The following is a 72,089-nucleotide window of genomic DNA, read 5'->3' on the forward strand; positions in this document are numbered from 1 at the left end:
CCAGTGGCAATTCAACAATTGTGTAGACACATATTACGAAGCAAAAAGTTGTCAGGATCTGAACCGTTATTTTACAAGTAGGGGGCACATTTAGTATTATTTTATTTGAGACCCTATTTATAGGCACTTTGTTTCATTTGTAGGTGTCAATGATTAGTATGAATTCATGTGCTGTTACACGGATATAAATGGAAGTATTTCCCATGTAATACAATAACAACCAACTTGTATGAATGCAGAAAGCAAGTTGGAGTGTACAACTTTCAGGGATTAATAATTATGAAAATTCCTGGATGGAACAATCTGTAAAATAAAGGAAAGGCAGCCATTCATCTTTAGCAGACTGAAGTGTGGCACACAGACACACAGGTAGCCGAACACAATATTAAATAGCTTTTCAGCTCTGGCTCTTCTTCTGTTCTGACAGAACATACACACATTCACACACTACTGCAACCATGGAGAAATTGATTATTAAAGGGCAGCTGCCTCAGCTGAAGGATGTGTGAACACAGGAATGCCAGTGAGACAATTCCCACCAGCGTGCTCAGAGAAACTTGTGCTGGAAGGAAATATCCAAGTGGCAAGCATAGTGAAGCAGCTGTTAAAGTCATTTGTGTTGGGGGGCACAGCATTTTCAACAACTGGATAATTAAGTTTGTAGTTAGCTACAGTTTGGTGGTTGCCATTCTAGTGAGTAGCCCACATAAAATGTTGCCCAGTCATAGCAGTATAGCTGATATTCATGGTCCAATCATAATGTGACCACCACCTGTGTTTGACGTCAACATGCAATAACTACTCACAGATGGTACGTGGTCGCACTAGAGCAGGTATATATAATGTGTCGGGAGGACGGAGGTGGGGGGTAGAAAAGAGGGCAATCATTGTCATAATGTGAAAGTGGGGTGATTTATCTGACATCCTAAAGGGCATGATTATTGGCTTTCAGGCCAATTGTGGGAGCATTTCTGAGGCAGCTAAGTTTGTAAACTGTTCATGTCCTGCTGTGGTTAAAATATAGTATGCATGGTAAAATGGTACTATCCAAAAACTGCATCAAGGCTATTGTGGTGCACCATAGGCCATAGATGACAGTGCTGAACAACGTACATGCAAACAGTTGTGCAACTTTGAGTAAATGACCACTCTGATGAAACAAAGGAACTACCAACAGTCTCTCCTCAGTGACCATTCACCAAACGTTGCTGCATATGGGACACAGCAGCAGACTCCTGGTTCATGCACCTATGCTGACTACTGTTCATTGACAGTAAAGGCTGTAATTTGCACGCCAGTGCTTCAACTGGATATCCACTGAGTGGAGACAGGTTGTTTTTTCAGATGAATCACATTTTATGCTCCACTGGACAGATGGCCTTGGTGTGTATGGCCCTGCAGTTGTCAGAATGGTCCAGGCTAACACAAGTATGCATATATCCATAGGTACCATGTTCACCACTACAAGCAGTTTGTTTTATCTAAGTACAATCATATCTAACAGCAGGACAATGCAAGGTGTCACACAGCTCACAAAGTACAAGTCTAGTTTGAAGAGCACCAGGGTGATTTTACCATACTCCGCTGGCCACCGAACCCTCCAGATTAAAACCCGGTCAAGAATCTGTGGGACCATCTTGATTGGGCTGGTCACACCATGGATCCTCAACAGATAAACCTAGCGCAGCTGGTCACAGCACTGCAATCAGTATGGCGCTGCATCACTGTCGGTACCTTCCAAAATGTCATTGACATTCTTCCTGCATGTCCATGATGGAAAAGATGGCTATTCAGACTTCTGACAAATAGTCACATCAACGTGACTGGACCATGTGTAACGCAACTGCTTTCATATTTGGCTCTTCCTTGTATTGGGTAGGCTATGCCTGTGACAGCACTGGATAGAAGGTTGTGGTTGGGTATATGGGACAGTTCTGGATAGTCCTCAAGGGAATGACCCATGGGATGCAGGATTGGAATAGGGGCTGACAAGAATGTTCTGTAGGTTGGGCGGGTGGCAGAACATTACATTGGGTGATACGGATACAATGTTAAGATAAGATAGTTCTCATCTCCTGGCATAAGGAGAGGTAGTCAAAGCCCTGATGAAGGATGTGGTTGGGGTTTAAAGACCAGGGGGGATACTGGCTGACAAGAGGCATATTAGTCAGTGGATGGTTAACAGTTTTATTAATGTTGAAGGAGAAGATGTCACTGAGATCTGTTTATGGATGAGCTGGATAGTATGTTGGCTGTCATTAAAGGCTCTGTTAAGGTTACTGGCATTTTTCGACAACTCCTGCTTTCCACTGCAGATGCGGCATCCATGGATGTCGTGAGTCTGTAAGGAAAAGACTTTCTGACATGGAATGGTTGACAGCTGTCAAACACTACATATTGCTGGTGGTTGGTATGAACAGATGTATTTTTGCAGCCATCTGACAGGTGGAGATCAACATCTAGGAAGGAGGCTTGTTGAATTGCAAAGCAGGAAGTGAAGCAAATTTGGGAGTAGGTGTGAGATAATGGAGCAAAGAACAAAGTTTGTCCTTGCTATAAGTCCAGATCATGAAAATGTCATAAAAAATATGAACCGAACAAAGGACTACACTGTATCTGTTGACTGGATATGAAGGATTCCTCCAGATGACCCAAAAATAAGTTAGCATAAGATGGCACCATGTGAGTACCCATGACAGTGCCCAGATTTGTGTATGATTTGGCCTAGGAAATCGAAATAAATGTGGGTCAGCATGTTGCTGGCTAGGAGGATTAAGAAAGACTGGATGGGTTTGGTATCAGGAGGATGGTGGGAAAGTTAGTTTTTCCTGACTGCAAGGAAAGGTGCTGAAGAAAGTAAGCAGTGTCTTGGATGTTGGATGAGAGGTTATGGACAATAGTTTGGAGGTGTTGGTCAACAAAGCTGGACATTAGTTATGTGGGAGTTTTGTAACCAGTCACAGTGGGACAACCAATAGTAGAATCTGTGAGAATGGATGTGTCAAGTTTGGTAAGTAGGTAAAAAGTAGGAATGGTGTTGGTGTGAGAAGGAAGATGGGTTCACTTGCTAGGTTTTGGGATGAACCTAACGCCTTGAGGAGCTGGTGGAGTTCATATTGGACTTCTGGAATCGTAGGCATAAGGTTTGTAAGCAGAGATGTCTGAAAGTTGGTGGAGACTCTCAGAACATAGTAACATGGATAAAAGTCTGATTCAACCTGGGACGTCTTATTAGCAGTTCGCTGCTCACTTCCAGTTACCACCACTATTCTTAACGCATATCCCAGTGAAGAGGATAGTGTTACTTTCTGATCTTCGCATAGCCGTTTCTTCCACTACAGTAGAGGTCATATTTTTGGTCTCTACATCTGGTGTCAGAAGTATCTACTGCAAAGTCAGCTGCTGCAATTCGTTGAGAGGATGCTCCAACTGTGACATCACCACCAGCTCTGGCCCATGGTTTAATGGTATGAGTGTGACGAGTGGGCTTTATATTTTTCAGGCCTTTGTTGCATTGTTCTTGTGCACAGCCATCATGGATAGGCCTAACCTGCATAGGAATTTGTGGATATGCTTTGAGAAATGAGAGGGACCTGAATATCTGTCACTTTTTAGCAGGAATTGTAGAGAGTAATATTTACAGATAGCTAGATGTCAGTATTGTAATTTAATGGTTCATGAATTACTTTGTATGCAGGCAGTGGATATTGTAGAGCTAGTGCAGGATAAGCGGAATGTATTTTCCTCCAAAAGAAGATGATGTAGGTTTAGATGTAAGGGCCACATTCATAAACAATGCTGCCAACCATAATTTAACGAATGTGCGATAGTGGGGCATCGAGTGTGGGACTGTCAAAACAGCAAGCAAAGTGAACAGGGTCAAAATAAGTATTTGTTAAATGTCAGTGGGAATACCTCAACTGCCAGATGGTGTTCCCAGTAAAACAGAATACTGCAAAAGCATATGTAAGAGAAAGAGTGCTTCATGATGGGTATGGCAAACAGAATGGAACACAGGCTTTTGGAAAACACAGGAGCTCATGTGTCAGTAGCTAGTCTGGACCTACTGGGCGGGAAGAAAGTGAATTCTCTACAATATACATCAAATGCAATAGGTTGCAATGATGTGGCATCACTGGGGCCAGCATGCTCAATTTCTGTGTTGGAGCAAGAAATTTTTGGGAATATGTGGAAGTGTTAGTCCCTGTCAGTGAAGGGTACTGTGCAGTCATAGTCTTGGACTTTCTGAATAAGCAGAATGCAAAACTGATCTCTTTATGAGGTGGAATCCAAAATTTTCGGGACTGGTGCCGTCATCTGGAAAGTAGGAGCTGTGTATCTGATGAGTCAGTGTGCGAAGTGGCACTCAGCTGGGAGCACGTGTTGCATGACCACAGTGATTTGAGTAATACTCTGTGTTTGGTGTGTGGCAATTTTATGATGGATCCAGTGTGTGTGTATCAAATTCTGTGCAAATCTCGGGAAAAGTGCTACGGAGACCCTTGCAATGGTTCGACAAGTGTTTGGGGGACAGAGCATGGGCGTATGCGTGTATTTGAGTGGTGTGCTCAGTTCAGGGCCGGCCATACAGATGTCTAAGATGATGCTCACACTGGAAGTCCTATTAGCCGCACAACGTCAGACATTGTTGTCGAACTTCAACAATTGGTTCATGCGGATCAACATCGAATCATTCAAGACCTTGGGGATGAATTGGGCATGCATCGTGTCACTGCAAAATTTGTGCAAAGGATCTTGACTGCCGATCAGAAGGCACACTGTGTTGAAGTGTGTACAGACCTTCATCACACTGCATCTGATGATCCTACCTTCTTGTCACGGGTTATCACCGGTGACAAGAGCTGGATTTGCAATTAAGACCCAGAGACAAAGCAACAGTCGTCCCAGTGGAAGAGCCTGGGCTCTCCAAGACCCAAAAAAGCGAGACAGAAGAAGAGCAAAGTGAAGAGCATGATCATCGATTTCTTTGATACCAAGGGAATTGTGCACAGAGAATTGGTCCCACCCAACCAAACAGTGAATTCCACATACTACCGTGACATTTTGCGATGGCTCCATGAAAATGTGCGGCGACGACGGCCCGATCTTTGGTGTCAAGGGAACTGGCTGCTGCATCACGACAATGCGCCCTGTCACACATCCTTGCTCACCAGGACCTTTTTGGCATAAAACAACATGGCGGTTGTAGCCCACCCACCATACTTGCCAGATTTGGCACCTTGCGACTTTGCACTATTCCCAAAACTGCAACTCAAGTTGAAAGGCCATCTGTTCAACACTCTAGAGAGGATTCAAGAAGCATCGTTAGCGGTGATAAACACCCTCAAAGAACAGGACTTCCAGAAAATGTTTTACCAGTGGCAGAAGCACTGGGACCGGTGTCTACGTGCAGATGGGAACTAGTTCAAGGGTGATGGTGACCATTAGTCCAAAGGTAAGGTTTTCAACAGATGGCAGCACCAGTCCCGAAAATTTTGGATAGTACCTCGTACTACTGAATTCATCGGATGTTGTTCCAGCTGGGAATGACATCTGCAAGTGGTATCTTGTCACCAGGTTCGCTGATCATGAAGGTGGAACTGAGTAAACTACAGACATGTTCATTAAAGCTCAGTTTACATGATAATGTGCCAAGAGTACAGGAAAATTATTCTGAGGGAATGTTTGTACTGACCTACTGAACAATGTGTTGTGTGTTATAGAGCCACTGCAACACACTGACAAGCTGGATACTTTGCTTTATTTTGTGAATAGAAGTGTGGCATACATGCTGGAAATAGATGAATGTTACATGCTTCTGCTGAAGTGGATCTACCAAAAGGGTTAGTGGCTGCTGAGTTAGATGTCTTATAAGAGGACAATTTGGATAGGTCAATTGGAGATCTTTGCCACAAACAAATGGTCAATGTATCTGCATTGTGCAAGAAAGTAAAGCAATTAAAAGGAAGGGATTGGTCAACTATGGAGGGTTTGTTAATATGCTTTGCAGATTTGTTCAGTCCTAGTCGACTATTACCAGCAACACCTGTGACACACCATAAAACCCCTACAGAGTATAAGCCTCCAGTCTACAAGAAACCACACAGAATTCCCAGGCACCTGCAACCTTTAAAGGAACAATTCATCAGTCAGCAGTCATCTGATAGCATTATTGAGGGAAGTGACAGTCCAAGGGACGCAGCCACCATCATTTCTCCATATCTATAAGCCAGAACAGTCATAGGTGCAAATCCTTTTCTGAACATAACAGTGACTTTAGACAGCCTAGTGTAATGGAAGTACTTCTTCATGATAGATTTAAAGAGTGGGAGCGGTTCTAGAAGACTGTCCAAGGGCCACATTTACCATTCCATTGGGACATTATCAGTGCTGATGGATGCCATTTACGCTTAAGAAAGTGCTGGCCACATTTCAGAGAATATTGGATGGAGAACTGAGGGGTGTGGTCTACATGTTCGCTGTGGAAAGACACCACACGATGAGCATAAATTACATATATCTAATAAAGGAGAGAGTATGTGTCTTGCTGTTATTTTTATAATATAATCTGGAATATCATCAATATCAATTGAATAATTACTCTTCAGAGAATTGATGGCCTTTAGGAGTTCTGTTGGGCCTATTAGACTGAGGAACGTGTGTTTTCTAGAAATCAAGAGGAACATACACAATAACTGGAGGTTAAGTGATTGTGCTTGGAATGTTTAATATACAAATCAAAATTTTTTTTTACTATCTCAGTTCTGAGATTTCTGGAACCTGTACAGAAAATTGGAATAGAGATCAACATAAATATCATTTCCGCCATTTTTATTGCTTATTAAAACCACACATTGCATGTTGTACCACGATACAGCGAGACCTTTGGAGTTGGTGGTCCAGATTGCTGTACACACTGGTAAATTTAATACCCAGAAGCACCTTGTCTTGCATTGATGCATGTCTGTATTCACCGTGGCATACTATCCACATGTTCATCAAGGTCCAGATTGTCCCACTCCTCAACGGCTATTCGCTGTAGATCCATCAGAGTGGTTGGTGGGTCACATCGTCAATAAACAGCCCTTTTCGAATGTTCGATAGGGTTCATGTCTGGAGAACACACCACCCCAGTTGATCGATGTCGTTATCCTGAAGGAAGTCATTCATAAGATGTGCACGATGGGGGTGCAAACTGTCTTCCATGAAGGTGAATGCCTCACCAGTATTCTGCCGATATGGTTGCACTATTGGTCAGGGGATGGCAATCATGTATTGTACAGCTGTTATGGCGCCTTCCATGACCACCAGCAGTGTACTTCGGCCCCACATAATGCCACCCCAAAACAGCAGGGAACCTCCACCTTGGTGCACCCGCTGGACAGTGTGTCTAAGGTGTTCAGCCTGACCAGGTTGCCTCCAAACACGTCTCCGACGATTGTCTGGTTGAAGGCATATGCGACACTCATCAGTGAAGAGAACATGATGCCAATCCTGAGCAGTCCATTCGGAATGTTGTTGGAGCCATCTTGTCATGGTTGCAAAGATGAACCTTGCCAATGGTGTTGGGAGTGAAGTTGCGCATCATGAAGCCTATTACGCACAGTTTGAGTTGCAACATGACGTCCTGTGGCTGCACGAAAAGCATTATTCAACGTGGTGGCGTTGCTGTCAGGGTTCCTCCAAGCCATAATCCATAGGTAGCAGTCATCCACTGCAGTAGTAGCCCTTGGGGGGCCTGAGCAAGGCATGTCATCAACAGTTCTTGTCTCTCTTATCTTCACCAGGTCCGAACAACATCACTTTGGTTCACTCCGAGACGCCTGGACACTTCCCTTGTTGAGAGCCCTTCCTGGCACAAAATAACAATGCAGACACAGTCAAACTGCGGTATTGACCACCTAGGCATGGTTGAACTAAGACAACACGAGTCGTGTACTTACTTCCTGGTGGAATGACTGGAACTGATTGGCTGTTGAACCCCGTCCACCTAATAGGGGAATAGGATTGGCATCATGTTCTCTTCACTGATGAGTGTCGCATATGCCTTTAACCAGACAATCGTCGGAGATGTGTTTGGAGGCAACCTGGTCAGGCTGACCACCTTAGACACACTGTCCAGCGGGTGCACCAAGGTGGAAGTTCCCTGCTCATGCATGGTTGTTTACATCTTTGGGTGGGTTTAGTGACATCTCTGAACAGTAAAAGGGACTGTGTCTGTGAGACAATATCCACAGTCAACGTCTATCTTCAGGAGTTCTGGGAACTGGGATGATGCAAAACTTTTTTTGATGTGTGTATTAGATATTGAAAAGTGTCACTATGTCTCCAGAGATAAAACTATCTAGGTCATGAGATAAGCCAAGATGGCATGAAGACTGACCCAAGGTTGATACGTACTGGCTGTGATTTCTTACCATCATAAACAAGGAGACAACTTTAAGCATTTTTGGGCCTATGTAATTATTATAGAAAATTTGTCAAAGGGCTTTCTGAAATTGCTATATCACTGACTCATCTGTTAGAAAAGGATGTGAAATTCCAGTGGTCAACCAACTGTCACACACATTCATGAAACTGAAAGAGGTGCTAATAACTAGCCTGGTATTAATATTTCCAGATTATGAGAAATAATTCATCCTGTTCTGTGACACAAGTAATCAGGTGAGTTGATGCATGTTCGCTGTGGAAAGACTGACTCTGATATAAGCAACTGGGGAATCCATTGTGTCAAGTGACGGATGAATGGGAAAGAACGCCCAATGGCATATGCTTCAAGACAGCTGAATAAAGCTGAACAGAATTACTCAGCCACAGAGAAACATATGTTGAGTGTTATATATGGTATTACCTATTTCTGTTGTTACCTGTACAGTAAGAAATATAGTGTTCAAGAGGTTGTTAGGGCTAAACAATCCTTCAAGTGAGTGAATTTGAGTATAAGGTAGTACACAAGTCTGGCAAGAAACACAGCATTGCCGAGGGCTTGAGCAGAAGGATTAGAGTCATATAGGCACTTTGGCAGAAGCCTTGCAGAATTCCAAGCAGTGTAGACCACTGACACAGACAACCAATTATCTAAGACCCAGCTGCAGTTCACTGTCACTGATGGGCTGTTGAGTAGGATGATAAAATTTGAGCCATGTCTTTTGAAACCTGCAGCTTTGAAAGGCAAAGTGTTAAAGGACGTGCATGATGATATGTTAGCAAGTCACTGAGGGCAAAGAACAACTGATTGTTGAATAGCTGAGCAATATCGGTGGAGGGTGAGGAGACCAGATGTTGGACACTAAGAAATTGTGTACCACGTGTACGACATGGTGGTCTTAGTCATCATCGCAAACTACAGACAGATTAAAATACTGAATTACATCAGGCATTAGAGTATCATGCAAAAGGAAACGGGAACTTTATCTGCTCTCAAAAACTGACAGCAGTCCAGAATTGTTTTGTTATTTCAAAAAATACAAGTTAGTTTTGAAACATGTCACAAAAGAGGCAAAAATTAAGGAAAATGACAAACATATTATGAAGCCCTCCAATAAAACTAAATCCATGTGGAAAGCTGTGCAGGATCTTATGGGGAAGAAGACAACCCACTAAAATATTGTGATAGCGCACAATGGCAAGATGGCACTGATCCTAGTGTAGTGCTTCGAGAATTTCGGCATAAATTCTAGAACCACTCGGCCTTCCACCATCTTGAACACACAATATTTTAGATGTGAGTGGGGAGAAATGAACCCTATCTACTGCACGTCACCTGTCTGGGTGTGCAGGTCTGAAGGTTATCATGAGAAGAGTGTAGACATGGTGGTCGAATGGCACTGACAAGTACTTGTCAGTTGGTCCATGGAAGTCGTAATGAAAGTGCACGGCAGAACCAAAGAACTTTTGTGTTATTCTGTGCTGTTTTGAACTGTGACTATTGTTAGTGATGAACAACTGAGTGAAAAAAAAGATTTTTAATAACTTTTAACTTGAACTTGCTGGAGGCAAGACATGCTTATGATTTCTGTGGTTGTTAAACCAACTCTGTAGTAAATATGTCTTAATTGTGTCTAATGTGAGATGACACAGGCGACTTACAAGAAGTCAAATATTTATGTGAGAAAAGACAATTTGTTCTTATGAAAGTTGAAATATACCGGCAGTGAACTAAAATTATTCTTCGAGTACCTACTTATTTCACAAGTAAAGAGAGAGTCTTATATATTCCTTTAACTAGCATCATTGTTCAGAGAAGTAGTTTTTGGAGGCTGACGTAACTGGCTATCCAGAGAAGAAGATTGGCCGTGCATACCAAGTAAGTCAACGTGTGTAAAAGAAGTGGGAAGGTTGCATCCAACTTCACACATTCTGTCGTCAAAAATGTTATGACTAGGGCAGTTGCAAACTACTTCAATTCTTATTATGCAACTGTTGCTGGAAAATCAGTGATGGAAAAATTTGATAATCCACCTAATACAGCATTGAAAGAACGTTCATCTATTGAAATAAATAATATATCCATGTTCCTCATTCTAATATGTGCAATAGAACTCCTAAATACCATCAATTCACTGAATAGTAATTATTCAACTGATATTGATGATATTCCAGATTATATTACAAAAATTACATGAAGACATATACTCTCTCCTTTATTAAACATATGCAAGTCCTTCTTATCATGTAATGTCTTTCCACGCCAACTGAAAATGATGAAAGTAGTACTCCTATATAAAAAAGGTGATCAACAGTGTATGGGTAACTATAGGCCTGTGTTACTACAGTCAGGGTTCTTGAAACTTACTGAAAAAGTGTTTCTTTCACAACTAACAATATTCTTCAACAAGAATAATATTACTTATAGACATCAACATATCTTCAGACTACAGTAGTCAACTAAAACAGCCACTTCCAACCTGATAAACCATGTCTTAAACACAGTGGACAACCACAAAAAAATCTCAGGTTTATTCTTGGACATAACAAAAGCTTGAGAAAGCTTGAACAGTATGGTGTAAGAGGTGTGCCAAATCAGTGGAATAAATCATATTTGGAATATCACTCTCAGGTAACAAATTAAGTGCATGGAAGGAAATGAACTTCAGGTACACATTTCAAAACAATGTAGACTAAGTCATGGTGATCCACGGGGCTCTATTTTAGGTCCCTTTCTTTTTTTGGTATACATTAATCATTTCCCATTACACGTTAGGGATATGGAACCAGTATTGTTCGCAGATGACACCAGTCTATTGATTGAAGGAGGTAAAGAAGAAAATCTTACTGCCTTTGCAAAAGATATTACGAAAGAAGTGTCATTGGTTTACCAGAAACGGGCTAATAATTAATCCCGAAAAACATTACTCATGAATTTCAACACAGATCAAAATAGAAATGCACTAAACCAGTAACATGTATAGATAATCAAAACATTAGTGCTGTCACTGAAACTAAATTTCTTGGGATTCATATCCAGCTCTATAAGACATTCCTAAATTCAAAACTAGCAAAAATGATCTATTTAGTAAGAATTCTTTGCAACAATACTTGTGCAGAAACAGTTAGGCTGCATAATTTGCTCATGTACATTCAATACAGAAGTGTGGTATTATATTCTGGGTAACGTACACCAGGCCATAACAGTTTTCAGCAAACAAATAGCAGTTATAAGAATAATGAAACAAGTGAGCAGCATAAAATCATACAAATCTTTCTTTAAAGATTTTACCCCTTCCCTGCATTTATGTACTGGAAGTAGTCATACATGCCAAAAAAAGTATACTGAGATAAGAAAACCTTTTTCCTCAAAACAAGTGTCCATGATTACAGTAGGAGGCCAGACAGTGACATACATGTTAGTCAATTTAACATCACATTATGCCAAAAAGGTGTCTATCGTGCAGATTATCAAGACATATAAAATCTCTTCCTGAACTGCAGAACTTTAAAAAGTCTGTGACAGTCTATCTTCTGCAAAACTGCTACATTCAGTCTCACAGTATCTTATGCTACGAAAAATGTAATTCGTATCTTTAATTGTATAAATAAGTTATAAATATACAGTACTTAATCTAATTTGTAATTATTAACTTTGTGATCCAGTTTGTTATAAAAATTTAAAGAATGTATGTTTGATGTTTGTAAAATCAATAGCTAAAAAGGTTTCCTGTCAGATAGCCTGCATACAATATATGTACTGAAAAAGCGACTTTAAGGGACAAAATAAATAAACAAAAGTAAATCACTCCAAAGATTACCAGAGGTATCCAAGCCATTTAAGTAATGCAATGGTCACTTTGGGTCCATTCAACTTAACACTGACAGGTAGGCACTATGTGTTAACCATCAAAGACCAATTTTTCCATTATGTCACAATCTTGGCAATCCCAAATCAACAAGCAAGTGTTGTGGCACAGGCCATGGTGAGCAATTGGTTATTAAAGGTTGGCATTCCCAACACAATAGTTACAGATCAAGGCACCAACTTTATGTCCGAGTTGATTAAGCAGATATGCCACATACTGCAAATTTGGAAGCTAAAAACTAGTCCCTTCGATTCTAAATTAAATGGAATAACAGAACATGTCCATTTTACCATCAGTAAAATATTAACTTGTGTGTCAACAATCATCATATCGCACTGAGCTGCGTCTCAGAGTATCAGGGTTGTGACTCTGATATAAGCAACTTGGGAATCCATTGTGTCAAGTGACGGATTTAGCACCACATACATTGTTACTATGGAAAAGGGAATGGTTAGATGAAGGCAAATCAGGTACTAAATAATACAAAAAATGGTTCAAATGGCTCTGAGCACTATGGGACTTAACTGCTGAGGTCATCAGTCCCCTAGAACTTAGAACTACTTAAACCTAGCTAATCTGACATCACACACATCCATGCCCGAGGCAGGATTCGAACCTGCGACCATAGCGGTCGCGCGGTTCCAGACTGTAGCGCCTTGAACCGCTCGGCCACTCCGGCCGGCCTAAATAATACACTGGTACAAGTAAGAGGAGTAACAGATACTGACAGAGCATCTGTGGAATGGCACACCACACAGTTGAAGAAAAATGTGTTCCTTAACACCAGAGTGATACAGGAATTGACCACAGAGCTAACAGGATACATGAAGATGAGTATGGGAATAATTAACTGAAATCTGGACAAAGCACAAAATCGATGTAACTTACTGGATGGGAGAATGGCTGTAGCAAAGTTGTGTGATCCTTGGCAGACAGCCTAGGTGATGCGAAGGTAGAGGTGACAGCATTGCAGGAGGCAATACATCATGTGATACATGGACAACTAAGTCCCATGTTGGTACCCCCATTACATTCCTAGTGGCAGGCAATGGCCTGTGCTGGGAACTGCACGTAGACAACTTAGTTCCTTTGCACCACAGGCCTACAGGAGGTGTAGCAGGAATTAATGGCAGAGCTGCAGCACGTAGTAAAACCAACAGAACACAGTTTCTCACTGTTGTATCACATGTCAATCATCAAGATTAATGCTGACAGAGCTAAGATTTGTGTACTGGTTCAGTTCCACATGACAAGTGTGAATGCACATTACTAGTACTTCATGATCCACTCTCATCTGGTGAAATGGAGAACCATGTGCAAATTTTTATGCAGGATCTGCTGATAGTCTCCAAAAAGAGGGGAAACTATATATTGATGCCAACAGATGAGCTACACTTGTGTTGGAGAGAATCGTGAAATGCCCATCCAGGATGGTCCAGACTGACACATGAACATGTGAAATGCAGTTATTCTTGGGTAAAACAGAAGTGATAGGGTGCCAGAGGGAAGTGCTGAAATCTCTCTCTCTCTCTCTCTCTCTCTCTCTCTCTCTCTCTCTCACACACACACACACACACACACACACACACACACACAGTGTTGGTGTACATTGGTACATTGGGTTTACTCTGTGTTTATTCTGGAGGTAGTGACAGTAAACTGTTGCAAACAGGGATAACCCAGAGGAATACAAGGTTAGAATCACAGAATAGTGGAATGCTAGTCAATGCTATGACCTGTGACAGCAGGTACGACATTCCATCTCCCCCTCGCCTACACTGGAAAAAACACAATAAACCTGATACAACCTTTGTTGTATTGGTCACAAAGGCTATTAGGCACACATACAACCCAGAATCTGCACTATTTACATGACACCTTGAAATCAGATCTCCTAAACTCGGATTTTACAGCTTTGCAGATTGGACATACTAGTGCTGAGCAAAGATTTCAACATGTACAGTAGTATCATGATAGGCAGCACAGTAAAATTAAGATCCCAAGTGTCTCACTCTCTGGTATGGGAGTGACTCTGATTTTGCTTTGTGTGACCTTCACTTACCTCTGGAAGAAAACTACACAGCGCCGTGAACTCCCACTTCATCATCTACCAATGGACTGGGTAATCCATAGGAAATGTAATAGAATTTAATAAGCTACCTGGTAAACAAGGAGGGATATGAAGTATGAGGAATAATTGGTTGGAACTATTTTCTGTTAAATGATTTGTTAAGGGAATTTGCCGAGAAAGAAAAGTTTTGGTGATTTTATTGTATTAGTGTTTTACACAACATAACATACACTAAGGAACAGCCAATGTACCATGTGGCCAATTGAGTAAGACAGAGAGGAGGAAACTTCTATACTTTTGTATTATTATGTCAACTTGTTAACTTCAGTGTTTTTGTCCAGACATTTAAAAAGGTACAAATCCGGAGGTCAGATTTCTTCAGAGAGTAGTGCCACACCCCTACACTGGAGCACTGAACTGCCTGGCACCAAATCAGTGAAATGACATCATTGGGAGAGAGGTGCTATCCTTGTGGTGACCATGCACTATGAAGTAAGAAGACATATTCAGAGTACAAGAGCACTCTTTCAGGAAGCTGACAAAGCTAGTCAACACATCTTAAGGGCAAAGTTGGAAAACACAACAGCTCTGGCTGAACTGCTTCAGGGGCTGGCTTAACAACATATGAAGTCATCACCACCCAATGGGGACACCAAGCTTCTAAGGCCTGTTGTGTCTTTCAGGATGGGGTGCCGATACTGGAGAAGTACTGGCCAGGAGACAATCATAATTACCACTCCACATCAGTCTCTCATTCTCAGGTGTTTGCTTACGATCTCTGTGCACAACCAAATCAACATGTGTTCATGGCACCAGCCACCACTGACTCCATCAGCTGCTGATTTTGAGATGGGACTACTGCACAACTATAAGAAGTATCCAGTTATCTACCAAAGGACCTCATCTAAAGTAGCAGCAGGTAATCACCTATGCTAGGGTCGGTACGCACAGGACTTAGCACCTTCATACCACTGGGTCTCATCTGACTGATACACAGTGCTGGTGGCCACCTCTCTGGTGGGATGACTACATACTGCTAGTGACCATCCCTCTAGCAGGGCACCTGTTCAAGCCTGACATGGGGTGAACCGTTCTATCTGTTGCCGTGCACCAGTGTTTGAAGGCTTGCATTGATGCTCATGACCACACAAGGTGAGAATATGGCTCAATATGAATCGTGCTGCAGGCTAACGGTCTGATTATCATATTTCCTGTGCTGTATTCAGCAGCTCAAGGTGGGCCAGCAGCCTGGACAGGGCTGTCATACACTAGTCATGGCGCATACTCTTACCGACTATGATTGTCCAGCTGACAGATGCACACTGCTACCCAGGTGTACCTGCCGAGTTCTGTAGCCCACTAACATTACACAAGTCTTGACGGATTCTCCTCCAGCAGTGACCACAATTCTGTATCAGCCACGAATAAAAGTCTGATTCAGTCAGGGATGTCTTATTAATTGTCCGCCAATTGCTTCCAGTCACCACCAATACACTCAACCTGCGTCCTGGCAAAGGTGGCGGCGTTACTTCCTGACTATCACATAGCGGTTTCCTCCGCCACAGGAAATATCACATCCCCAGCCTTGACAGGGCTGTCATACATTAGTCATGGCCTTTAGTAGGCCTCTGGCTTTTACCGTTTCCTCTTCAGTGCCCACATCTGTGTGTTTCCAGTTACCTACATTCATCTTATTACTTCCTTTCTACCTAATTGTCCGTCCTTTGTCAATGTCAACAACACAAATTCCTGTATCTTTCATCCTGCTCCAGGTGTATCCTGACGGTGTTCTCTCTCCATTCCTATACATCTTTAAACTATCAACATGTCTAAATCTCCTCCTTTCCACCTCCCACAGTAAGCTGGTGACACCACCTACCCTGCAGATATCCCACACTCCTTACAGTTGCATGCCAACCAGTTCACCTACTATTGCAATCAGTGGCTTCCCAAGATAAATCTTCCAAAACAGGGGCAATAATTATACGATATATCAACTGTAGCTTCTACCACTGCGGCTTTTACTTAACCACCAATGTACAAAATATCTAATTAATTAACACGCTACAAATACGTAGGCCTAATCCTTAAATGGCAAATAACATGGAAACCCATCTACTAACTATGCAACACAAAACTGAAATAGGTGAAAACTTTACACTGCTAACAGCCCAAAATAGGAACTGTACCACTCTACCAGTCTTCACCCTTACAATGCCTTTCTTGGATGCATCTTCACTTATTCCAATGTCACCGGAATACCTCCTCCTCCTAAATCTATCACTCCTTCCTAATCCCTGAATGACTCGTGTGTGACACACAGAGATAAGTAAAAGAAGACAGTATTAACTAGTTTTGGAGCTCTGGCTCTTCCTTTGGCATGAAGACAAACATTCATACACAGCCACCCAAATGCACGCTACCACAGCTGCGGTGACACTGATTATTAGAGAACTGGTAGCCTATTTTAGATATTCTGTTATATAATTAGTATGTATGGTTGTCATGTTATTTGACATTTGAGGATTACCGGTAGGTCTTTGTATTTTAGTGTGTTAATTAATTATATATTTTATTAATTGATGGTTAAATAAAAGTCACAGTGGTGATAGGTGAACTGGTTAGTACAGAGCTATAGAGACTGACTGCCACTCTATATCATGATAACCAGCCAAAGAAACATCACAGTTTGTCTTGAGTAGTTCTAACATGGAAGTCTTCTGAATCCCCAGATCTACTTATGAATAACTCTGTGTATGTAACACCATACACGAAGAACAAGTGACTTGTTGGCTCACTTGTACAGTGCAGACTGTGCATCCTAATATCTTGTGTTAAATCCAAGGTCATTTCTAAGATTTTCGTCAATTACTGATCACTTCCTTCACCTCTGGCAATATTTGTGTTAAAGATAAAAATATCAAATTGCACTGAGGTTTGTAGTTCACTTTTAAACTGTAGATCCACCTATAACTGGCTAGGTAAGTCATTTCAAAGGTTGTAGGAAGACAATGTCATACAACCTCCAGTAGGAATATGCGTAGTAAAGTACTGTGGTGTTCAAACCAACCTTTGGGTTGATGATACATTTACGTGAAGAGCAGTCATTGATTAAGGAAAACAAGAAGGTAAAATTCCTTTTCATTTCCTACCTGTCAGAAACTGTCTTTACATTAACATCACAATTTTGTTAGGTGCACATTTATATGTTGATATTTCAACATCAATCTTTGTAAGTACAGTTTAGTGGAAACCACAGGCAATCTTTGTTCAGACATTGGTGGAGGGTGGGGGTGGGGATGGGGTGGGTTTGGGGAGGGTCACAAAAGTCAACCTTACATCATAAAGATATTCAATCTTTCCTTCTCTCTCTCTCTCTCTCTCTCTCTCTCTCTCTCTCTCTCTCTCTACAGCCCACATATTGTCTTACCCTACATGAAGTTAGTAAAGGCAACAATGGAAAATCATGGATGGAATAATGACAATATGGAAAGTGGAAACGATAGACTGCTGCTCACCACGTAGGAGGCGTTGAGTCGCAGACAGGTACAATGAGAAACAATGCTAGAAATATTCAGATATCTGACTATGTCTTTCACCAGATGTAGAAAAAACACTTACATTCACACAAATGCATCTTACACACATATGGCCATTGTCATCTCCAGACTCTAAGGCACAAGTGTGGCTGCATCTGCAGTGATCAGCAGCCTTTGCTGGGGTGGGTACTAGGGATGTAGAAGAGGCGGGGGCACAGAGAGGGGGACAGGAAAGTAGAGGCGGGAGCATGCAGGAATGTGGTGGAGACAGGATAGGCCTGCTAGGTGCAGCATCAGAAGGATGTGATGAAGTGGGAGAGAAGATTGGGGGGGGGGGGGGGGGGGGGAGAGGAGAAAAGTGGAAATGTCTATGCAGGTGCTTTGGCAGGATAGAAGATGTGTGCAATATTGGAGTGGGAACGGGGAAGAAGATAGGGAGGTGGATGACAGGCATTAGTGGAGGGTGGGACCTAAGGAGATACGGGAACTAATGATAAGTTGTGGGGAGAGTTCCCACCTGCACAGTTCATACAAGCAGGTGCTGGGGGGAAGAATCTACATGGCACAGGCTGTTAAGCAGTTGTCAAAGTGAAGCATACTGAGTTGGGCAGCACGCCTAACAACTGTGTAGTCCAACTATCTCTTGGACACAGTTTGGTGGTTGCCACTCATGCACACAAACAAACAGTTAGTTGTCATGCCCATGTGAAATACAGCACAGTGTTGCAACTAAGCTGGTAGATCACATGGCTGCTTTCAGACGTGGCCTACCTTTGATGGGCTAGGAGATACCTGAGACAGGACTGGAGTATGTGATAGTGGGAGTATGTACAGAACATGTCTTTCATCTATGTCTATTGCAGGGATATGAGCCATGGGGCAAGGGGTTGGGACAGAGGTTGAGTAGGGATGGACAAGGATATTGTGCAGGTTGAGTGGATGGCATAATACCATTGTGTGAGTGGTGGGGAGAATGGTGGGTAGAATATTGCTCATTTCAAGGAACAATGAGAGGTAGTCAAAACCCATGCAGAGGAAATGATTCAGTTGCTCCAGTCCTGCATAGAAGTGAGTTATGGGAGGAACGCTTCTTTGTGAGTGGACAGTGGGTATATGGGGGAGGGTAAGTAACTGGGGAGACAAGGTGTGGAAGATCTATTTCTGGACAAGGTTTGCAGGGTGAGACCCTTAGTATATTTGGATAGGGACTGCTTCCAGCTGTGACAGTTGAAGTATTGTTGGTGCTTGGTAGGTCTGATGTGGACAGAGGAAGTGATACAGTCATCCTTCAAGTAGACATCGACATTGACAAAGGTTTCTATTAACAGTAATAACAAACACAATTTAATTAATTAGAAACACTCACTAAGATTTGGAGATGGATTGGATGGATACAAATACTTACAAGAGAGGGGCCATTTAAGAATAAATGTTATCAATGACATGATCAAAATCAGTGTTTTCTTTCCTTTTTTATTAAGCATACTCTAAATGATAGTGACATTCTGTATAATTTTTTTCACAAGCACAGTTCAATGACAAGTTGTATAGAGAGGTATGATATAAACTCAGTTAATAGACTGCAAATATTTGGAGAAAATGTCTATTAACTATAAATGTCACATTACAGCAGTCTTTTGTTACTTTCTTTTTTCTTTGTAATGATTAATTTTTATTTTACATTGACCAAAGAAACTAATAATTGTTTAGAATAACAAAGCAACATTACATCTCTAGTTCAATACAAAAGATATATACTCAACTGTATATATTCTATTTTCCAGATATCTTGTTATTTAGAAAACTAAAGGATACTTTTAACAACATGAGAAATAGCGTACACATTTCTTTAACAATATGCTCAGCTTTTCAAGTTTTCAACCTCTTTACGAATATTTTCCTTTGCCTGTGCTTCAAATTTTTCACGAAACTCCTTTGTGGCATATATATTTGGGATCAGCAAGAAACTCTGAAGAATCTAGAAATAGTAAAAGTACTATCAGCAATATAATCATATTTGATTGGGAACAAATGAATAGATAATTAACATTTCAGGACACACTCCTAATATATATAATTTCTGCGATCAGGCTTGCAATGGTACTGTTATCAGTAATCAATAGCAGTTCAAGGTGCAACTGTAACTCCAAAGTAAGAAAATGTGTTATTTCTGAATTATAAAAAACTCTTTCCAGTAGATGGAGGAGCAACAGCCTGGATGGCTGGCTGACCTGGACTCATAATGTTAGGCAAAATGGCCTTGTCATGCAGCAATAGGAAATTACAAAGAATGTATTTCATGGTGGTATGCAGTAACAGAGATTCAGTAAGAAAAATCTGTCTTACAGCTCTTGACTTGTAAATTGTGTAATAGAACATTCTGATCAATAAAAACATCATAACTACTTTGATGAATCTAAAGACTGTGTCACTTTCATCAGAGACTACTAAAACTGTGTTGAATACTACTGGAAATATGTAATTCTTAGGTGATAAAATAGTTTTAACAGTACTGTGAGTTTGCACCCAAATTCATCTGCAAAGAAGCTTTGAAGTCAGAAACTTTAAACACCTGAATAACTTACACATTCATTGTACTTATGTTGTATCGGCATTGACTAAACTAAGAGCAATAGAAGGAATCACTGATGGGCACTCCATGAAATATTCAGGACAGAGCAGGGCAGGCTGGGTGTATAACAGAACTGCAGGCAGCAGATGAAGCACAAGGCATTTAGCAAGTGAACAGGCAGATTACTGATAATGATGCAGTGACAACAAGGCAAATAGCAAACATGTTTAAAGCAGTCAGAGGGTTACATTACTAAGCTTCCAGATTAAAGGAATGTATTTGCTCTTATCTAACATGATATAATTTGAAAGTTATTTGATAAGATACAAGATTTTATTGTTTACATATAATCAGAGTAACAAATTATGCTTAAATACTGTTCTAAAAGGATGTGGTTAATTAACATTTAAAGACATACGTATAGCTAAGAAGTATGAGGAAATGCCCGTAAATTATGTTAGTATAAAATGTGTGAAATAAACCTATTTAAATAATTTCTGAAGTACTGGTAAAATACACCCCAATTTGTTCTACAAACAGAACCATGAAACATGGAGGGAACAGAATTTTAGAGTAGTTATGTGCAGTAGAATTATTTTATTGCAACCTGACTTCTCTGGAAGATCTATGGCCTCCTTTACAGTACCCTTACAGTAATTTTTTTCTCATACTGTCAATAAAATAACTGCTGACATTTGAAACTGTGTCAGCATTGTACTGTATAGCAACAACTTATTTCTTTATTAGAATCACACGCTATTCTTGTCCCAGTTTCCCTTTTAAAATCCCCAAGCATTTTTCCATTGTTGTCAAGAGTTGTCTATTTAATATATGGTGTATAAGGTTTTGAAGATTTAAAAACTCGTTTTAAAACAATACAATATACTCTACAGCACTACTTTTTACAGGATTTTCAGATAACCATGATGATGTAGAAAATTCCTTTTTCATCCTACAGGATATTGCGATGCCCTTAGTAACCCATGGTTTCATTCTGGTAGCCTCAGGATAGTTTCTTAGTAAATACAGCTTTCAATATGACATATCATCATTTGTGAACAAGTCGAATTTAATATTTATGTCCCTATCTGGAATGCTGCTTTTCTGTCAGTTCCATCCCCAAAATGTAGAGCTACTTCCTCATCACATGGTTTACACTCTTTGAGTCACACTTGCCCTATGCACATCCCTGCTGGAATACTAGAAAGACTTATTTCACCAAAATTCAGAGGAAGATAGAGATTAGTAGATGATTCACCAGTACTCAACCACTTATTATTTATGTCAAACATTTTGAGAACTACTAAGTTGTACGAGGTATAGGGCCTAAAGACTGTTATTCAGCAACCATTCATTATTACTGCCTCATCTCCTAAGGAAAACTAACATCCCTAAATCCTGATGGTTCGCGTTGGGATATGTAAGTTGTTACTGGCCAAGTTGTCACCCATACTGATAGTAAATATGAATATCACCTGCTTTCTGTAACTTTTAAGTCACGTACCAGTATTTAAGATGTTTTGTTAACTGAGTAAACATACTTGCCACAAAAGACAATGAAATATGAACTGCAAATGACAAAAAAGGAATTATATACAGTGAATAACTCATACCTTCAGTCGCAAACTTTTGTATGTATTGTCTGGTAAAAATTCATATTCTTTGCGAATGAGACTAGTATACTCTGCATAACTTTCTGGATCTGTTCCAAGGACAGCTACATCTATGTCCAGAAAATAGTGACAATCCTCATTACCATAGGTGCCACCTGTTTTATGCGCTTCTGTGCTGTGTGTTGCGGCAGCTTCTAACAAATTCAACACTTTGGCTCTCAAAGGAGCATCCTGAAATAAAGTATAGGTTAGTGAACTACACCACTGAATATTTCATTTGCATACCTATAGCAATAAAACTTTGTTTACAAATTATTCAAATAAATTAGGCAGTTATGAAAAATAATTCAGTTTGACATTACAATGCTATTTTCAGTATCACATTATGAATATTGCTTGCTTCACTTTCTGTCAAATAGTAAAGCATGGTGATATAGGTCCAACTTTTAATACTTCTGATTATTTTAAAGGATACTTAAATAAAGTAAAATTGTTTTTTTTGTTTGTCACCAATAAAATAAGGTACAATATAGTTGCCAGGTTAACATAGACTAAAACCGATATCTTTATTCTTGAAACTTCCTGGCAGATTAAAAGCATGTGCTAGACAAAAGATCATTCATGTTGCTTCCATAATGCAATTAAAGTAGCACTTGAGAGATAAGTTTGAAAGACTAGCTTATATTACATGACTTTTTGTGACTATAATGATGAAAATATTTGAAGTTGTTAAAAGCAAAAAAGTCTAAGTGACAAAATCATGATTCTGAGTAAATAAGTTCCAAAGTTTGTATCTAAATTAGAATTTATGTCTATTTTTTACACTGTCTACAATAACCATCACGTGGAGTGATTATTAATGAAGCTACACACATACAATATAAATGAATTAAATCCAGAATGTTGTGCTCAGTAATGTTTTTCCCAGTAGCAGTTACACCCCTCTGCCTCCAAGGACATCACTTGCATTCCTTTGAACCTCATTAATATTTGGTATAAAATGAACAACAATGTTATACAATATTTTGCCCCATTTTCACGTATTACATTAATCCATACACATAACTTTTACTGATTATACGTATAATGGAGAGGATAACGCAAATGAATAAACAATGTTGTTACATGCAGAAACACAAATTTCCAAGGAAAGTCTTAGGTCATACATATACAAAGACTCCCATTTGATTTTATTACAGGAAATGTCTATTTCGGTATAAAAGTTTCTCGGTTCACTTCTCATGCCAAATTCCGATAAAATTCCCAGCTTTTGATGATATCCTCCATTAGCTTTGTCAGTTTTGGTCCCTGATGAAGACAATGGAGGATATTATCAAATCCCGAACTTTTACCCGAATCTGATGCAGCAAGTGAACCGAGAAATTTTTATGCAAAGATTTCATTGCAAAAAGCTTTTTAACCATAATGTATAATCTGAGTCCCCTATGGTATCATCAGAAGGCACCACATTAGTAGATTGTGCACTTGGCCATCCACTTGCTGATGATCTACTGTATTGTTTGGAAACAGATGTTTTTGATTTGTGCTTGATATTTGTAAATGTAGGATGGTAAATTGGAGGCACAAATGGTATTAACTGCTGCATACTCTCACATTTCTCTGTTGATATGGCAGGTGGTAACAGCACATTCAATTGTATTATCTCTGAGATTGGGCATCTTTGGTTTGACCGTGTTAAGTCAATGGACTCAACATTCGTGTCATCATTGACGACAGTCTTAGGAAACATACAGGAGTGGCCTGAAGTGAGGAACTTGTGGCCAGTAGTCTTCAGTGAGATGTGCTTCATGATATACATCCACAACATACTGATGTTTTTGTTCTTGTTCTGACGCCCTGTATTGTCACTAAAAGCAATGAAGGTCATTACAGATAGAGGAAACTGTCATACATACTTCAGCAAACTATTGCTATTAGTATTTTTACTGTCTGTCTGTTCATTACCTCCATCCTTCTTGATATGCTCAACTTCTTCCATTCTTCTATTTTAATGTTTTGAATGCAAAAACAGCTTCAAATTCACCAAATTTTAATGTACTGAATCACCTGATCACGGCAGTTTCCAAAAAATTTGGAACCAAAGAGTTTTCCTTGTGACTCAAAAGTTACTATCTGCTGAGAGTTGCTTTTTTATCTTTAAGATCTAAGAAATCAATATTCTGATTATAAACCTACAATGAAAGTAACCCAGTCACAACACTGTCAATCCATTATAAATGGCATTACGCACAATCTAATGATGAAATAAGTAATTTGCAAACAAATTAAATTGACTATCCATTCTTAATTATTGTTCAAATTCTACCAGACCATTCAAAAAATACAGATAAACTCATATTATGGTCTAGAAACCTATAACTGAGTATTACTGTGTCATCCACCACAAAATACTCACTTTTGGTATTTCACCTTGATTTGCAAAATTCTGAAAATGTTCCACATTTTTTTCGGCAGCATCTACTGATTTTGGGTTGTATTCAAAGCTGAAAAAAGTTAAAATTTTATAAATAATTTGGGTTTACAACCCATCTGAACACATAGAAAACAAATCTCAATATAGAATGAAGTGATACATACAATACTAAAAAAAAACATATTTAAAAATTTATGTGATACTGTTACTATAAGGGGTAGTCACACAAAAACAAGACAGATGGAAAGAACATAACTGAACTGTTTACTGTTTCAAAAGCAGCTGCCATAATGACTGTTAATACATTTATCCCACTGTGAGACAAGATGGTCAATGCCTTCATGGAAAAACATTTGTGATTGCCTACAGAACCGTGATTGTACTGATGCGTGCACATCTGCAGCTGAATGAAATCAACAACTGTGGATGTCTTTCTTCATGGAGAGAGATTGGAACTGTATGTAGAATGTGTAAGGACTTCTCAGCATACTCAAAACTTCCACAGCATACTCAAAACAGCCTGCCTCTGAAGCTGAGTGGCCAAAGTAGATAGCTGCCACGTGGAGGACCAGGGTTTGATTCCCAGTACTGCCAAGGATTTTCCTCATTGGGAATATTGGTCGGGGTTCACTCAGCCTTGTGATGACATTGAGAAGCTGCTTGACCGAACAATAGTGGCTCCACAACCTGGAAATTCTGAAAACAACCAGGAGAGAGGTGTACTGACCCCACGCCTCTCTACACTGCATCAGCATGGTCCATAAGGCAGATGATGACACAGCAGCTGGGAGACATCCCTTGGGCTTCACAGCCTGATGAGAAGCTTTTTTATACTCAAAACAACCTTTGCAAAATGTGGGCACGCTCGCATGTTGCCAAGGTATTTCGAGTAAGTTGCAGAAGTTTTTCTGGGAAGTCCTTATGCATCCTCCAAACAGTCCATATCTCTCCCCATGCGATTTACATATTTTTTAGACCTGAAGACACAGATTTGTGGCCATCAATTTGCTTCAGATGAAGAGGTGCACACCTGGGAGCAGCCACGGCTCTGTGGCCAAAGGCAAACATTTCTCCATGAAGCCATTAATCACCTTGTCTCTCAGTGGAATAAATGTATTAACAGTTGTGGTGATTATTTTTGAATTTATAAATATTTTACTTACTTTTTCCCCATCTGTCTTGTTTTCATTTGACTACCCTTTATACATCTTCCTCCATGATAAAATTAATTCCAAATAAATATTATGATACCAATTTATTTAACTATACTGCATTAATTTTTCGGCTGAGACTACGCAAGGCATCAACTTAGGTTCACAATTTTATTTAGAATTTTCTACTATTGTAGTGTCTTGAGGTTATTAGCGGCACTCACTGCCTGTCATCACCAGTCTAACACACGCATAAAGATAATTTAATAAAATGTGTTATGTTTCACAGTATGCATGTATCATGTTACTACAAAAATAGTATTCTTTCCCTATCAAGTGACAGGTGAATGCAGGAGACTGAATGACTTAGAAGATGGGCCACACTACCATATACAGCTCATCACTAGCCACCACATGCTGAGGCATAACACTCATTGATGTTTATGCACTGTCCCTGTGTGCTCCATGTAAGTTATTCATTGAAATTTGTATCCTGACACTAGTTACGATATGTGTCATCTGTTCTGATGTTCTAGAGATGTTATACAGTTTTCTACTAACAAGAAGGTAGTAAGAGAGCTGGAAATATTATTCCATATTCTATTAAAAAGTACTGAAACAATTTACTAATATTTAAATGAAGTAATTTTATCCTACAGTACTTTAGTTTCGCAGCAGAGGAGGGAGAAAAGGTATTTACTGAGCATGTGTATGTTGAGAACGATAACTTTTGAATGGGGTCAAGTTTGATGTACATGAGGAAAAGAGTGGATTAATAATTCTGAACATTATGTTGAAGTTCTATGCTGCTCAGCAGTGACAGTTATATTTGGTTTACTTGATGATAGGTTATCAAGAAAATTACCTAGAGTCATCACCACCTAGCATTTTGGTCATTCTCATGCACTTAAATGCCAAAGCTAAAACCTGAAACTAAACTCCAAAATTAAGTAGACATCACAGAGCTGTCACCCTTTACAACAAAGATGAAATTACATGCTTCACTACATACAGGACAGTAAATCTTACCAAAATTTCACAATAAATTATGCCTTTCAGATACATAAACTGCAGATAAGATACAGTTAGAGTGCCTGATTGCTGTGGTTGATTTAAGCAAGAGAAGACCCCTGATATTTCCAATGGCCAGCAACCATCTGTTATTCACAGTTGAAAGCTGGCAACAGCACTGTCAACTGTCAGGTATCCTCTCCCGCCAACTGTACCACAGCTCCGCAGATGGAGAGATTGAAACAATACATGATGGGCTAAAGAAAATTATTTGGACTGTTAAAGAAGATGATAATTTAATCATGATGAGTGAGTGACATTTGATAGTAGAAAAAGGAAGAGAATGAAACATACTATGAGAATTTGGACTGAAGGAAAGGAATGAAAAAGTAAACTGCCTAGTAGAACTTTGCACAGAGCTCAGTTTAATCATTGAAAACATTTGGTTCAAGAACCATGAAAGAAGGTTGTGTATATGGAAGAGACTGGAGACACCAGACAGTTTCAGATGGACATAGATTTTAAATTCCAGAACATTTCCAGTGGCAGATGTGGACTCTGCCATTATTTCTTGATTATAAATTGCAAATTAAAACTAAAGAAATTGCAGACAGGTACTAAATTAAGGAGATATGGTCCAGTCATATTGAAACAACCAGAGTTGTTGAGTGTTTCAGAGGGTGCATGTGGCAACCATAGACTGAAACAAGGGAAAGATATACAACAGAAGACTAATGGGTGGTTTTGAGATAGAAACATGTGAACGCACCAGAGGATCAGATAAGCAATAAGACAAGACCCAGTAAAAAATCTTTGGATAACACGAGATATTGAATCTAGTTTATGAAAGCAGAACATATAATAACACAGATAGTTAATTAGGCCAAACGAGATACAGACAGCTAGAAAATGAGATTGACAAAGCCAAAAATGGCAATGCAGGGTAAAGGACAAACACAAATATGAAGAATTATGAATGATTATGGTCAAAACAGATGTCAGAAGAATTAAAGAAACTTTTCAAGGAATGAGAACCAGCTGTGGGAATATCAAGCTTAGATGGCAAGCAAGTACTAACCAAGGGGAAGTCTGAAATGTGGAAGGAATATATAGACAGGCTACATAAAGGAAAGAAATTTGAAGACAATATTATGGAAAGGGAAGAGGAAGAAGATGAAGATGACGCTGCAGATGTTATAAAGTAGGAGGAATTTGATAGAAAACTGAAATTTCTAAACTGAAACAAGGTATCTGGAGTAAACAACATTATCTCAAAATTACTGAGAAGCTTGGGAGAACACACCATGACAAAACTATTCCACCTAGTATGCAAGATACATAAAACAGATGACAAACCCTCAGACTGTTGTGTGTTATAATTCCCGTTCAAATGAGGGAAGGTGCTTAGAGATTTGAATATTACCCTATAATCAGTTTAATACACCATGGTTGCAAAAGAATGAGGCAAATTATTTACCCAAGCATGGATAGACTGATATAAGCTAAAGTTGTGGAAGATCAGTTTGGGTTTTGGGGAAACATAGCAGCATGTGAGGTGAAACTGATCTGACAATGACTGGAATACACTATGAAATACTGAAGGTAACAGGGATAAAATACAGAGAATGGTTTTATGCAGCTTGTACCTGTGCAATTAAAAAGAGGCAAAGGTTGTGAAAGGGGAACAGTAGTTGGGAAGGTAGTGAGACACAGTTGTTGTCTACCCCACATTACTCAATCTGTACACTAAGCAAGCAGTAAAGGAAACAAAGGAGAAATATGGAAATAATCAGAAATAAAAACTTCAACGTTTGCTGACAACTTTGTAGTTCTGTCAGATGGAATGGACAATGTCTTAACAACAGGTTAGAAGATGAACATCAACAAAAGAGAAACAAGTGTAATGAAATGGAGTAAAATTAAGTTATGTGATGCTAAAAGAATTATATTAAGAAGTAGGACACTATAAGCAGGAGTGAGAGTTGTTATATGAGCAGAAAAAAACTGATGATGGTTGAAGAAGAGACAATACAAAATGTAAGAAAAGTATTTATGAAAAGGAAATATTTTAACATGTAATGTAAATTTTTTGCACTCTGAAATGCTTTCTGAAATTAATTACATGGATTGTAGGCTTATATGGGAATGAAATGTGGACAATAAGCAGTTTAGACAAGAAGAGTGTAGAAGATTTTGAATTGTGGTGCTACTAATAATAATAATTGCAGAAAATTCAACTACTGAGGAGGCACATCTAATTTTACATCACTATTCTGATACTCACACTAAAATGTTTGTCAAAGCGTTCATGGAACCACTTAATGCCCCACTCTCAAATAATGTGTAGGAAAAATGAAAATGCAAATATTTTCATGCAAGCTCTGATTAATTTTATTATGGTGGTCATTTCTCCCTATCTAGATGCGAGTCAATAAAATAGTTTCACATACAGAGGAGAAAATAGGTGAATGAAATTTCATTAAAGGATTTTGCTGCAATGACACATACTTTTATTTTAAAGATTCCCACCACAAGTTGTTTATCATTTTCATGATTCTTTTCCCAATTTCATGATAATGCACAATGAGCTGCCCTCCTTTGAACTTTTTCAATGCCCTTCACTTTCTTATCTGGTAATGATCCCATTCTGCACAGCAAAATTTCATAAGAGAATGGACAAGTATAATGTAGGAAGTCTCTTTAGCAGATTTATTGCATCTTCTAAGTGTTCTGCCAACAAACACAGTCTTTGGTTCACCATCCCCACATTTTCTACATGATGATTCCACTTTAAGTTTTTTGAAATTGTAATACCTAGGTATTCAGTTGAAACTATTACCTTTAAATTTATATCATTTATCATGAAACTGAAATATAACTGAATTTTATTAGTACTTGGGGAACCTAAAGTATCACTTCTGTTTCACTACATAATATCCTGTCAGTTACTACAAACTGTGATCTTTTTGACAAGAAATCTTGAATCCAGTCGCACAACTGACGATACTCCATAGACAGACAATTTGGTTAGAAGCTACCATGGTGCCCTACACATCAGGTGCTGACAGCACCATGCACAACTTATTCATCATACAGGATGCATCGAGGTCAGCCCCTACAGTGCATATGACATGGAACTTTGCAGCCCCACATCTTCATGGCCAGGCCAACAGAGGAAATCAACAGCACTCCGACCAGGTCATCAGGCGACATACACGGAGATGATAGATGTCATTGGCAAACCACACCTCTTCACACATCTTCTACACCACACACCAAAAATAGGCCCACGCATATCACAAAATGAGAGAGCCATTTAGGCCGGGGCATGACCTCTGGAGATCAGTTCTGTTGCAACCAGCAGCCTGAAGATTTCCATTGCGCCGCACCAAGGACTGGACCATTGACTTCCGGACAGTGCACCGCATTCTCAGCTGGGATTCTTAAGTGATCAGTGACATGTTCATTGGGACTTCATATAATTGTACTGTTGTTCTTCTAGCTGACAAGATTGTGTCAGGCTGGAAGTTTCTATCCTTGTCATACCTAAATATTCAATTACTGTCGACTCTCAATAGTACTTCAGTGAAGTACATCATAAGAGTTGTAAACTGTTTATTTATCTTGATTTAAATTTGTATTTGGACTTCGGTTTTAAACTTGAAGTGAGAAACTTATTTTTCCATTTTAATTTAGAGTTATTAGGACTTTAAGACTCTGCTCATTATAGAGTGTCTGATTATGGAAACTTAAATTACTGTTTTTAATGTGAAACTGCTAAGAATTTAAGATTTTCATTTAAGTGTGTGACTCTTTTCAAGATCCTGGAATTTAATTTATTTTCTCTGTGAGTAGAATCCTAAGTGACTCCATTGTTTATGAGCCATCACTTATTTTGTTTCACTTAGTGGAAGTTCACTTATTGAAGAACCACCCAATCTTTTGTTTCACTGTGGAGAATATTTTAGTGGAAACTGTACTTTATCAACTTTTGTTAGTTCCCAATACCTGGGCTGTTTACTTGTGTCCACCAGTGGAGAAAACATCAGAAGCTACTTATGATGCACAGTGTCAAAAGCCTGATTGAAATCTAGAAATATGGAATGAACTCGAGATCCCCTGTAGACAGTATTCATTACTTCTGGTGACTGAATTGAATTGGGGAGGAAAGAATGCTATGGCACAACCTGATTAAAAGAAGGGACTCGTTGACAGAACACATCGTAAGGCCTCAAGGGGTAGTCAGTATGGTTACGGAGGGAAGTGTATGGGGCAAAAAATTACTTTACGAAAGCGTGATTACAGTAAGCAGCTTCAAGCGAATGTAAGTTTCAATAATTAGGCAGCGATGAAACAACCTGCACAGGATAGACTAGTGTGGAGAGCTGTATCAAACCACTCTTCAGACTGAAGAGAACAACAACAACAACAACAAGTTTATGAAGATAGGTCATTATCCATCAAACAAAAAGGTGATGAGTAGTGGATAGGCACATAAAAAGACAGGTAACTGTTAAACTTCCAAGCAGTCTAGATGGCATTCCACTTTCCCTACACAAGCTTGGAAACTGTTCTGGCAACATAATATTTCACTCATACAGTCAGCCTAGTCTCAGTCTCCACTAGTACCTGTTCACCAAATGCAATCATCCCTCTCTCCCCTGTTCCCACCCCACACCACAGTCTTGCCCCCATGCAAACCTCTCACTATCTCTGTTAGCTTTCTGCTCCACCCTTCATTACCTAAAGAGACAGCTTACACTACACTCGTTCGTCCTCTGTTAGAATATTGCTGCGCGGTGTGGGATCCTTACCAGGTGGGATTTACGGAGGACATCAAAAGGGTGCAAAAAAGGGCAGCTCGTTTTGTATTATCATGTAGTAGGGGAGAGAGAGTGGCAGATACGATACGCGAATTGGGATGGAAGTCATTAAAGCAAAGACGTTTTTCGTCGCGGCGAGATCTACTTACGAAATTTCAGTCACCAACTTTCTCTTCCGAATGCAAAAACATTTTGTTGAGCCCAACCTACATAGGTAGAAATGATCATCGAAATAAAATAAGAGAAATGAGAGCTCGAACAGAAAGGTTTAGGTGTTCGTTTTTCCCGCACGCTGTTCGGGAGTGGAATGGTAGAGAGATAGTATGATTGTGGTTCGACGAACCCTCTGCCAAGCACTTAAATGTGATTTGCAGAGTAGTCATGTAGATGTAGATGAAACTTATCATTACCTCTTTCTTCCATTCTAGATGCTCTGCCATCCATCTGTTTCCTTCTTTTTGTCCTAGCAGCTCCATGACCTACCCTGTTTGCACCTACATAGTCCACCCCAGCATTATCTATCCTGATTCCACCCACACTGTTCCCTCTCCACATCCCTATCCCTTAAGAACACTCCTTCCAATTCCCCACCATCCACTGCAGCTAAGATCACTGCTCAAACCTGTCTCAGCGGCAGCATTCTCTCTCTCTCTCTCTCTCTCTCTCTCTCTCTCTCTCTCTCTCTCTCTCTCTCTGTGTGTGTGTGTGTGTGTGTGTGTGTGTGTGTGTGTGTGTGTGTGTGTGTGTGTGTGTGTGTGTTTTTGTTGCACATGGGGGTGGGGGGTGTTCATGCCTGTGCACATTTCCAATCTACTGGGTGCAAAAATTGTACAACAGTTATGACTGTCATGTTCCTTAACTCCTACAGTAGCTTAACCACAAAGTTGGAGGAATTCATAGATGTGAAACCATCATGGCGTCGTCTTTTCTTTATTTTAATTTTGTTACAATTTAATTTTCCATCAAGAATAATGTAATCACAATGAAGATCGCACAAGTGCTATTTCACTTATGCAGATGTTATTGATAGCTCATTTGTTTATGTGAAATATGAAACACAGCACATTCCTGTTATGTTTATAGCTGTTGTGTTGGTGGGGTGGGGTGGGGTGTGAGGGAGGGACTGTCTACACAGAACATCCCAACTCCAAGGTTATGAAAACACAAGAATTTTCACATATCACTTTGTCAAAGATGTGCTGTGAGTACTCTGATTTGCAGAAGCAATCATCTGCAACAACTGTCGATACACATTAGGGCACACCAAAGGCAAAAAATGAGTATGTCAAAAACCACAGGAGGCTGTGTCTCTCATTTGATGACAGGACACTATTAAGACAAGTGGTGGAGGTATTCTTGTGTGGGGGAAATGATATATGGGCAGCTGATAGGTATAACACTGTATCTCTCTGGTGAATGGTAGAGGAATGCACTGCCCAAGCAGTTGAATCTGTTTCTTTGCCTACAGTTTGGCAAAGACAATGCAATACTCCATTCCACCATAGTGGTGACAGCTCTATGAGAAACAGTTAACAACGAGTGCTTGTGTGACCTCCCAAGTCACCTGACCTATAACCTCTTGACGCCACTGAGCAAGATGTGAATGCATTGGATCCAGTCTTGCTAATCTCTGTGTGTTGTTGACTGCAGTTATATTGTTGTGGATCGGGTTGACTTGATGTGTCAGTGGTGTCATAAGGTAAGAAAGTGCTACAGACTACACTGTAGATGTACCTAGTTAAATTACTCATGAGGGAATGTAAGAGGGTGTATATTATACTCCTGTGATCAAAAAATTTAGATTGATCTGAATCTACATTTTTTATGAATCACACACATTACCTCAAATTCCTGTAAATCTTTGCAAAATCTGTGTTATGCGACAGATTTCATCAAGGAATTATCTAAAAAAAGAGAAGCCAATCACAAAGAATTAATCTGTACACAATATTAAGAATATTAAGAATAAAATGTCCTACATTGCTTATACTATTTGCACATATATTAGCTAAATGTAGCTTAGTAAGTTAGAATGAAAGCGACTTACTTGAAAAAACACATTTCTTCCTTAGTTACATTAAACAGCTGTGATAAATGGACCAAAAAATAAGTTCCTGGAGCTTACATTCAAAATATAAAGCATTAAAAATAGTCCCTGTCTGAATGATGTCTGAAACAAACTGTTCAGGAGCCAGCATTGACGGGACAGACAGACGCATCCTTTTTGGTGTTGTTAAAACTCATAATGGAATCAATGGAACTGGTGCTACAGTAGCCATGATTGGTAGTATACCTGATAAATGAAATGCTGATATAAATTTTTCATGTCAACTATTTTTGGAATCATGTCATCCATAAAATATCCCCAAACATACAAAACAGAACTCTGCTTTCAATTTGGAATAAATGAGAAGGCTAAGGTATTATGTAGGAAATGATTCCTGATCAAGAACATGGGGTGATGAAAGGGTTGTTATTAGTGAAATGTCACCAACAGGCAAGACTTTAAATTCTGAAAAGTTAATGTGACAGACAGAAGATAATATATTAGACCTAAGGTAAGGGTGCAGTGGAAACTGAACTGCAGAGCGGGTAATCATGGGTGTCAACAGAGATAAAGCCAAAGAAGTTGAAAATAACCAAAAGAAGACAAACCAATGAAGATAAAAATCAATGAAGACACAAATAAAAGAAGTCACAAAACATATAACAGAGATCACCTTCATCTGCAAACTGAGTCAATAATTGCCCTCTGTTTCTTCCATGATCACTACACAACAGACCTAACGCATATTCATGAACAAGCTGTCACTATGCCATGCCATGCAATGCACCTGTCATCGTTAGTCGCATAAACTTTCTCAGAAGCAATAATTTTAACTATAAATACTTGAACTTTAAGAGTTATTCATAACAAACAGTATAAGTAACCATATAAGTTTCTTAGACTGTTGATTTTTTTCAAGAAGTCACTTTCCTCATACCCCAAAACTAATGTTAAAGACATCATCTGCAACTTGTCCAGCATGCCACATTTCTCATCAGTAAGTAGGTACATAATACTTCATGAAAGAATGCCTTTACTACTCAGTGATTATGTTGTTTGTACTGCAGTCCTAAATCTGTACTCACCTTGAGATGATAATCTTGACCTAATTTTCCTTTAGCACCTTTTATACATCCTTTGTGATACACTAACATGCAAACACATGGAAAACAAAAGAAAAATCAACAGTTAACAACATAAATATCTGTAATCTAGAACACAATGGGGAAATTGTTACAATCCAAAGCTGCAAACCAGATAATAAAAATAATAGCACCAAAAAGCAGAACTGATCATCAATGCAAATAAATCTTAAAGGCACTGGCATACAGATTGCTTTTATAGTGCAGCTAAGAATTCAACACTAAAAATTCAATACTGAATTTAAAGGGACAATGGTGCCTTATCTGTGGGAGAGGGGAAGAAGCATAAGAATTGTTGCAAAATGCTGCTGAGCAGACAAGAAATTGTGACTAACAATAACTTAAATTGAAGGTAGTATATTTTCTATAACTGACCAAGATATTAATTGTGGCTCATTTCAAGTACACCTAGGGAAAAGGAAATATAAGTCATCTGTATTGCATAGGCAGAGCTATCATCAATGTTACTAGGTAGCTAACATAGCAGAAGCAGAAAAAAGGGTTAAAATTTAATCTCCTGAGGTCATGGAAACCACTACAGGTGGAACACTATGTTCTGTTTGACAAGAATGGAGGAGAAAAACTGGAAATGACTTTCACAGATTTTCCTGATCTGAACAATTGAAAGCCTGAGCAACCACAGAAAGTACTAACAGAGTAATTTTTCTTCTTCTATATGATTACTCTGCTATTCACAATAAAGTGCCTGGCAGAGGGATCAATAAACTACCTTCATGCTGTCTCCCTACCGTTCCACTCTCTAACGGCACGCGGGAAAAACGAGCGCTTAAATTTTTCCGTGCAAGCCTTGATTTCTCTTATTTTATTGTGATGATCATTTCTCCCTATGTAGGTGGGTGCCAACAGAATGTTTTCGCAATTGGAGGAGAAAACTGGTGATTGAAATTTCATGAGAAGATCCCATATTAAGATCTACCATGAAGGAATTTGTGAATGTGTAGAATGGTCTGTGAGTCAAAAAGCTATTATGGAAGTAGAACTGAAACGCTGTTTAAATGTTGTCATAAATGTGATATACTATTATGTTATGAGCTAACTTCTAAATTAAAAAATATATAAATAAATCAAATTATTAAAAAACTGAAAATGTAGGAAGGAAGGAGATAGGTCTAGAATTACAGGTCGCTTGCTTGTATAATAGGGTGTTACTACTGCTTATTTTAGTCTTTTAGGAATTAAACCACATTGATTGCTTGCAAAGGTAAATCAAAAGTGCACTAGTACATCACCATAAGAATTTAGTACTTTTGTTTAAATACACAGAAGAGTTACTACTTTTCAGTGACATAACGGTTTTTTTATCTCTCAGTTCATCTGGCAAACTGATGTCTGCCATGATGGAGCCTGCAACATCTGCTTAAGCAAATCTAATGGTCATGTTTTCAATGGTCAGTCTCCCTCCCCCCCCCCTCCCCCTCTATCGTTTTCAGTTACTGTTATGAATAACCTACTGGCTAGAAATTTGAATTGAAAATAATATTTCTCTGCTGCTATCATCAGAGTGCTGAATATCATGTGCCTAACTGCAATTCACCATGATCCAGAGTAAAGGAAAACTGGATTCATAATGTTCCTATGAATATTTTAATGAAAAAATTAAATTTGTTAATCTCATAAATTCGCTGAGAATAGTGAGAGTTAGCATTTATGGAGTTGTAAACAGCATTTTTCTTGTTAGCTGGATCTGTTTCACAGGGACACTATGGCTGGCATCTTACCATAGAGTTCAAATGAAACACTTATTACAAGGCTTAAATCCATTTGATCAATTACAACTTGAACTATTTATCAAAGCCTCTTAGTCTTCAAGGCTATAAAGGGTGTTACAAAAAGCTACGGCCAAACTTTCAGGAAACATTCCTCACACACAAAGAAAGAAAATATGTTTTGTGGAACTGTGTCTGGAAACGCTTACTTTCCATGTTAGAGCTCATTTTATTATTTCTCTTCAAATCACATTAATTATGGAATGGAAAAACACAGCAACAGAATATACCAGCATGACTTCAAACACTTTGTTGCAGGAAATGTTCAAAATGTCCTCCGTTAGCGAGGATACATGCATCCACCCTCTGTCGCATGGAATCCCTGATGCGCTGATGCAGCCCTGGAGAATGGCATATTGTATCACAGCCGTCCACAATACGAGCACGAAGAGTCTCTACATTTGGTACCGGGGTTACGTAGACAAGAGCTTTCAAATGCCCCCATAAATGAAAGTCAAGAGGGTTGAGGTCAGGAAGGCATGGAGGCCATGGAATTGGTCCGCCTCTACCAATCCATTGGTCATCGAATCTGTTGTTGAGAAGCGTACGAACACTTCGACTGAAATGTGCAGGAGCTCCATCGTGCATGAACCACATGTGTCGTACTTGTAAAGGCACACGTTCTAGCAGCACAGGTAGAGTATCACGTATGAAATCATGATAACGTGCTCCATTGAGCATAGGTGGAAGAACATGGGGCCCAATCAAGACATCACCAACAATACCTGCCCAAACGTTCACAGAAAATCTGTGTTGATTGCACAACTGCGCGCGGGTTCTCGTCAGCCCACACATGGTGATTGTGAAAATTTACAATTTGATCACGTTGGAATGAAGCCTCATCCGTAAAGAGAACATTTGCACTGAAATGAGGATTGACACATTGTTGGATGAACCATTCGCAGAAGTGTACCTGTGGAGGCCAATCAGCTGCTGATGGTGCCTGCACACGCTGTACATGGTACGGAAACAACTGGTTCTCCCGTAGCACTCTCCATACAGTGACGTGGTCAACGTTACCTTGTACAGCAGCAACTTCTCTGACGCTGACATTAGGGTTATCGTCAACTGCACGAAGAATTGCCTCGTCCATTGCAGGTGTCCTCGTCGTTCTAGGTCTTCCCCAGTCGCGAGTCATAGGCTGGAATGTTCCGTGCTCCCTAAGAAGCCGATCAATTGCTTCGAACGTCTTCCTGTCGGGACACCTTCGTTTTGGAAATCTGTCTCGATATAAATGTACCACGCCACGGCTATTGCCCCGTGCTAATCCATACATCAAATGGGCATCTGCCAACTCTGCATTTGTAAACATTGCACTGACTGCAAAACCACGTTCGTGATGAACACTAACCTGTTGATGCTACGTACTCATGTGCTTGATGCTAGTACTGTAGAGCAATTAGTCGCACGTCAACACAAGCACTGAAGTCAACATTACCTTCCTTCAATTGGGCCAACTGGCGGCGAATCAAGGGAGTACTGTACATACTGACGAAACTAAAATGAGCTCTAATATGGAAATTAAGTGTTTCCGGATACATGTCCACATAACATCTTTTCTTTATTTGTGTGTGAGGAATGTTTGCTGAAAGTTTGGCCGTACCTTTTTGTAACACCCTGTATAAACTACACTGCAGCATTGGCTCTTGGGGGACTGATGACCTTCGCTGTTTAGTCCCCCCTTAAACATCCCAACAACCACCACCATTGGCTCTTTTGTGGATACATAAACAACGATGAAGTTAGATGGGTGGTAGTGTGTAGAGGAACAGAGCACGTTTTTCACTAAGGAACCTTTAAGAGGTAGGAACCAAGAAAAGGCTCAAAACTTTCTTGGTAATTTCTGATTTATTACCCCCCACCCCGCATACACACAAAAAGCTACCAGCATTACAACAATATAAGGAGGAAGATAGACTGATACTCACCACACAGATGACATGTTTAGTTGCAAACAGACACAATGAAAAGACTGTTACACATTTTGCTTCCATCCAAAGCCTCCTTCCGAAAAGAAAAGCCACACACACATTTATTCACACACGAAGGCATACTTCATGCACAGAAATGCCATCACTAGCAGCTTATACTGGAGTGCAACTGTCACATTGAACAGAAGCAGTAATCTGGAGGGTGTGGGGAAAGTAAAGGGATAGCAGGGTACTTGACGGGAAAAAAGAGCATTGTCTGGTGGAGCATGCAGGGACTAGGAGGCGGCATGGCAGGACTGCCACTAGGCACAGCGTCGGGAGGCTATGGGGTAGGGAGATGGGGCGAAAAAGGTAGAGCGAAAGGGGAGGAGCAGGGAAGGGGAAAGACGAGGTGGGTGCATTGGCAGATGTTGACGCATGAAGAGTGTGGGTGTCATGAGTAGAGAGCAGGTGATAGGACAGAGGGGTGGAAACTATTGGGTAAAGGCAGGAGGAGGGGGGGGGGGGGGGGGGGGGGAGGGTGGCATTAGGTTACCTTAGGATAAAGCCTGGTTAATTTCGGGAGTGGGTAACATGTTGTACAGATGACTCCCATCTGCCCAGTCCAGAAAAGCTGGTTGTGGAGGGGAGGATAAATATGGCCCGGGTTGTGAAGCAGCCATTGAAATCAAATATGGAACTTTCAGCTGCATGTTGTGTCACAGGGTGGTCTACTCTGCTCTTTGTCACAATTTGGAGGAGGCAGTTCATCCTGTTGGGCAATTAGTTGGTAGTCGTACCAACATAAAAAGCTTTGCAATGATTCCAGCAAAGCTAATAAATGACATGGCTGCTGTCACAGGTGGCCTGGCCTCTGATGGGATAGGATAACTGTATGATAAGAGTGGAATAGGAAGTGTTGGGGTGGATTGGTCCTACCTACACTACAACTTGACTGGTTGCATTGTAATTGATGCACACTTTCAGGGAGGAGGACAGAGAAAAGTTGTGGGGAGGAGGGGGGGGGGGGGGGGGTGGAGATAGAACAGAGGAAGAGAGAGACTACAGAGATGAGAGTATAACTGTAAAAAGGGGGAAGTAGGGGAGTAGGGTAGAGGACATGGGGACAATAGTGGATGCAGGATGAGGGTTAGCAGGGATTGAGATCAGGAGAGGAATGCTAGATCGAAGGATGTGGTGTAAAGACAGTTGCTGCACATGTAGCACAGAGAAACAGATTAGGGGGGGGGGGAGGAAGGCGGGGAAGGGAGGGAGGAGGTTGGGATCAAGACGGCACAGGTTGTGGAGCAGCCACTGTAGTCAAGCAGATTGTGTAAGGTTGAACAGACAGCTAGTTGAGAGTCATGCTCACAAAAACTGTCCAGAAGTTGCAAGTGAACTGGTCCGTGATATGATTGTTTTCATTTCATTAATAAATAGTACAGCTATAAGCAAAACAGCATTTCTCAAAGTAATATTCAGGGGCAAAGATGACACGTTGAATTGCAGTGTGTCTTTTGTGTGTGTGTGTGTGTGTGTGTGTGTGTGTGTGTGTGAGATATACATATATATTAGATTAAGTTGAACACGGTGGCTCTATTATGGGAAAGTAATTCTCTCGTCAGGGAGAAACAGTCTTACATTGCCAATTAGTGGGGCTATATTAGAAGAAACAATCAAAATTGCCATTGCCTGCTACATCTGCTAATCATCTTGATGGCCACTTTCTAGAGGTTTTGATTAACCTTCTCTGCGTTTATGTAGCATGTATGTTACACTCAACTTTCATTTTTTCCTAGCTCAGAGAATAAACTAAGCTTTCTTTGCCTGATTGTGGCATATACTCTACATTACACTCTTTCTGTGCACTACTTCATTTGTATCTGCATAGGCATGACAATGCTGTGAACTGCCACTATTAACACAAAATATTAAAATATTACTATACCAGCAGATGGTGGTTCGACTACAAGCCCAGGGAGCTGAGCCCGGGAAGTGGGAACGAAATTCAATATCTGATTCAATCTACGAAGGAGCAGAGCGTCCAAACACAATCGAGAGACACAAACACAATGAAGTGTGAATTGTGTTTTATTCATCTCATGACGTACATTTGCAATCCATTTGGTTTGCATACAGGAGACATGTCAAAAATTTATAATACAGTTACAATTATTTTTACATTAATAAATAATAGCACTACAGTAAATACCAACACTATAAGGATATTTCTTGGAATGTGTAACACACAGTATCCACCTCAAATTTCCAGTTTGTCCTGTATGAATTCATCCACTGAGTAAAAACACTTCAGTGTCAGGACCTGATATAGTTTTCTTTTAAGTGAACCTAAATTCATCTGCATCAACTTGTTCTCTTTTAATTCATTACAAATTTCCATGCCCATGTATTGAGGTCCCTGGGCATACAGTCGGAGGCAGTTGATGGGGAGCATAAAATTTTCTTTGTTTCTAGCATCATGTGAATGGACAAAATGGTTTTCCTCAAATAATTCATGTCTGGTGTACGAAAATATAATAATCTCTTATATGTATAAAGATGGCAGAGTTAATATTTTAAGTTTTCTACATAATGGTCGACATGGTTCTTTGAGTAACAGAATAAACTACGCATATGGAGAACAGAGCATGCTGGGAGGTGAAGACCAGGTCCAAAACAGTTGGCATCCACGTAACAACTGCCGGTCCAGGCCTACTGCCACCAGCCAGCAAACATCTGAGTCAGTGCACCCACGACAGCATTCTGCACTATTCCTATGCAATAACAGTGCCACCTCATCTGCATCCATCTCAGTATCTCCTTGCAGTGATCCCAACCTCTTGTAAAGGCCACATAGGGCAGAAAATGGCCAGGTTTGTGCCACAACCTCGAGCACATAACTGGAGAGGGCACAAGATTTTCCTACAGCGTACTGACCACTGAAGGAGACAATGCTGATGCAGCTGGTTCTGCTGTAGGGACAGAAGATTGCCAAGGCCAGGGTAATGGTGAATCTGCTGGCATAGGCCACTGCAAGCCCTTATCCAATGGCAAGTGGGGGAAGAAGGGCGCTTGTTCAAATTCTGTGCACCCAGTTTCAGTACTCATAAGAGCTGACTCTGACAGTACCCTATTCTGCAGTTGAAGATAGGACAGCAGAAGCCGCACTGAGAATGTTAGCGTGTCAGCACACTATTGCAATTGGAAGCCTCCCACCTGAAAGACTAATCCCGCCACCCATTCGGTTCAGAAATGGCAGCATTGATGGTCCGACAGGCCGTGGGCGCAACTGATTGGAATTACAGGTCAGCTCCTGACCAACATCCACCACAAACAAACACTGGCCTTTATGGCCAACTACGGCACCTGGCAGCCATCTCTGCTGCCAGATGAAGGACCGGGACCAAATTGCAGTCCTGCGAGAAAAACATCAGGGGTTGTGATGGTCCAGAGCATGTGAGTTGGGGTGCAATGGACCCAGAGACCCCTCACCTGGTGTTCATGCCAATGTTCTGATGGACAGCACACATTAACTAGCATTGCACGTATTCCTCTACCTTTGAGTTAGGAGCTGAGTGAAACAGGGGGATAGTCAGATGCTGGATACCATCACAAATGCAAAAATCTTCAAACTCTCATGGGACCAATTGCCAATTGTTACCAGAGATGGGGATCTGGGAAGAGCCCATCATATAAAAAATGACTGACAATCTGCAAATAATTGCAGTTGACTTCATGGAGGATGACGCATAGACCACCAACAACCAGTTGCTTCGCAAAAAAGGGCCCACAAACTTGACGTGCACACTGTCGCAAGGGCGCTTGGTTACTGGCCAAGGAGAAAACTGATGCAGTGGCACAGAAAGGTTCTGTGCAAAGGCCATGCAAGGCCCACAAAAGACATTTGATATCTCAGCTGATCGCCAACCAGTAGATGTGATGCCACATCAAAACCTCCAAATGGGGCGTATTCCAGTGTGCCGCATGCAGCTTTTCTCCACCATGGCCAGCATGAGGATCCCTAAACAAAGCTGAGCTGATTCTGCAGCAGCAAAAACATATGCCACACTGAATATGCTCCCAAAGGAGCACACTCTGCCCATCCTGTATGGAATACTAGAACAGTTTTCTGGAAAAAGCAGGTTGGCGGCCACAGTGGCCACAACATTTTGCCCTGTCAAAGGAAAACCCAGTGCTGTCTATGGCAAGGTAACACACAATGTGAAAACTAGTGCCTCCTGTCATGCAAACTCCAGATTGGATCCTGCCAGCAACCACAATTGCATGTCTGCATTACAGAATGCTGGGCAGTGAACCAGTACCAAATGTCATCGCAATAATTAATGATGAAGAGGGCCCACTTCTGCAACTGGTGGGCACGTGGATGCAGTATCTTAGAGCAATGGACCATACAAGGAAACCAGAGGCTTGTGTTTTGGTAATGAGCAGAAACTTTGCTCCATACAAAATAACAAGATAATTTTTAATGTTGCGCCTCCTTTTCTATCTGCAAGCAGTTATTTTGTGCTCCAGAAAGTGTCTTTGAAGTGTATGTGATGGGCTGCTCAGTGTCAGCCGAGTTCAAATGCAACAGAACCTCATCAATGCCAAACTGGGATGCATTGGCAGCCAGGATTAACACTAGCTGGCATCTGTGAAGCCAAACTGGGAATGGAGAACAAACGCTACTTGAGAGACTGGAAAGATCATTGAACGTCCACAGCTTACATGAATTTCACACCCTCTTGGTCTTTTTGGTGTAGCCAGAAGATGGCAGATGTGCATGGGTTGAGGAATGACATTTGCATAATAAGAGATCTTGCCCAAAATAGACTGGATCTCCTTTAGGTTCCTGGACACTGGCAGGTTGGCAATGGCTTTGATGTGCTTGTCCAGAGTTTTAATCTCACAAAGACTCATTTCAAACAAGCAAAAATGACCTGGTAGGAGTAAGCACCAGATGCTAATATTAATGGTCACACATTGAATGAAACATTGAGTCTGAAGTACATTGGTGTGTGACTGGACAAGAAATGAAAATGGAGTTAACACAAGGTAAACTAGTCAAAAGCTCAGTTCGGATCAACTGAAGCCTTCAATAGTGTTCTGCCAACTCACAACCAAACTGTCATCTATGACCCTAACCTGGGCCTAAGCTACACTACAGATCAGTATGCCACAACAACAGATTAATATTCACATTCATTGACTAAAAAGAAAGATGCAAAAGTAACAATGTCAGTGTTCTGTACTATTCCTGTTGACATATATGTGACGTCATATGCCACATCATCATTATGGTACAGGGATGAAGTCAACATCTGTTATCAGTAGATTCGGATGATATCGCAATTCAGCATGTTTTGCCTGTAGGGGCATCTCATCTCACTGTATTGACCTATCATTTAACCTTTTGTTGTCTTATGGGATTTTCTTCTGGAGGAATGCTCCATAAGTAAATAAAGTACTTATTCAGCGAAATCAAGCAGTACTAATAGTATCTGGTGCAGCAAAGGTATTCAACAAGCATTCATCTAACAAAGCAAGAAATTGGGAATCACAACCAGTTCACAAGAAAACTATAAAACACACCATCAGCCATACTTTCTACAAATTAATAAAATATCTAGATTACAGGATTAATAAACTCTATACACTACATTGCAAGTAATAGCAGTAGTTGTAAAGTTGTAGTCAAGTATTAAGAAGTGTAAGACCAAGTATTAAATCAAAGGAAATTAGGCTTAAAAGGTCTGCTGTATTGAAAAAGATTTTGAATATTGTTTATGTGAACTAACAGATAGTAAAATTATAATTTCATGTTTATATAGGTCCCCTTCTGTCAATTTTGAATTATTCTCTGAAAATTTGGAAAATCTTCTGAACTATCTAATCAGTCAGTCAAATTACATTAATTGTGCTTAGCGATTTCAATATTAATTTCAAGGGCAACTGTGAAAAAGGGCAAAAATTTGTTAATCTACTAAAACCACACAATATGGACATGTGTGTAGAAGACACCACCAGATACAGCAGCAAAAGTGGAAGTGTTATAGACCAAATATTCATTGACAAATCAAAATGTGGCTTTAAAACTGAGGTATTGGATACAGGTTTTTCTGATCATCAAGCAGTTAAATTGATTTTAGATAAATCTCATGAGAAAAGTGACAACAGGAGATATATTGAGAGAAGATTAAATAATGATGACAGCATTAGGGTCTTTAATCTAATGTTAAAAAATGTTAGCTGGGACTTGGAAAGCAATAGTTCTGTAGACATAAAATTCAACAAGTTCTTGTCAAATTATAAATACTGCTGCGATATTTCATTCCCTCTGAAGAGAATTAAAATAAACAAAAAAATCAAATTCATGGAAATCAAAGAGTCATCAGAAAGTCTTAGAATGCTATGTAAGTGTGCAAAGCAAAATACTATCTTGAAACCATATGCCAAGTGTTATAGGATAAAGCACAGGGAAGCTATAATTGCTGCAAAAAGGAAGCACAATGATTCATATATCAGAAAGGGTAACAACAAAATGAAAACTATGTGGAAAGTTATTAATAATCATACATGCAAACATGAAAGTGCAAATACAGTAATAAAATCACTATAAAACACAAAAATGAAATTGATGATGATCCACTTCTAATAGCTAATACACTTAATGATCATTATATTAATGTGGCCCAAAACCTGATCACCACTAAACATAGTCCACAGACAAAGGTAACAACTCCAATAAATGAAAGGACAATGTATCTATATCCTGTAAAACCCAAAGAAGTACAATTGGTTGTCAGCAAACTAAAGAGTAAAATGACCTGTGGATTTGATGGTATCCCTGACAAAATTATTAAATATAGTACCAATAACGTTGTCTCTCAACTTGTGGACATAATCAGTGACTCCTTTGAAACTGGTGTGTTTCCAAGCAAACTTAAGCAATCAACAGCAATACCAGTTTATAAAAGTGTTGACAAGTTTGACATAAAAAATTTTGGACCTCTATCATTATTATCTCTATTTTTGAAAAAAATTGAAAGAATAATGTATGATAGATTGTTAGACTTTCTAAACAAAAATAAAATTCTTGTAAATGCACAGAATGGTTTCAGAAAAGGCAAATCCATACAAACAGCTCTCTTCAGTTTCCTAAAACTTGTTTACAAAGGAAGTGAGGACAAGGAACTGACCTGTTGGTTCTTTTTGGACCTTTCCAAAGCATTCGATCTTATAATCTACTGCTCTTAAAACTGTATAATTATGATGTCCATGGTATTTCCTACGAGTGGTTCAAGTCATATTTAACTGAAAGGGTGGAAATTTGTACCATTCTGAATATAAAAAAGTTAATTATGGAGTGAAGTTAATTATGGAGTGCTCCAGGGCTCAGTATTGGGACCATTGTTATTCTTGATATTTATTAATGACCTACCTCATCACTTTTCAACAGCTGATACCATATTATTTGCTGATGATACCAGCTTCATTATAAAATGGAAGAATGATTATGAGATGCAGCAAAAAATCGACAAAACAGCAGAAGTGGCAGAAAAATGGTTTAAAGATAACTGTCTACTTGCCAATGACAAGAAAACAGTATGGATGAACTTCAACCATACAAGAAACAAAAATAGGGCCAATGTAAAATTCACATTATCGAATAGCCAAATTCAGCAAAAGAATCACATAAAATTTTTAGGATTATGGGTGGATGAGCATCTAAGATGGGGAAAACAAGTAGAAATGCTTAACTAAAAAATAAGCAAGTACCGTTACATATTAAGAGCGCATTAAGATTGCTGCAATACCGAAACAGTGTTAAGTGGTTATTACGCTTACATGCATAGTCTACTGAAGTATGGAATAGTGATCTGGGGAAATACTACTTTTGCGAAGCAGTCTTTTAAGCTCCAAAAGAAAGCTATAAGATTAATAAGTGATGTTGCTTACAGAGCTCCATGTAGAGGTATCTTTTAGGAATTAAAAAACGTGACTTTGCCATCTACATTTATATTTGAAAGCACATGCTTCACAAAAACCAACAAGTTTCACTTTTGAATAGTGAGATCCACCATTATCAAACACAGAAGAGGGATGACTATCATAGGGATGTGCACAGAAAATCAATATATCAAGACAGTGCTGTTTACGAACCAAAAATTCTGTGCAGTGCATTGCCATATATAGCACAGACAAATATCAAACAGCAATACATTCAAAAAAGAACTAAAAAAAAAATCTACTAATAAACAACAGCTTCTACAGCATTAAATACCTGGAGTTTTGCTCAACTCTGTCGATCTACTTCATAGCTCTCCAAACAGAAATTCATAATTATCAACCGTACCTAGATAAAACCAAACTTCTTTCATCCATGTATGTATGTAATTATGCATCTAGCTTTTGTGCTGTATGTTACTACACTTAGTTAACTAAAGTACCAGGATTTTATAATTTTAGTAAAATCAACCAAGGGGTTTCACAAGCTTTTCTTCTATCTGTATGTACATAAGCAAAATAATGTTTTTGTTATAAAGATGTGTTGATACCACTGATAATATTTTGTACATGATGTAAATATGTAATATTTTATCGTGTTCTATACGTTGACAAGTCCAATATCATCAATATGATAATACGGGCACTAAACAAATAGGTAGTAATATATTGGATATAGTGCTCTGTATTAATACGGATAGGTACTGATTTCCTTTGAAAGATACCAATGCATTCATGTAAATACCAAGAAACAAACAGGATCTAAACAGCATCTATCTATTAGAAGTGAGGAGACAGCAGCTACTTCTTCTGCATTTAAATTTATCTAGCATGTGTGTGGACAGCACAAAGCAGTACAGTGATTATTTATTTTTACTTCAGACACAGATTAAGTTTCTGTAATATACTCCTCTTTTCCATGTGCACCTTGATTTATTTCACATCTCTGAGTGGTTCACTACTTGATGCTGTCTACAGAATATGACGAATGCATGAATGAATGGTTGTATCCAACTGGCCTCTTAAGTTTCTGTTACACTATCAAATATCTTCGGCCAATCTTTTGCTAAAAGCTAGGAGGACACTCCAGCTTTTACAATATATGATAAAAATACACCACAAAACCTTTTCTAATAGGTCTTTTACACAATATATCTTACCAACTGATTTTACAGTGTAATGATTTTATTAAGGCAATCACTTTGCCTTTGTTTCTGCCAGTGTACACTGCTTGTAACATATTCACAGATGTGTTTTATTTTCAATGTTTTCTGTTTCGTTTGAAATTACCTAGAAATACCATAAATACTTGCAACGATAGACATGTGACAGTATGTAAATCACTACTGTTCCATGTAGAAACAGTTGGATAATGAAATAGAATGGAAGAATAATTAATGCCACACTCAAAGTTTAAGTAAAATGCATTTTTTGAGAAACTGACTAAACATTTTTCCAACACTGAAAATTCATTCAGTTACAGCATGTGAATGTATAGGACTTCACTGTTCACTTTATACAGTCCACCCCATTAGTAGTTACCAAAGCAGCATTTTCAGATAGATCGTTTAATTTTTGTACAAAATTTAGAAAATAGTTTCTCATCTTATTACAATACAATCTATTATGAAGCAGCGTGCGGAAAATTTACGCTACATTCATGATGCTTGATTAACCATCACAAAATTCACCAGACAAAATAACCTACTACTCAGATGGATGCATACTGCAGTTAACATTTTTAAATGGTTTGTCAATAAAACAAAAATAACGTTAAAGGTATTTAACAGCTAATACTTAATTTTGTTATACTTTCTCAATGACAGGTGACGATATATATTGTTCGCAACAGATACTGTATTTAATATATTAACAAATTGCATCTATACATTCAAATATACAGAAACATTGCAGAAAATACAGCAATGAAGATGATCTATCATTAAGTGACGTGATAAATTGTTCGCAAGGTACAGAATCTCGCAGACCGTTGTAAAAGCTTTAAATTTATAGACCGAAAATATTTGTGTGTTGTACCGGGCATAACTAAATAAATTAAAAAGTGTATGGTTTAAAGTGGTAGGTCGCTGCTGCGACTACCAGATACAAAATTCTAATTGCTACAGAGACTTAATGTTGTGTGGTTTCTAGCCAAGCAAAAATAACAGCACCCAGCAAAACATTTAAACAAATATATTAAAGAGACTTACTACTGGAAAAACAGTGCTAACGCTACAGCATCTGGGTCTCTCAATATCGATTTAACTTTCTCGTAATGACGGAATTTCTCTTGAATATTTTTAAAATTATGGTAATATCTATGTTCTTCACTAAACTGTCTGAGGATTTTGCTCCACCACTCATCCACAACAGATTTTGGCATGGAAGACGTCACGCATTTCCAAATTAATTCAATTTCTGATGACATCTGTAACAGCTACCACCGGCGATCGATTAGCCTGAACATTTAAAGAAAGCGCATGTATGCTACATTTTGACACGCAGGTTAGCCAACATAGAACTATAGTACAGCTCTAATAGCCTTCTACAATTTTTCCCCTCCGTTTCTGAGTAGCTAAGTAATCGGTCAAGATACACATGACGAATTTACAAAGCATAAAATGTCTAACAAGCAAATTCACACTTTAAACACGAAGCTATGCGTAATAAACAAAATTTATGTTCTCGTTTTTACTTAATTAATTTTCCTGTTAAGTTATTCTGTAGTAGTTGTAGTTGTATTCATTTTCGACCTCTCTTAGAGGGATACTGTCGGGTAAGATAAGGTAATTTGGCAGTATTTCCAATAACATGTAATTTTTATTAGTGCAAAATAACTTTTTTTATAAATAATTTTATGAAGAAAGTTTTTCTTATTGGCACTGTTCACAATTATAAATAAAATTGAAGCATACAAAGGAACTTAACTTTACGGTAGATAAGACATGAGATTCTGTTGTAGTGCCATGGTAACTACGCAACACAAAGTTTCATTCTCTCAGTCTAATAATGTGTTCAACAAAAACCTGAGCTGGTAAAATTAGAGTTAAAAAGTATGTAACTATGAATATCATGAGCAAAAAATTGATGTGTCTCCTGTACAATGCAATCACATGATCTGTAAAATGTTTATTAGGAGACGAATACAAAGACAATACAATTAGATTAGATTTACTTCATTCCAATTGATCCGTAGTGTGGAGGTCCTCCAGGATGTAAAACATGTCAGAAAAACAACAATACATGACAAATATTTACAACTAAAATAAGCTAATGTACCATTCCACAGGTCCCAAATGGAATGATCGTCATTTTTTTTAATGAACACTATATGAAAGAGTCATTTTACAAATACTAATGCACTGAATTTAAAATAAAAAAGTTTTTTTTATTTATAAGGTAATAAACGTGTAGTACAACTACTATAATACTTATTTACAATGAACACATTACTGCACTGAAATGGTGCAGATGTTAGATTGTACTTACACACACACACACACACATATTTACAATGAACACATTACTGCACTGAAATTGTACATAAGTTATATATATATATATATATATATATATATATATATATATATATATATATATATATATATATATATATATCAGTTGGTTTTACTGAGAAATTCATCAATGGAGGAGAAGGAGTTGGCCACCAATAAATCCTTTAGGCTTCTCTTAAACTGAATTTCATACAATACTCCACTTCATCAGTCCTGATCTTCAGAGCTGGAATGTTCACGATTATCACAAATTTGGATAGCTTCTTTTGTCGTTTGCTTTTGAAAGCTGTCATGGTACGGTGTTGAGCAAAAAGAGCTTTGGCCCATTATACAACTAGCTTTTTTTTTCTTCACATCAGGTGAGAAAGTCTTTCAGCAACATTACAAATCTAATCGTCACCTTTCGTGTTGTCTGGGCATTGTTGTTTGGATTAACTTGTGGAAACTATTGGGGCATTGTTTACAAGAGTGTAATTGGATTTTGATGGAATGTAAACTTAAATGCTTTCAACCATATTAAGAAGCCTCTAGCTATACTCTGCAAACCACTGTGAAGTGTTTGGTACAGGGAACAATCCACTGTTAACACTTTTTAGGTCTTTTTCTAGTTCCATTCACGTATGGAAAATAGGAAAAATAATCATTTAAATGCCTTGGTGCAGGCTGTAATTAGCCTAATCTTATCGTTACGACCCTTATGGGAGTGACATACACGGGGGAAGTTGCCAACTTTTTTTTCTTTTTGCCGAAATAATGGAGACTTCGGCCTGACAGAATGAATAGGCCTAATGCAATATTTTAATATTTGAAAACAGGTTTGTTGCCTCACCGAATCAAAAAAGGTCTTTATAACAATTACAAACTGACAGCCTACAGCATTTTTTACTTAAAACTATATTTGATTACATTTTTTGGAGATCATTCTTTACAAATTTAACAAATTATTCACATATGTAACCAAAATTAACACTTATTAGTAATTTTGCTTTTATTAAGTCCACATACAACGGTTCCTATCACCAGATCTTTTATTGTTTTGCAGAGAAAAAAATCTTTCTGTGTGAACACTAGATGCTGGTACACCAAGGACAAAGCAAAGGATATTATTTATCTCCCCGGATTTAATTCCTTTGGGCTCAACCACAATCATCACAGATCGCCACTTTCCCAATGTGCTACCATCAATGGAAATTTTATTCTTATTATGCGGAACGAAAATGAATACGACCACATTCTAGAAAGAAACAACGAGAGAAGGGCAACGTGAGTTGTGACGCGACGCCGTGTTAAATATAAATTGTTTTGTATTCAGTATATATTTACGCATTCATTGTATCAACCTTACTTCGCCATATCGACTAATCGATGGTCAAACGATCATCCAAAAACGAGATTTGAAAAATATGCGGCAAGTTTGCTGTCAAGGTCAGCTCACTCTGGCTGTCACGGCACTGTCACATCAAGAGCACCACACGTCAAGTCAATTCAAGTCACTTAATTTCAACTCTTATATCTGTCCCCAACTGTTGTTTTCGCGGGGACAGCGATCTAAGCAAAATGATTTTCAACTTCTTTAACTCGTTAAGTCCACATACACAACTAAGTACCTTATTTACATTGATGCTGGAGTCGACATTTGAATGAAAATTAAATATATTGGACTCAAATGATTTGCAACTTGGAGGAATAGTTCGTGTATCAGAGCAGGAAGTCAGAAGTGCAAAACAACACAAAACTGTGTGGATCCGAAAAATGTCATTACATAGTACAGAAGGAGAATTTCACACACTATGTAAGGAGCTTGAGGACGAGGAATCTACGTTTTGTAAGTATTTTAGAAAGTCGAAACACTAGTTTTTCTATTTGTTACATGAAATTGCACCCAGAATTACTAAAAAGAACACAGTGTTACGAGCTTTCTTCACATTATATAAATTTTTTGTTTAATATCATGTTTAGCTGTCAGTCCAGCACAAAATTTTTGTGCAATAGTCATATCTCCCTCCATACCTATCTCTTCAAAATTGATGGGTTTTCTTTACATCTTGTACTTGGCTTTTAATAGTTCAAGCACCTTATTTGTACTCAGTTTAGCTACTGAAACCATAAAAATATTGAGCACTGATGCTTGCAAAACCGTGAGCTACTTAACAATAAATAAGCCTGCCACAAATTACATAGTTAAACAAACAACTCTAACACATTACTTGATCTATACTTGACAAAAAAGGGGTATTGCCAATGTTGCAGTATCTGCATTTTTCAGTCCATTTCTTTAAGAAACATTGCAAATGTCGGACAACATGCAAAGACATTCTACTTACTAATCAAACTCATTCTATCCACAATACTTTTTCACTTCAAGTTGTAGCGATATTGCAGTCCATTTCATTGCAATATATTAATTACGATACCAGTATGTATAAAACCAACTTCATAAATGTACCAGAAGGCAAGTAATTTATTATCCTCATGCCATACTGTTCAGCTCATTGCTTCAATTAATCTTTCATCATTTCTTAGTTAAAACTTCAGGGCTGAGAGGCCGTGGTCGAGCTGTAAAATTTCTTCTTACTGACTTTTTGTTGGCAACTGTGGGCAACTTCCAAGATGACTCAACGACAGGCTGCCAGGCCATGGAGGTCCCATTTTTATAGAGCGCATAGCGGACACCATCACACAACACGTGGGGCCAGCTGTCAGTTTTGATGTGATATCACAGTTTACCATGGTTACTGTTGACGAAGCTCTTTCATACGGAGTTGATATGTTTCCCACTGATGTAGTAGCTCTGTTTCGACATTGCCTGTCCATGACTTATTTTCAGTGTGATAATGAGTTTTATGAACAAACTGAAGGAGTGCGCAGGGGCAGCCCTCTGAGTCGAGCTGTTGCTAATCTATTCATGGAGTTTTTTGAACAGCAGGCACTGCAGCCTGCCAATAAAACATCTTTGAAGTACATGGATGACACTTTTGTGGTATGGAATCATGATGGAGAAGAATTGTATGGCTTCTTGATGCACTTAAAAAGTATTAATCCAAAGATACAATTTACTATGGAGAAAGAGAGTAATGGACAACTAATTTTTTTGGATTTATCAGTAATTAAACGGGCAGTGGGAGTCTAGGGCATCAAGTGTATAGAAAAGATACACACACCGACTATTACCTCCATAAGGATTCGAACCAGCATTCTAGCAGAAGAGAGGTGTCATTAAAACATTGGTGGACAGAGGTAATAAGATCTGTGAGCCAGATTATTAGCAAGATGAATTAAATCGTTTGTGACAGGCTTTTAAGAAAAATGGTTACGCTGACAACGAGACAGATCGAGCACTCCATATCAGAAGAAAAGTGTCTGACAACATTCAGCAACAACAACTGTCAGCTGGAAAAGTTTTTCTTCCATTTATTTACAATATTACGGACCATTCTGAGTCAGTTCTGGCCAAGTTTCAGTTTGAAACGATCTTTAGACCCACCAAGAAGATGAGTGAGTGTTTAAGATCGGCGAAAGACGCTCGACACCTCTTAGCAACTCCTTGTGTGTACAAAATTCCGTGTAGCTGTGGGAAGTTTTATATTGGAACAACAGAAAGAAGTGTCAATACCTGCTTAACCGAACACACAAGGAAGTGTCGACTGGGACATACCGAGAAATCAGCTGTAGCGGAACATGTTTTTAAAGACGGTGATCATGAAACAAAATTTAGTGAGACGAGCGTGCCAGACCATCGCATTATTTTGCACGTACGTATAATGAAACTATAGAGACTCAGACACCATAACAATTTTTGTAGAAAAGAGGAAGGCTTAAACTTAGATAAGATATGGTGGTAGACTTTGCACAAAGATGTGACAATCGATTACCTTCAATCGAGAATAATGGTGTTAGTCAGAGAGAGACTTACAGTCGGCCCTACGTGACATATGGCGGTGCTCAATATGTGTTCTATATAAACGGGACTTCCACGGACTGGCAGCCAATAGGGACCTCCCCTCGTCTAACGAAGTAAAGTATCTACGCTTAAAGATAGATTCCAAACTGCTGTGGAACTCCCACATTACTGATGCGTATAATAGAGGTTTGGGCAGCATTTACAACTTATACCCACTGCTAAAAGGCAATGACCTGACCACTAGGACCAAACTAAAGATATGGAAGTCACCACATTCATTCAACAAAAAACCCAGTAATTCTACACATGTTCTGAAAATTCTCCACATCATCTCATATCTTCACTTAGTGCAGAACCATTTCACATCAACTACAGACATCCGCAAAAGACGATAACTAAACACTTCAGAGTGTAGCACACTCTCAACACAACACTTCAGCCGGCTTGGGTGGCCGAGCGGTTCTAGGCGCTTCAGTCTGGAATCGTGCGACCGCTACGGTAAAATGTTCGAACTCTGCCTCGGGCATGGATGTGTGTGATGTCCTTAGGTTAGTTAGGTTTAAGTAGTTCTAAGTTCTGGGGGACTGATGACCTCGGCTGTTAAGTCCCATAGTGCTCAGAGCCATTTGAACCATTTTGAACAACGCATGTACAAACACAAATAACTCAAGCAAATAAACCGTCATTTCAAAACGCCCTAGATCATGACAGATGCTACTGAGCAAGAAATGTCCGACATGATATGACGCCGCCGCCGGCAGCCAGTCCTTGACTCACCTTGGAAGATGTTGCCTGCAGTAGACAACGAAATGTCAGATCGACCATGGCCTCTCAGCTAAGAAGTTTTAACTAATGAAAACGCCAGCTGTGAAAACCTACACGTTATAATTTCATAATTTATTATAAGATTATAAATTTTAACGAAAAATAACGAGACGAAACAATTTGTGACGAATAACAAAAGTAATGAATAACAAACAACTATATCAATCACGAAAACCATGATGAAACTAAATATGGAAATGTGCGCATAACCATCTATCGTGAGTAAATGAGCTTGGGGGTTACATGCTCAACAACAGACAGATGATGTCAGTCATCAAAACTTTCTTTCCAAGCAACCCTGATGGTGACTTGGCGTGACGTGACGTGATGTGACGTGATGGGATAGATAGTGTGGATGTCACCATTTGTAAAAGCATTGCAGAATGCTTTGAAGGGATGTGATGTGACATGACATGACGGCCATTATGAATTGGACGTTAATAACTACTTTTTTAAATTTATTAGCAACTGCTTCATTTCGATATTTCTTTCGTTGAAATTTTTAATTTTACAACGAGAGACGAAACATTAACTGAAGCAGTGAGGCACCTGTCTGAATTGTATGACAGAAGTGTACTAAATTACGTGCAGTGTGCTACATTTATGAAGTGGTTTTTTACACACTGTTTAATATTTTATGATGATATGAACTGCAATATGGCTGCAACTTGAAGTGAAAAAAGTACAGTGGGTAGAATCAGATTGATTAGAAAGTGGAATTTATTTGTATGCTGTCAGACATTTGTAAATGCTGCAAAAACATATGGACAGAAACGTGCAGACTCTGTAACAGTGCGAAAATTTTTTTTTCAAGTGTATATCAAGTAATCCAGTAATATATTAGTATTGTGTATTTAAATTTGTTTCTGTGGCAGGTTTATTTATTGTTAAGCAGCTCTATGGCCTGTATGTGTAAAAAGTTTTGCAAGTATCAGTGTTCAATATTTATGTGGTTTCACTAGCTATCCCCAAAACAAATAAGGCACTTGAACCATTAAAAGCAAAATACAAGATGCAAAGGAAACCTATAAACCTTAAAGGCAAAAGTATTGAGGGAGATATGACTATTGCACATAAATGTGCATTGAATTCGCATTTTAGTACCTGAATAGTGTAAAATCGCGTAGTTTCCTTCTGCCGCCGAGCAGTGTGTCAGCAGTGCGCAAGTAGCAGCATTACTGCATTTATTAGGCAATCTTGTATTTTAATAACCGTTTAAATTTAGTGTCGAATTGTTTGTGCTCTCTGTAGATTAGTTCCGACGTTCTTTGCAAAATGGTTCAAATGGCTCTGAGCACTATGGGACTTAACATCTATGGTCATCAGTCCCCTAGAACTTTGAACTACTTAAACCTAACTAACCTAAGGACATCACACAACACCCAGTCATCACGAGGCAGAGAAAATCCCAGACCCCACCAGGAATCGAACCCGGGAACCCGTGAGCGGGAAGCGATAATGCTACCGCATGACCACGAGCTGCGGACCGTTCTTTGCACAACAGTATTTAGCATGGATAGGGACTGCGACTGCTGTGTTCAGGTGCGGGCTGAGTTGGCATCCCTTCGCTCTCAGCTTCAGGCAGTGTTGGCTTTGGTCATACAGCTTGAGAGTGTTGCCAATGGGCATCACTGTGGGGGTCCGGATGGGTGTTTGTCGGGGACGGCCAGCTCGTCCCACGCATCGGCTGGCTCTGAGCACTATGGGACTCAACTGCTGAGGTCATTAGTCCCCTAGAACTTAGAACTACTTAAACCTAACTAACCTAAGGACGTCACAAACATCCATGCCCGAGGCAGGATTCGAACCTTCGACCGTAGCGGTCTTGCGGTTCCAGACTGCAGCGCCTTTAACCGCACGGCCACTTCGGCCGGCATCCCACGCATCCCCCGATTGGACTATGGCTGTGGCTGCCTGGGATACTGCCCACATTGAGGCTGACCCCTCACCCATGGTAGAGTGGGATGTCGTCTCGAGGTGTGGCAGGGGGGGCGAAAGACATTTCGGAGGGATGAACGGAAGGCCTCGCCAGTTTGTCTGACAAACCGGTTTCAGGCTCTGTCTCCAGCTGATACTGATCTTCGGCCGGACATGGCTGCTTGTCCTGTTCCCGAGGTTGCCCCTCAGTCTGCAAGATCTGGACAGTCGCAGAGGGTGGGCTTACTGGTAGTTGGGAGCTCCAACGTCAGGCGCGTAATGGGGCCCCTTAGGGATATGGCAGCAAGAGAGGGGAAGAAAACCAATGTGCACTGCGTGTGCATACCGGGGGGAGTCATTCCAGATGTGGAAAGGGTCCTTCCAGATGCCATGAAGGGTACAGCGTGCACCCATCTGCAGATGGTCGCTCATGTCGGCACCAAAGATGTGTGTCGCTATGGATCGGAGGAAATCCTCTCTGGCTTCCGGCGGCTATCTGATTTGGTGAAGACTGCCAGTGTCGCTAGCGGGATGAAAGCAGAGCTCACCATCTGCAGCATCATCGACAGGACTGACTGCAGACCTTTGGTACAGAGCCTAGTGGAGGGTCTGAGTCAGAGGCTGAGACGGTTCTGCGACCCTGTGGGCTGAAGTTTCCTCGAATTGCGCCATAGGGTGGTGGGGTTTCGGGTTCCGCTGGATAGGCCAGGAGTTCACTACACACAGCAGTCGGCTACACGGGTAGCAGGGGTTATGTGGACTGGGTCGTTTTTTATGTTAGATGGCCTCAGGCAAGTACAGAAAGGGCAACAGCCTCAGAGGATGCGGGGCAAAGTCAGGACATGTGGGGACCAAGCAGCAATCAGTATTGCAATTGTAAACTGTCGAAGCTAAGTTGGTAAAGTCCCGGAACTTCAAGCACTGATAGAAAGCACCGAAGCTGAAATCGTTATAGGTATGGAAAGCTGGCTGAAGCCAGAGATAAATTCTGCAGAAATTTTTACAAAGGCACAGGCAGTGTATAGAGAGGATAGATTGCATGCAACCGGTGGTGGCGTGTTTGTCGTTAGTAATAGTTTATCCTGTAGTGAAGTAGAAATGGATAGTTCCTGTGAATTATTACGGGTGGAGGTTACACTCAAAAACTGAGCTAGGTTAATAATTGGCTCCTTTTACCGACCTCCCGACTCAGAAGCATTAGTGGCAGAACAACTGAGAGAAAATCTGGAATACATTTCACATAAATTTTCTCAGCATGTTATAGTCTTGGGTGGAGATTTCAATTTACCAGATATAGACTGGGACACTCAGATGTTTAGGACGGGTAGTAGGGACAGAGCATCGAGTGACATTATACTGAGTGCACTATCCGAAAATTACCTCGAGCAATTAAACAGAGAACCGACTCGTGGAGATAACATCTTGGACCTACTTTTCGACTCTGCAAGTGCAGAACAGGGAATCAGTGATCATAAGGCCGTTGCAGCATCCCTGAATATGGAAGTTAATAGTAATATAAAAAAAGGGAGGAAGTTTTATCTGTTTAGCAAGAGTAGTAGAAGGCAGATTTCAGATTGCCTAACAGATCAAAACGAAATTTCTGTTCCGACACTGACAATGTTGAGTGTTTATGGAAAAAGTTCAAGGCAATCGTAAAATGTGTTTTAGACACGTACGTGCCGAGTAAAACTGTGAGGGACGGGAAAAACCCACCGTGGTTCAACAACAAAGTTAGGAAACTACTGCGAAAGCAAAGAGAGCTTCACTCCAGGTTTAAACGCAGCCAAAACCTCTCAGACAAACAGAAGCTAAACGATGTCAAAGTTAGCGTAAGGGGGGCTATGCGTGAAGCGTTCAGTGAATTCTAAAGTAAAATTCTATGTACCGACTTGACAGAAAATCCTAGGAAGTTCTGGTCTTACGTTAAATCAGTAAGTGGCTCGAAACAGCATATCCAGACACTCTGGGACGATGATGACATTGAAACAGAGGATGACATGCGTAAAGCTGAAATACTAAACACCTTTTTCCAAAGCTGTTTCACAGAGGAAGACCGCACTGCAGTCCCTTCTCTAAATCCTCGCACAAACGAAAAAATGGCTGACATCGAAATAAGTGTCCAAGGAATAGAAAAGCAACTGAAATCACTCAACGGAGGAAAGTCCACTGGACCTGACGGGGTACCAATTCGATTCTACACAGAGTACGCGAAAGAACTTGCCCCCCTTGTAACAGCCGTGTACCGCAAGTCTCTAGAGGAACGGAAGGTTCCAAATGATTGGAAAAGAGCACAGGTAATCCCAGTCTTCAAGAAGGGTCGTCGAGCAGATGCGCAAAACTATAGACCTATATCTCTGACATCGATCTGTTGTAGACTTTTAGAACATGATTTTTGCTTGCGTATCATGTCATTTCTGGAAACCCAGAATCTGCTCTGTAGGAATCAACATGGATTCCGGAAACAGCGATCGTGTGAGACCCAACTCGCTTTAATTGTTCATGAGACCCAGAAAATATTAGATACAGGCTCCCAGGTAGATGCCATTTTCCTTGACTTCCGGAAGGCGTTCGATACAATTCTGCACTGTCGCCTGATAAACAAAGTAAGAGCCTACGGAATATGAGACCAGCTGTGTGGCTGGATTGAAGAGTTTTTAGGAAATAGAAGATAGCATGTAGTTCTCAATGGAGAGACGTCTACAGATGTTAAAGTAACCTATGGCGTGCCACAGGGGAGTGTTATGGGACCATTGCTTTTCACAATATATATAAATGACCTAGTAGATAGTGTCGGAAGTTCCATGCGGCCTTCCGCGGATGATGCTGTAGTATACAGAGAATTGCAGCATTAGAAAACTGCAGCGAAATGTAGGAAGATCTGCAGCGGATAGGCACTTGGTGCAGGGAGTAGCAACTGACCCTTAACACAGATAAATGTACTGTATTGCGGATACATAGAAAGAAGGATCCTTTATTGTATGATTATATGATAGCGGAACAAACACTGGTAGGAATTACTTCTGTAAAATATCTGGGAGTATGCGTACGGAACGATTTGAAGTGGAATGATCATATAAAATTAATTGTTGGTAAGGCAGGTGCCAGGTTGAGATTCATTGGGAGAGTCCTTAGAAAATGTAGTCCATCAACAATGGAGGTGGCTTACAAAACACTCGTTCGTCCTATACTTGAGTATTGCTCTTCGGTGTGGGATCCGTACCAGGTCGGGTTGACAGAGGAGATAGAGATGATCCAAACAAGAGCGACGTGTTTCGTCACAGGGTTATTTGGTAAGCGTGATAGCGTTACGGAGATATTTAGCAAATTCAAGTGGCAGACTCTGCAAGAGAGGCGCTCTGCATCGCGGTGTAGCTTGCTGTCCAGGTTTCGAGAAGGTGCATTTCTGGATGAGGTATCGAATATATTGCTTCCCCCTTCATATACCTCCCGAGGAGATCACGAATGTAAAATTAGAGAGATTCGAGCGGGCACGGAGGAGGCTTTCCGGCAGTCGTTCTTCCCGAGACCCATACGCGACTGGTACAGGAAAAGGAGGTAATGACAGTGGCACGTAAAGTGCCCTCCGCCACACACCGTTGGGTGGCTTGCGGAGTATAAATGTAGATGTAGATATAGCTAAACTTACACCAACAAATTTTTCTTGGGGTGTAGTGGCAGCTCATAATACTGTGTTCCATTTAGTAACTCTGGGTGAAATTTGACATAACAAATAAACAAACTGATGCTTCAACTTTCTAAAATACTTATAAAATTCAGATTCTTCTTCCTTAAGCACCTCATATAATGTGTGAAATTCCCCTTCTGTACCATGTAATGATATGTTTTTGGACCCACACTATTTTTTTGCGTTGTTCTGCACTTCTGCTTTCCTTCGGTAATCTACAAGCTATCCCTGTAAACTGCAAACCATTTGAGTCCAATAAATGTCATTTTCATACAAATGTGGACTCCTGCGACCGCTTATGTAAACTACAGCATTGTGTAAGTGCACTTCATGTATGAAAAGAGTTGAAAGTCATATTGCGAATATCGCAGTTCCCACAAAAAAAAAAAAAAAAAAAAAGTTGAGGACAGCCAGATGAGTTGAAATCACATGACTTGAATTGACCTGAGGTGCTCTGACGTGATCGACAGTGTGAATACACCATGATGTGATGATGTTGCGATGTGATTCTGCTGGGATGACCAATATGAATTAGCTTCATTCAGGAGAGTTGAAACCCAATAGATGATTGTAGTATGTTCCTAAAGTCATCATTTGAAGTGGGTTCTTGAAACTTTGTTATTAGACTTTCTTGGGATAGTTTACATCTATCTGCAAGAATCTGACAGTTCAGTTCTTTCAGCATCTCAGTGATACTCTCCCATGTGTCAAGCAAACCTGTGGTCTTTCATGCTGTCCTTCTCTGCATACATTCACTATCCCTGCTAGTCCTGTTTGGTATGGGTCCCACACACTTGACTAATATTCTAGGATGGGTCACACAAGTGATTTGTAAGTCATCTGCTTTGTAGACTGATTGAATTTCAATAATATTCTACCCATAAACCGACTTTGCTACAGCTTTACTCACGACTTAACCTATGTGATCATTCCACTTCATGTCCCTACCAAGCATTGCATCCAAGTATTTATATGAGTTTATAGATTGCAAAGTGACTCATTACTATTATACTCATAGGATACTATTTTTCTTCGTTTTGTTAAGAGTACAATTTTACAGTTTTTAACATTTAAAGCAAGCTGCCAGTCATTGTTCCACTTTGAAATCTTGTAAAGGTCTGACTGAATATTTGTATAGCTTCATTCACATTCTATTTCGTTGTAGATAACTGCCTCAGATGTGAAAAGTCTGAGGTTACTATTAATATTGCCTTCAAGATCGTTAATATACAATATGAAGAGCAAGGGACCCAACACACTTCTCTGGGGCACACCCAAAGTTACTTCTACATCTGTCGATGACTCTCCATCCAAGATAACACATTTGGTCCTCACTACCAAGAAATCCTCAATACAGTCACATATTTCATCTGATACCCCATATGATTGTACTTTTGATAATAGGCATAGATGTGGCACTGAGTCAAATGCTTTCCAGAAATCGATAAATACCACATCTACCTGACTGCCTTGATCCATGTCTTACAGAATATCATGTGAGGAAAGTGCGAGTTGGGTTTCACATGATCTTTGTTTTCAAAATCAGTGCTGGTGGGCATGGAGAAGGTTGTTTTGTACTGCTTATAATACGTACTAAGATTCCACAACAAATGGATGTCAAGAATATTGTGGATCACTTCTGTTACCTTTCTTGTAGATGGATGTGGCCTGCGCTTTTTACTGTCTAAGGGCACATTGTTCTTGTTTGATGAGATCTACCGTAGATTATAGCTAACAGAGGGGCTAACTCAGTCACGAATTTTATATGCACTCTGATAGTGATTCCATTGGGCCCTGGGGCCTTGATAAATTTTAACATAATGTTAGGAAGAACTCCACTTACAGCTGGTAAAATTGTTGTTTATTAAAACACGACCAGTTTCGCGACTTTAAGTCGCGTCATCAGGTGAACAATGTTAGAAGATCATAGGTATACCCATCGGTGCCACTCAAAATGTACTATCATGAATACTACGATGAGTGAAAGGTAAAGAAGACGTGCCCCATTCTTTAAAATTTACCTGCATCCGTATGACAGCAGGGTAGCTCAGTGCAGGGCAAGGCAAATTTGAAAGAATGGAGCACGTCTGAAGTTACTAATATATATTGCTGAAGTAATGCAGAACTTCTTGAGAGTGTTACTTGGCTTTTATTGTTTGACTGCATCCACAAAACACAATCAAATTAGCAATAACACAAAAACTCACAAAATAATTCCAGAACCAACACGAAGCGGTCAAATACAAAAACTAAGAATAATCAAGGAACCAGAGGGGTTCTGTACGTAGTCATTCTCCGCTGCGTTGGAACGTCTCTGCTTTCAGCGTGACCACTAGAAATCACTGTCGTTCGCCACACAGCCTCCCTGCTGAAAGCGCGGAGCACGCAGGACGTATGGGTACTTGAAGCGTACTACCTGCCGACCTGCTCGTGTATGTCTATGTGGTACTTGCTCGGGCGATGTATGCTGACTGGACGGTGGAGGCACAAGAGAAATTGTTTCCTCCGATATCCTCGGTGCTGGCTTGTTTGCTGGGTGACGTTCTTCGTTACCGCCACCAGGCATGTAAGCTGGCTTGCCCCTTTCTATTGACACCACTGTTGACTTTCCACTGTAGGAGATTTACATCGTATGTGTGTTTCGGCACAAAAATGCGTAAGGCCCCGAATACAGTTGTTGCAATGGTGGTCTGACGATGTCTGATCTCATCATAATGTGGGTACAACTGATCAAGTCTTTGTGCATGAAAGTTGGTTGATGTCCATGCCTAGTGCCTGGAATTGTGCCCAGAGTCGACACTTGTTGTCGTAACTGCGCTATGAATGTAGGTGATGCATCAAATTCTCCTGTCATAGGACTCCTGTCTTCAATGAAGACCGCTGGGATATGGATATTCCGGCCATACACCATTTCTGCGGTAGACGTGCCTAAGTCAGGCTTGTAAGCGGTGTGCAAACCAAGTAATACCAAAGGCAGAGCCTGTGCCCATTTATCTTCATGCACATAAGAGCTGCTTTTAAAGTCCAATGCCATCTTTCAACAACACCATTGCTCTTGGGATGATAACTGGTAGTTTTGTGGTGGTTCATTCCTCACAGCTTGGCTAACTGTTGAAATAAAGTTGACTCAAACTGTCCCCCTCTATCCGTGATTACATGTACAGGACATCCAAAACGTGCTATCCACACGCCGATAAAGGTCTTTGCTGTCGTTTCTGCTGAAATGTCCGGTATCGGAACGGCTTCCGCCCAGCAGGTAGGCCTATATCGATCAATTACCATAAGAAGGTAGCGGAAACCAACTGAGGGCGATATTGGTCCCACCAAGCCAAGATGGACATGAGCGAATCTTTCGCAGATGTCAGGAAAAGTCCCCAACGGAGGTTGGGCATGATGACCCACTTTGCTTCTTTGGCAGGCCAAAGACTCTTGCGCCCATCTCATGCATTCTTTGCTTGCACCGGGCCATACGAAACGGTCTGTCACCAGGCGGACCGTGCTCCTGATGCCAGGATGGGCCAGATCGTGTACACTATGGAACGCTCGTCTGTGGTAGTCTGTTGGTACAAATAGGCGCTTTCTACCTGTAGAGACGTCGCACCAAACTTTGAAACTCGAGTTCGGCAATCTAATTTGCACTAGATGGAAACCCATATTTTCGTTCAAGAGGAAATGCTGCAACTCTGCATCCTTCTCTTGTGCCACTGCCGACTCGTGAAAGTTAGTAGTTTGGGATATGCCATTTATTTGGGAAAGATAATCTGCTGCAAATTTGTCTGCCCCTGCTATATTCCGTATGTCGATTGTGAATTGAGCTATAAATTCAACCTGTCTGTGTTGCCTTAGAGAACTGAATTTGCCTCGCTGTTGAAAACAAACGTTAAGGGTTTATGGTATGTGAAGAAGGTGAAGTCTTTGGCCTCTACTGAAGTTCTGAAATATTTGATTGCCTCAAAAACCGCTAGCAACTCACGATCGTATGCACCCCAATATCTTTGCCACGCATTTAATTTTTTTCGAAAAAACTGCCAAAGGCTGCCACGCATAAGTAACATATTGTAGCAGGACTGCGCCTATGGCTGCCTGACTTGCATTGACAACAATTGCCAAAGGTGCGGTCGGATCAGGGTGTGCTAGAAGCGTTGCGTCAACTACACTTCGTTTCTCTGCCTCGAACGAGCGTTGCACTTCCATAGACCACTGAATTCCGCGCTTACCTTTAGCGTTGGTACCTGCTAGTGCCGCTGTCAATGGTTCCTGTTTCTCCGCCGTCCCTGGTAAGTACCACCTGTAGAAGTTTACCATTCCTAGAAATCTTCGTAATTCTTGGTATGTGGTCGGGGGTGATACTTGCTCTAACGCTTGTACCTTCTCCGGCGTTGGAGTAATTCCTGCTGCGGTAACTAAATACCCTAAAAAAGTCACTTGGTTTTGTCCTAGGACCCACTTCTTGAAATTAATGGTCACACCATAATCACTGAGACGTTGAAAAACCTGTGTCAGATGATCCTTATGCTCGGTTGTAGTTTTAGTAAATACTAGAATGTCATCAATGTAAGCGAAACAAAAATGCAGGCCACGCAAAGCCTCGTCGATAAACCTTTGCCATGTCTGGGCTGCATTTTTAAGTCCAAAAGGCATATACATGTGTTCTAAAAGGCCAAATGGGGTAGTTATAGCTGTCTTTGGGGCGTCTTCTGCCGCCGCTGGAATTTGCGTATAAGCTTCCGCACAATCCACTACACTGAACACGTGTGATCCCGCTAGCAAATTGTTAATCTCCTGTAAATTCGGAACGGGTACTTATCTGATATTGTCCTTGCGTTTAGTGCCCGAAAGTCGCCACAAGGTCTCCACGTTTTATCTTTCTTGGGAACTAAATGCAACGTCAGACGGATGGATAACGTTTTCCTTCAACAATTTCTCAAATTCTTGTTTTGCTATTACTAGGCGGTCAGGTGGTGATTTCCGTGGCCGTGTAGACACTCGTGGACCTGGTGTGGTTTTGATGAAATGTTGCGTATTATGTTTTACGTCTTACTTCTCGTATTGTGGTGTAACAATCTCGGGAAAGTATTGAAACAGCTGCGTAAACTCATTTGTGACGAATGCTTCTCGCACCTGTTTCATGGGATAAGGTGCCTGGGTGCCTCTTGTACTGCAACCGGAAGTATTGTCGGTTAGATAGCCATTCCTGACATCAGGCAGCAAGCTGAAATATGCGAGGAAGTCTGGTTCTATTATTGGTTCTGCTACATCAGCTACAATAGACTGCCACTGATATCTCTTCCCCAGTTCGAAATCTAACGGCAGAGTTATTTTACCACATGTCTTAATCACGCAGTTGTTTGCTGCGGAAAACTGTAAGTGCATGGGCTTCACAAGAACACGTAACATCTTGTGCGGGTATAAGGAAGCATCCGACCCTGTGTCTATGAGGAACTTGCACCGCGAAAGTTTGTCTGCCACAAAGAGTCTGTGCGAGAATGAATTGTTTTGTTGGCGCTGTAAATAACTGCCGCAGTCGGTCGCGCCTATTCCCGGCCGCTCGAGAAGTTTGGGTAATGGAACGGTGGTGAGCATAGTGTTGTACGTTCACCAAAACGTTCGAAATACCAACAAAATTGACGTCGATGTGGGCTCGGACTGTTGCTCCTAGTTGGTGATTGAGAAAACATTTTCCGACGTCTCTGAATTTTTTTCTCTTTATCGTCAACTTCCGTTTGCTCATGCGGCACTGTTAACGCCTCTACTTGGCATGACAGCTGCTGTACTGCATTTGACGAATGTTGCAACTCGTCCTGTATATCTGTATGGTACTTCCGCTGTGTTGCTGCGGCCATCTCTGTTGACGCTGCTGAATAATGTCGTGGAAGCTCTATGATTGGTGGTAGCGAAAGTGAAATTGTTTCCTTTACTCGGTCAGCCATCTCTGCCAGCATATCTAAATTCCATGCGTGAATGTACGATGGTTTGCACTGATACAGGTAGGCGACTTGTCCACAGCACTCGCAGCATTGTGTCTGGCATTTCCGTGTCCGCTACGGGGTTTCTCAGGCGTCGGAGAAATTGCGAAGGCGTCTTGTCTTCCATCTCTTGATGATGCGATAAATGTAGGATTTGTTGCTCAATCGACTTGGAAACACGTTGTATTAACGCTGACTTCAGGTGTTGGTAACAGTTTTCAGATGGTGGGCTATTATATATATATATATATATATATATATATATATATATATATATATATATATATATATATATATATAATGACTTTTGAACACTATTAAGGTAAATACATTGTTTGTTCTCTATCAAAATCTTTGATTTGCTTAGTAAGCCTATCAGTAGTTAGTGCCTTCAGTAGTTTGAATCTTATATTTAGCTGGCAGTACTGGCGCTCGCTGTATTGCAGTAGTTCGAGTAACGAAGATGTTTGTGATGTAAGTGATTTGTGAAAGATATAGGTTAAGTTAGTCAGGGCCATTCTTTTGTAGGGGTTATTGAAAGTCAGATTGCGTTGCGTTAAAAATATTGTGTGTCAGTTTATAGGTAAAGAGCGAAATGTCTGAGTACGTTCAGTTCTGCTCAGCTGTTTGAAAATCAAATAATGTAAGAGGTTTATCAGCACAACCATTCATTAATTTTTCTAAGGGGACGTTTCAATCTGATTCGCCGCTGTTACGAAACGGCACGGATGAATCTTCAATTGGAGTTGCTTGAACTCAGCTGATATCGTCTTCTTGCCGTCCAATTTCTGTACGTGATCGAGTCCCTTCCATTCTTGTGGTCACTTTTTCTTGTGAGCTAATTTTTGTGTCCGTAATATCGGGGTCACAACTGATGTTACTGATATGTATTGCTGTAATAACGCAGAACTTCTTGAGAGTATTACTTGGCTTTTATTGTTTTACTGTATCCACAAAAAACAATCAAATTAGCAATCACACAAAAACTCGCAAAATAATTCCAGAAACCAACGCGAAGCGGTCAAATACAAAAACTAAGAATAATCAAGGAACCAAAGGGGTTCCATGCGCAGTCATATTCCGCTGTGTTAGAACGTCTCTGCTTTTAGCGCGACCACTCGAAATTACTGTCGTTCGTCACACGTCTCCTTTACCTTTCGCCCGCCGTATTATTCGTGATATTCTCTGAATAGTAAATTTTGGCTAGGATCTATAGGTATGCCTATGATCTTTTAACTTTGTTCACTTGATGATGCGGTTTAAAGCCGCGAAACCCGTCCTGTTTTAATAAACAACAATTTTAATAGCTGCAAGCAGAGTTTTTCCAAACATCATGCCTTTCAACAACCTCAGTTGCCCGGAATATAAAATAGCTTGTAAATTGTGATAGTTTCAGCTATTTCTCAACACCACCAAGACTAATATCTATTCCATTGATCTTTTCAGTGATACGAGAATTAAGTTGGTAAAATACTCTTGGGTTTTCCTTTCTAAAGGAACATTTGAAAACAGGGTTAAGCATTTCTACTTTTGCTTTGCTTCTCTGAATTTCAGTTCTAGTCTGATCTCTGAGTGACTGGACACTAACTTTGGTGCCACCAATAGCCTTTGCACACGAGCAGAATTTCTTTGGTTTTTGTGGAAGTTCATTTGACAATATTCTGCACAGTAGTACTGATGACTTCATTCATTGGTCTCTTTCATTCAGCATCTCTCTATCTGTAGCCCTGTGCTTTGTTTTATATCTATTACGCAGCAGTCCCTGTTTCTTTAGAAATTTTTTTTACAGTGACTGTACACCATGGATGACCTCTTGCTTGTGAACTGTCCTACTAGATATAATATATCTACCTAGTGTATGCTCAATATTCTTTCTCTGCATGCTCCTGTCCCGAGTTAAAAGTTTCAAGTTCCTCATTGAGGTATAACACTATTGTTTCTCTGTCTAATTTTCTGAACATACAAATCCTACTGCTTGTTTTAGTTGCCATTCGTGCTTTGGTATTCATTCTCGCTATAACTGGCTCACAGTCACTCATATCAGTTTCGATGTGGACTTCCTCAAAAAGGTCAGACTTGTTTGTTGCCATTTAATCTAATATATTCTCATAATGAGTGGGTTTCTGAACTACCTGTTCTAGGTAGTTTTCAGAGAAGGTATTTAGCAAAGATTCAAGGGATGTCTTGCCACACCCATCACTAATAGTACTGTTGGATGACTAAAGTCTGCTCCAATGATTACAATATCATTAGGGAGCTTACTGACAGGCGAACTGAGGTTTTCTGTAGAGTTTTCAGTTACATCAGAGGAGAATACGGTGGTCGATAGAAGGACCCTATTATAATTTTTTGCCCATCCCTGATACTGAGCCTTACCTGAATCGTTTCACATGCAGCTTCAGTTTCTATCTCAGTCGATTTGAGTTTCTTGTCTATCACAACAAATATACCATCTCCATTTCCTGTTTCCCTATCCTTTTGGTATATGTTTCAATTTTCCCCATATATTTCACTTCTGTCAGCCTCCTGATTTAATTAGCTTTCTTTGACTAATATTATTTGAGCTTCAATGCTTTTTGGGAGCGCTTTAAACTCTGGCATTTTGTTGTGAGTGCTTTGACAGTTAACAGTTAGGATTTTAATACTCTCATCTGTGGGAGGTATTTCTTCGGATCTTACGCTGATACTTCTGGATTTCCCATAGCTATCATTATCTGGATTGAAGGAAAAGTCACCTAATGTAAAAACCCTACATTTGACAACGAACCCTCCTTCCTCCTGTTCTGCTATGGTACTGACTCTTTAGGTTTATTGTCCCTTATAATATACTCATTGGTTACTGATTTTCTGGAACCCTAAAACGTAAACTGCGGTGTTCTGTGGATTTTGAAAACTATCGCTTACTACTCACTTGTTTTTCAGGACTGAACATATACTTTCTTCCTTGGGTTGCAGCTAAATCATATGCAGATTTTCTGAGCTATATCATGGTTAACCCAAAATCAAACTCCTGCATGTCGCAAATGTAGTTGACAACATGATGCTGCATTTCAGCTGGTAATGCAAATTAAGTGCCCCGTTTTTGCATTTCTGGATGCTCATCGTATATACTGTCCAACAAGAACTTTTAGATAGTGTTGTAGGGGTTTCTGTGTAGTTTGATACTTTATATGTAGTCATATTTACATATTTCACTCTTCTACTTGCCGTCAAGAGGTCTAAAGTTTTGTAATTTCTGCAAACGTTTTCATTTTTCGCTTTATTCGTTTCTTTGGGTTTTAATTTCATATTCTTACTATGGTTATCAGCTTTCTTCTTAGGGGCCACGTAGAAGTAAATTCTGAAAAGTTCAAAATAAAATATATTAGCATAAATGCTTAAAATACATTTTAAATGGCTGTCTATTTAATAAATAATTCTTCTGTTGTAACCATATGCAATTTAGCAACAACAAACATCAGAAACCTAGGTAGTTTGGCAGTAGTCTGAAATTCAAGTTGATTTATATTAACATGTGGAAAATACTTGCCCCTGTAATATATGCAATATACATCTAGCAGAAATACATAGAACTGATGCAGTACCAACATTCAACTCAGTGACCCAGGACGAAGTCCGATTATTGTAAAACCAAGCATTGGCTTCCTAATGTCTCTGTCTTCACGTATTTCAAACAATAAAAAAAACTAAATAATTCACATAACACTATAGGTCTCATAATAATTATTCTGTTGGTTGTTGCAGCTCTAAAATGGATTTAAATTTGTGAAGGAAATTGCTTCCACCTTGAGATGCGTCATGCAACAGTAGGCTGTTTTGTAAATGCATTCTCCTGACTCTGAGAGAGTGCAGTTGTAGTGCAACATGACAACACATTATCATGATATCTGGCGAGACAAATAGTAAACAGTACATTGGATAGGATCGTCACAACAAGCTTTTAATGAAATACTGCAAATTATCTACACCGCGAAAACCTTATCCTACTTTGTATTTTATGGTATTACAGTGTCACATAAAAAACATAATTAATATGTATAAATGTGTCCCAGGAGGAATGATCAATGTTCAGGGATATAACAGGAATGTTCATTTGAAGCAAAAAACTTCATATAGACATGTGCCCTATTCCAAATGGCTTTGATTTGGAGTGCACGGTTTTCCAGCTAGTGGCGAGCATGTATGTGTCTTACTCACCCAACCTCTTTGACATTCTATTCTAGACCAACCTACGTCATTGCTTTCAGTCTCTTTGAGTAGTATGTGTTTTTGCTATAGGGATGGGATTGGAGGAAAATTGAACCCTGTGGGACACCCTTTGTCATTTCTATCCAATCACTAAAATTTTCTACCTTTCTAACATTGTTTGAATTGTTCAGCACAACTTTTTGCATTCCGTTTGTTAAGCATGATTCAAACCAGTTGTGTGTAAAACAATCATTTCCATAGATAATACTGTAAATTACATGTTTCATATCTCAGAAACCATTCAGACCTTATAAAATATTTTGTTTGAAATGACTGTTCCTGTCATATCCAAGAATGCTGACCATTTCTTCTGGGATACCTTGTCTTATATGTATGAACTTCTGCATGCATTTCTAAGTTTCTTCAGCCCCAGAGTGAAAATAAGAATTGTGATCCCATAAAACCAGGGGAAATGAGTTTCTGTACCTGTCTCTTAAGCCCACGAAGTGCAAATCACTGTTGAAAGTTATAATTGTTCTTGTATCTAACTTCATCCAGAAATTTATTTTAGATGAGCTAATTTGTAGCTAGTGGCATCAGCCAAATCACCAGGTATGAGATAGATTGTTAGTGGCAGTCAATGTGTTAATGAAAATATGGAATATAAGTAGGACTGCAGTGATTCTTTAACGTTTTTCATTTTATTGTAGTATTTTTATTAATGGTACTCAGTGACTGTCAAAATATGATTCTTTTTAAACACCTGTCAAACATACGGAAATTAGTTCACAAGATCATCTACAGGTTAACGAAATACCAATTTCTAATCCATATTTCAGATTTCACTTCGTTTTGTCCTCTTTAATATAAAATGTTTTGATGATCAATTTCTGTTTGTTGTAGTTTGCCTAAATCATATGCTGTGATCATAGAACAATAGTATGTATGGAGAGAGCATAGTGTCCTAACACTGCATACTGCACATGTTGCCAATACTTGGCATGTGACTTAAAAAAAGTAAAACTAATGCTTAATATAACGTAAGTTTGTTCCCTCTTTGAACCTTATTTATTATTAGTAATAGTAAGGGTGAATAATTGTTTATGCTGCAGATGACAATCGAAATATGTGAATGAGGTCAATTTTTAATGTAAATTTCAGGTTTCATTTTTGTTGTTCTCCTCTTTAACACTGTTGTGTGCGTCAACTGCTCTGTGTCAGATGGTTGTGAGAACATCGACCCAAATATGGTCAAGCACATGTGTTCAGAACAATGAAACATAATTTATGTCTGACTATATTTATTGAATTAACAGAGTAATATTCAAAATATATTACAAACACTATTTCCACACTGTTGAGCAGAAAGTTAAAGTCCATAATGATTATTTCATCCATTTGGTAAGCTACTAATAGATGATTTGTAGCTGTAGCAGTAATGGAAATTTTATCATCTGTAGACCACTATAAAAAAGGATATGTATTATTTTTATTTACTTAACGTGATATGATTAGGGCTATCAATCCCCTTCTTGCATTGGACCAGGGTAAAAGATTTGGACATGTCATGATATTATAATTTAAGAGCAATATAAATAAGGTAATTCATGTATACAGACATTTACATATTTACAGGTCTCGTCTGACAGGGATGGGTTTGCTATTCATCCATGGCCTTATAGCAGGAAC

General features: G+C 39.7%; 1 protein-coding gene across 1 annotated transcript; it reads right to left on the bottom strand.

Annotated features, from left to right (window-relative positions):
* Positions 1 to 19,380: 19,380 nt before the first annotated feature.
* On the bottom strand, positions 19,381 to 48,903 carry LOC126484524 (uncharacterized). Its single transcript, XM_050108072.1, has 4 exons — positions 48,614 to 48,903; positions 24,508 to 24,595; positions 22,092 to 22,322; positions 19,381 to 19,884 (listed from the first exon to the last, which is right to left on the bottom strand). The coding sequence occupies exons 1-4, from the start codon at positions 48,829 to 48,831 to the stop codon at positions 19,768 to 19,770; spliced, it is 654 nt and encodes a 217-aa protein (XP_049964029.1). The 5' UTR covers positions 48,832 to 48,903; the 3' UTR covers positions 19,381 to 19,767.
* Positions 48,904 to 72,089: the final 23,186 nt, after the last annotated feature.

The sequence above is a fragment of the Schistocerca serialis genome, chromosome 6, assembly GCF_023864345.2.
Source record: "Schistocerca serialis cubense isolate TAMUIC-IGC-003099 chromosome 6, iqSchSeri2.2, whole genome shotgun sequence".
Lineage (NCBI taxonomy): Eukaryota > Metazoa > Arthropoda > Insecta > Orthoptera > Acrididae > Schistocerca > Schistocerca serialis.

Coding starts and splice junctions, on each gene's coding strand:
- LOC126484524 (XM_050108072.1), bottom strand. CDS start 48,831: ATGTCATCAGAAATTGAATTAATTTGGAAATGCGTGACGTCTTCCATG. Junction 24,596..48,613: donor TTAGCACTGTTTTTCCAGTA/GTAAGTCTCTTT, acceptor AACTTTTTTCAG/CTTTGAATACAACCCAAAAT. Junction 19,885..22,091: donor ACAAAAGTTTGCGACTGAAG/GTATGAGTTATT, acceptor TACTATTTCTAG/ATTCTTCAGAGTTTCTTGCT.